The following is a 72,089-nucleotide window of genomic DNA, read 5'->3' as shown; positions in this document are numbered from 1 at the left end:
TTGTCAATAAGTAACTTAAAAGTTAACTTTTTCTGTCAATTAAACTTTTGCTTTAGTCATTAAAACTTCTTCGTAACATAACATTAATAATGTCACATTAAGAGTGTCAATAATATTTTAATTGTGGTAGTATTTCAATATCACATAACTACATATAATCACATTTGTGAAGTGTAAAAAAAATGTTTTATTGAGAGGTAACTATTTGTTCGTAATTGTTATTTCACCTATGTAAACAAACAAAGTTTGGAATTTCATGTATAACAACAAAGTTTGGAACATTAGTACAAGGAATACAACAAAACTAGTAACCAAACTTTGGTTAAATTATTACGTGATATGCGCACACAAAAAAATTGCCACGAGGATTTAGGGCTTTTTATATGACAATGTTAAATTGTGTGTTAGGGCATATTATGCATGTATATTAGTATTGAAAATATGATCAAAACTACACATTAGCTAGATATAAGGTGGATATGATTTCATGAGTATGCAAGAGAAACAACTATCATCAATCGAGTGAGAACTTTTAAGTGAAACAAAAAATAAAGTCACGAGGGTATAAAACGTTACTATATAAGACAACTATTAAACACCATAGACTAATAATCTTAATTGTGTATTTAAAAACACTTTCATGCATGACCAATACTTTTAGTAAATGATCAATTGAGTTGTTAGAAATGATAAGCAGAGTTGGTTAGTACAGGCAGTGATTGTCGATTTCAGATGTGACAATTACATGGAATTGGATGTCAAAAGGATGGTCATTAGAGTTAATTGTCAAAGGTAGTTGCCAGGAGGTGGCTGTTGGAGTTTGGTTGTGGAAGATAATTGTCAAAACATGACGTCAATAGTTTTTTTTTTTTTTTTTGTTAAAGTTGAGTGTCAAAGGTGGTCATTGGAAATGTGATGATTGCTAGAGTTGGCTAATATCAGAAGTATTAGTCAGACCAATGTTACCAACAATGGTTATCACCGAAGTTGGTTGTCATTGGGTGAAGTCATTAGAAACGTTGGAGGGAGGGAGAGAAAGAAAGGAGGAAAGATGAATTTCTTATTTTAATTTACAAATTAAAAACGATTGAACTTTGTGAAGTTGAGTTATTTAACACCAACTTTTGTGTGAAAGTTGGAATGGCAAATATTGAGTTGAGTTAAAGAAGACACAACTCAATTCAACTCATGTCAATACCCCAAACATTCCTTAATATTTTTGGATTCTCCTTATTGTAATTTGTTATGATAGCCTTGTTTATAAATAATATTAATAATAATTATGTATAGTGAATTTCAAATGTTGAATTAGTATTATAGGAATATGTACTATTCTTGTGTCAACCAAATTTTAGTTAAATTGATATTTGTATGTGTCGAGGATCGAAAAGCTTGTGGTTTAAATCTTCCATACCAAAACCTGTACAAAAAAATATATACTACGATAACATACAATAAAATTTTGGACATTTTTCAAAAATAGAAAATTGACAAACTACTTACGCCACATGACACAAAACCACTAAAAGATAAAATTCATTATACTTGATTTTGTCAAGTGTAAATATTTTTTCAAATGTTCTATTTTCTACAATTTTTCAATTTTTTTCTCATACTTAAAATAGAACCATATATGTAATATAGTTTATGAGAAAACGCATTGAATAAATAAGTTATACATAAGTTGATTATTATAGTGGTTAATGACAAAATATTTAGTAATTACTAAAATCAAGATATTAAATTAAAAAAATGAATAATTCTTTAATTAGTTTATGAATAGGTTAATTTTCAGAAATATAACAAAACACCAAAATATTTATGGTCCATGTAACAAAATCAAAATGTTCATGCACGAAGCCCGTCAATTTTTTAAATATTTCAGTTTTCCCTTTCTTTCCATCTTCTTTCTTCTCTTCCCACTACAAGAAAATAGAGCTATCCTAATGCGTTTTTGTATGTAGGGATAGATAATGTTGGAAAATAGAACTTACACCGACGCAGTGACGTCTGTGTCGGCAGTTATCATCTTTCCCAACATCTTGAATACAATGTCGAAACTGCATACACCTTCTCTGATGCCATGCACGTAAACGTTGAAGAAATGTAACATTTAAATAATAATTTCCCTTTTCTCCAGTGCCATGCATACCTACATCGGGAATGGGATGGCTATGCTTGATGTGGACGTATGTGTCGACAAGAAAATTAAGGGAAATAATTATTTAAATATTTTATTTTTCCTGATGTAAGCATGCAAGACATCGACAATTTGATCACTATTTTCGACGCCTACATTAACTACGTCGGGGAAGATTTAACATTTAAATACTAATTTCAATTTTCCCTAATGTCGTAAGTGAAACGTTGGGACTGTTCCCCACTAATATCGATGTTTCATTTATGGCATCGGGAGAAGGTGGATCTCGTGACGTGTTCGAGGTGTGTCACAAGTACAATATAAACAAATACAATGTAAAGAAATATAAAAATGGAAAATAATGATATTATAAGTTAGGGGAGATGGAGGATGGGATTTTCTTCACTTAGACTACATGCTTTTACTTTACAGACTGGCCGGTGAAGATGAAGAAAACTTTACAGCCGATGAAAAGGCTATTCCTGCTCACCTTTCTCAAGTTTTTCTCTCATAGGCCGTAAATGGCTCATTTAAGCCTTCCATTATGGTCCATTCAGACCTCTCTTTCTTGATTGTGATGGTGTCCTTTATATAGGCAGATTTAGGCGGGAAATCTATCGTTCTGAACATGTCATCACCGAAAGCTGCCTCTATCATCAAGTCATATCAACTCCATCTAACACTTTTGTCTTCTAGTGAACCTCTTCCTGAGTTCTGATATGGTCTTCTCGTCTAGTCTTCGCACGAGTTCCTTTGCGATTCCATAGTTTATTCTTCTGTTCTTTAGCATGCACTAAGATTTTAAAACAAGGTCAAACATGCATGGATGCTTATGTAAGGTGTATTTCTAAATATTTATGTATTTACAACATAAGTTACATGTTTTGATAAACTTCTTCTACATTTTGGTCTCATTAATTCTATCTAAAAGGCTATACTAATTTGTATTTCTACAAGTTATCAAACACCGTGTGGATGAACACATTGAGGATGACACCCTATGCAAAACTGACATTGATTCTACAATAGTGGAAAAACCTATTGTGCGTCATGTCTGTGATGACTTCGTAAATGATGATGATTAAAAATTATTCGTCCAAAGCGGATCAAGCGACGATGAATAACAATGACGAATCATATATTCACATATTTCATTTTTTATATATTCTCAGTTACAGATACTCTCATTTATTTAATTAATTTTGGTTTTTATGTCCACACGTACAATGTCATTCCTGAGCGATTTCAAGGAGACGAATGCTCTGTCTGATTTCGACGTCGATGCATTCAATAACACAAGAGGAACATCATCGATGGGCGACACTTTCGGTTAGTTCCATTACATAAACAATTAATTGCATAAACATATTGTTTTATTTTCATAGATGCCTCTCAACCTAGTACTCGCACTCCTAGGAGATGGCAGCACTCAAAAAACTTGGAGTTAGAGAGATACGTACAATAGTATGGAAGATCTCAATATCCATCGCTTCAACAACACCATTAGTGCGTTAACATGAGATACATTTCCAGTATGCTTCCATAAGCGGGTTGATGTTACTATGGAGTACATCAAGGTTGTGAAGGGTGGTCTAAAGGTAAGTTTTTAAATTACAGTACATATATGTTAATATATATAGAAACCTAATTTGTATGTTTGTTCCCTTTGTAGTAATGGTTCGTGCTTGATTTCACAGATCAAACACTTACTCGATTTGGTGGGCATCAAATGCTCAGCACGTGGAAAGAGTTCATGGAAGACAACCATATGTCATGCCCAAAAAATGACCCAACAAATTTTTCGCAAATTAAGGCTCCTTAGCATTGCCCAAGAGGAGCCAACCAAGTCCCAAGCAGTCCAAAGACCCAAGGAAGAGGAACAAGCTCATGCCAAGCCTATGACACGCCAATGTGCAGGAGACTGGCGCGCGCGCGCGCACGCAAGGGCGGCAGGCAGACAAGCGGACGCGCACGGCATATGGGCGCGCGCGGCACGGACGCGTGCGCTACACTAGCGCGCGGGAAGCGGATACGGAGCGCGCGGAGAAGCATCCGGGAACCTCTCGAAGTTTCCAGAAGAATCGCGAGCGGCCGAGAAGGCTCGCGAACACGCGCGAAGGCGCCCGCGCGCGCCAGACGGCCCCAGACGCCTCCAGAAGCTTCTGGACAGTGTCATGAGCGCTCGGGAATTTTCCAGATTGTTTTTGCCGACCTTGTAAGGCGGTTTAGGGCTTGTAAGTAGGCTTGTAAGATGATTTGAGGAGAGGACAATCCGTTCTTATATGACCCGATCTTTTGCATTCATAACAAATCACCTCATCCTTTTTGCTTTTCTCACATTTTGACTCTTTTTGGGTTGATAGGTGTTTCTTGAAATATTTCTTTCTTTTTATGAAATTTTTGTACTTACGTGAGAAATAAGCAATGTCATCTTCATCAAGGCCATCCTCATCTTCGGGATCAACTTCCAAGGAGATAGTCTTTAATGCAATGCTCTTCTTCTTTTTGGACTCATCCTCCAAGTGCTCCTTCATGATGATCTCATGAGTCATGAGTGAGCCAATAAGCTCCTCTAGTGGAAGTTTGGTGAGATCCTTTGCTTCTTGAATCGCCGTTACCTTAGCTTCCCAAGTCTTAGGTAGAGACCTTAGAATTTTTCTAACATTTTCGGAAGTTGTATAAACTTTACCAAGACCCTTCAAAGCATTTATGATGTTAGTAAATCTAGTAAACATATCGGTGATAGTCTCATTAGCATCCATCTTAAACAATTCATAATTATGAACAAACATGCTAATTTTAGACTCTTTAACTTGATTTGTTCCTTCATGAGTAATTTCAAGAGTATTCCAAATTTCTTGAGCGGAAGAACACATGGATATTCTATTAAATTCATCTTTACTCAAGGCACAATACAAACAATTAATAGCCTTAGCATTAAATGAACACTTTTTCATTTCATTTTCATCATACTCTTCTTCTAATTTAGGCGTATCAACATTATCAACATTTTTCATGGGTACATAAGGACCTTTAGCAACAATTAACCACAAATTATAGTCAATAGATTACAAATAAATTTTCATTCTAGCTTTCCAATATGCATAATTTGAACCATCAAAATAAGGAGGTCTAGAAGTAGATTGACCTTCATCAATACCATTTGCCAATAGGTTTGCCATAATGCTCTAACAATAGAGTTTATCAAGAAATTAAAATTTCAAGATGAGCAACCTTGCTCTGATACCAATTGTTGGATCGGTATGGCAACCCTAGAGGGGGTGAATAGGGTTTAAATAAACTTTTTGACAAATAAAAAGTAAAATCAACTAATTAGATACTTTTTAAATTTAAATAAAGAACTTTGTAAACTTTGTTAAATAACAAGATTGATAAAAAGATATGAATGGAAGTATGCAATCAAACTCAACCAATAAGAATATGTAACTAAAATTAAATTAAAAAATAATTAGAAAAGAGTTAGAGAAGAAGACACCGTAATTTTATAGTGGTTCGGTTAAACTCAACCTACGTCCACTTTCCCAAGCACCTCTTGGGATTTTGATTGAAAATCTTCTTTGGACTCTTTCCACGGATTTGAGCCGAACCGATTCTTGCTCCTTTTTCGGGTTCAAGAGCAAACCCGATCCTTTCCACGGGTTAGGATCCAACCGTTACAATATGTTGAAGTTTTTAAATCATACAAAAGAAAACTCTCTAAAAGAGTGAGTATACAATTTGAAGCTCACAAATTTAATCCTCACAATACAATAAGAAGCTCTCAAGAATAAGATGAAAAGAATAAAAATTGGAAGCTTTAGAGAGAATAACAATGTTGGCTTTTTGCTTGAGGATTGTAAAGATAGATTGTGATCTTGTTGTAAATGTGAAGTATTTAAAAAGAGAGGAAAGATAAATTCAAAATCATTTGGGTCATTAGATATAAGTAAAAGAAAAATGAATGGTTGAGATTTAAACTTAATTAGCCGTTAGACACAATACAAATAATAATATAATAATATGTCTTTTCAAAATACTTTGTTTAAAAAGAAATCAATAAAGCAACTTCACCATCTTTTAAACAACTAGCGGTTAGACACAAGGAAAAATAATAATATTAAAATCATTTTCTTTTATAAAAGCCAATAAAACATAACAAAAAGCCACATTTGTTACTCCTTCATTGTTCCAAGTGGCTTTCTCTAATTGGTTCAAATTGAATGTTTGGTCGCCACGTCACCATCTCGGATATTTTTCCGTTAACCTTCCTTTTAGCAATATTTTCTTCATTTGAACTTCGATTTGGGTGATTCAAGAGGCGTTAGAATCATTTTTCCAAGCTCTACGATATGGTCTATTCAAATTAATAAAATTGTCAATAAAAAAATCAGATTTGTTATCATTAAAACATAAATTAATTGAATAATTAAAATAAATTAATTTGAGATTAAGGGCCAAAAAGCCAACACCATCACTAGGAGTCACCTATTATCCTCCAAACTGAGAACCGAGTTATGGGACCTGATAGATGATGAAATTGAGAGAGATTTGAGAGGGAGATGGACCTGAAAAGTCAATAATGATTTTCAAGGGTTGTAATTTTTTTGTTTTTTTTTTTTTTAAGAAAATCTTTCAAAAGAAATTAATTTTTGAAAATAACCAAAAGTATTTCATAATTTGAAAAACCTTTCCTTAAATAGCCTAATTACATGCATCTATTTCATGTATTCGTTCACCTAATTTGAACATCTCACTTTCTACCTACACTTAGTAGATTTAGTTACCATTGCATTTTCTTTCTTATTGGGCTTGATGTCATCAACATAAGCTTCCACTTAGCCCACTAAGAGTTAGTGGAATTATCCAACAAAATGTTGGATTTTTCCACTAACTTTAGTCAAGGGACAAAATGGTCAATTGATTATGCTAGTCAAAGTCAATCTTTGACTTTTTCAATTGAAAAGTCAACATTTTGATTTTTTTTTTTTTTTTTTATCATTTTGACCTCCTTAACTAATTTTGATCTCTTGATCATGAATTCGCATTCATTTTTTAAAAATTGAAATCACATTTGAAACTATAGCCTATCAAAGTTTAACTTTTTACAACTTTGACCAATTTCATTATTTTCGAGTTTTTGAGTATGAATCTGTAATCATATTTTTTTATACTTAAATCATATTTAAAGACAAAGCTTTATCTTTAAATCGATGACTATATCACATATACTTGTTGGTTTCTCTCTTCTCACCTAATCCAAACCATTTGAATTGATTCATCATACTGTTCTAAGTTTATTTCATATGAGCTAGCAGAGGAACCTAATAGACGTAAAGATCATTGGCTCCAACAATCCGAGATTAACTAGCTAAACCATTTTCCACTAAAGTCTGGTAGTGCACTCCCCTCACTATATATATATATTTGTGTCCATATAATATAACCATGAGATCACTAAGTTAATCATTCACAGGTTGTTCATAAGCTCGATCAGGTCAAAATACCATTTTACTCCTTAAGTCCCGTTGATCCACTATTGAACAATTTGTTTAAGGTCCAACCTATAAACTGAATCTCTCTCTAACCAGTGAGAGGGTCGAATCCCTTGTTCAAGACTTGGATTCAGTCCTTAAGAGAACAACCTATCTACTAACCCTAAAGTAGGTATAAGTGAATTTCATCTTGCACGCTATTATTGGAATTTATGTCATAAAACTCATAGTTTGTAATCGTATTCTATTCAATAAAATCGTTATTGATATTATAATCTTAAAGCCAACAAACAAATGTCTCAAGGCTATTATTGAGTAAACTTGAACTGTATGTAGAGATATAAACATGTATCAAGTTCGAGTATATAGCCTAAATAGTCTATAGTACAGAAATATGGTTGGGCACCTTATTCTGAGGACACTATTGATGTGGCCCGCTTTGTAGTTAGTACAAACGATGTGATCCTGAATTGTTTATGTAGAAACATGGAAGTGGGGGCATCCTATGAAAGAGTTTACATAAGACTGGAACCATAGAAATAGTCGCTTTGCCAACATGAGCTTAGTTCAACTGGCACCTGTATATTCTTGTGGACAAGAGGTCCCGGGTTCAAATCCTCACCCCAACATTTATTACAATACATTTGCAAAAAAAACTGACTATTTCGCTTATAGATATCCAATTTAACTTAATCCTAGTTCTGAGTTAACTATGAACTTATGTTCACACGAAATTATCCTTAGATCTGCATAGGTGAGGACAACTCAATGGCATTGGTCCGATAAGTCTCCCATTTCAGGGGTAAGACCAGATGTAGCTAGGGACATAGGGTGCAAGATGGAATTCACTTCTACCCGTTCTAAGGTTAGTAGATAGGTTGTTCCCTTAAGGACTGAATCCAGATCTTGAACAATGGGCCCTACCCTCTCATTGGCCTGAGAGGGATTCGGTTTAAAGGTTGGACCTTAAACCAATTGTTCAATAGTAGATCAATGAGACTTAAGGAGAAAAGATATAATCTCGGGGGTAAAAAGGCACTTTGACCCAGTCGAGATTATGAAAAACCTATGAAGGATTAACTTACTTTTCATGGTCATATCACATGGACACAAATATATCTATAGTGAGGGGAGTGCAACTACGAGATTTTAGTGGAATGACCTGTTAGTTAACGAAGGTTGATTAACTCGGTCTAAAGAGTTATGTTAGTTAATCTCAGATCGTTGGAGCCCATGATCTATAAGTCCATTAGGTTCCCGCGCTAGCTCATAAGGAATCAACTTAGAACATTATGATGGAATAATTTGAATTGTTCGAATTAGGTAACGAGAGAGAAATCGACAAATATATTGATATAGTCGTCGGTTATAACTTAAGATAGAGCTTCATGTTTAAATGTGATTTAAATATGAATATGAATTCATATTTGGAAGCTCGGAATTGATAAAAAATGCCAAAGAAGTAAAAAATCAAAATGCTGACTTTTGATTTTGAAAATTCAAACTTTGACCAACTTTATATTCAAATATGATTTAAATTTTAGAAAAATGAATGCTGATTCATACTCGAGACGTCAAAATAAGTCAAAACGGATAAAAGAGTAAAAAGTCAAAATGTTGACTTTTGACTTTTTAAATGTCAAATTACCATATTACCCTTGGAAGAATATTGCATGTAATTAATAAATGGCATCATGCACGTGAGACACCTATTTGTGAGCTGGTTACCGTAATTATATGAGTCATCCAAACTCCTTCATTGAGGAGACTCCATATTGGTCAACCCACTCCCAAACTCGTTGAGTATAAGGTGAACTCTAACATGACTTAACTAAATGGCGAAGTGGGTTTCTATGGGAATCGTGTGGTGATGTTATGCTCGTAATCAAAAGTTACTTTTTATTGACTAGATTTTGTGAATTCTAGATAGGTCATATCGTGTGTTTAACGAGGTCTCTAATATCATTATCTTCCTTCTGAACTAAATTGAAATTGATTAAAAAATTCTTTACAAAATTTTGGTGAAAAATTATAGCATTGTGAATGAAGTTCAAACTTTCATTCTTTCATTGATTCATGCTTTAAGAGATCTCTATTGTATTGGCTCAATCCATGGTTTTGTGTGTCCATAAACAATGTTTTAGACACTTAAATATGTGACTCAAAGATCACACCTTCTATCAGTAGATTATTATACCATTTATTTTGGTATAATTGTTCCTTAAGTCTATTGGTGTTTTTAGTCTCTTCCAAAAAAAAAAAGAAAAACAAGTCTATTCATATTTTAGTTAAATTAAACAATGACAAAAATGTCAAAATCATTGGTTGTATCTAGTTAACATAAATATATATAGTTCAATTACATAATATGTTTCATCTTTCAACCAAAATGCTACAAATTTAAATCTTTGCTCCTTATATTTTCTAAAGAAAGAAAAAATTAGTTGAACTTTGATCATAATATCTAACTATTTTTGTAGTTATTTGAAATTTATATTACAGACCTTATTAGCTTCAAGACTTTAAGTAATAATCTTTAATATTAGTTAGTTGTTACTTCAAACATTTTCAACACCAATTTAGGATATAATTAATACCATATTTTTTAAAAAATCACACAATATTAATTTGATATTTAAAAGAGAAAATAAAAGAAGGGATTTTCAAGAATAATAAATAAAATACAAACTATTTATACTCTTTGACAAAAAAAAAAAAAACATTAAATAAAAAATAATATTTTACCTTTTTACAATTAATATTTTATTGATTTAAAATAAATAATAAAATTAACAAATTATAAAAAATGATGGAGAAATGAAAAGAAAGTTTTAGAGGAAGATAAAATAGCAACAATAACAATCAAATTGGTTTGAAGATGATGTCCACAAGCTTAAACCAAAGAGCTGTCTAACGACTTGTCATTTTTTGTGTGGATGTTTCCAGAAGATCTCAATCGTAGATTCTGGAGATTCGTCGTATAAAATGGAGGAGTGCCTTTCTCACTCTGATGTTGACACGGACTCAGCCCATAATATTTGAATCGGTCTTTTTGGCAAACCAAAGGCCCAACAAGACACCACCTTAACGGCCCATTACAAATAAAATAGAGACCTCAATTTGAAATCGTTTCCCTTTTGTTTTTGTTTTTTGTTTTTTTAATTATAAATCCCAAAGTTAAATATTTAAATCTTAAGTTCCAAAATAACTCTTAATTTTCTCTCTACTGTATTCTTTAACTTTAAAAATAAAATTCTCTGTAGTTTCTATCAATTACGTTTTTTTTTTTAATTAGGTCTTTGGTGTATTCAAATTTATATATCTCAAATATATATAAATAATATTTAATCTTGAAAAGATTTGAATACCCCAAAGATCCATTAGGCATGTTAAACAACTGTAGAACTTGAAATTTGAAAGACATACAATATAGAAAAGTTGAAAGTACCTCATTTGTATGTTCCCAATAGAAAATAATTATTTTTGAAGTATGGAAGAAATCATAAAAACTATTGGGTGTTGACTTTAAAGCAACATCAATGATTTGGATGTAAATGAAAAAGGTTGAAGCAAAGTTTCAATAATTGGTATGAAAGGACCTAATGGCTCCTCCCTACTCCCTCCCATATTGCCCATCATATGGTCAATCTTCTCTTCTCTAATTCCCCTCCTTATTCCAACACCTCTTCCTCATCTTTTTCCATTTTTTTTTTTAAAAAATAATTCTTCTTGTAGAACATAAATATCTTGCAAGAAATTATTGAACTCTATAAAAAGAAAATAATAATTCATTGGGGTACATAATCAGAACAAACGTCCCCTTCAATCTGATTTAATAGAGAGGAAAAATACAAGTTGATTTCATATTTTAAATATATATATATATATATATGACTTACATCTACGAACTCATACGAATGAAGATTGTTGTTCTCACTTATATACTTGTATTCATTCTCTTATCTAGTTAATGTGGAACGTTGGTTGCATTGTCAACGATCTTCTCCTCAAACAAAAGAATAAAGAATCTCTCTACATCCTTAAACGACCATTCATTCATATATATAACTCTTAGCTAAGCTTACATCTTTTCACTAAAGCACGTTACCTATCTTATAGAGTTCAACTGCACATACCACCACGTGACCTACTTTTGAACCTAAACCTCATAACACTTGTCAAGGACAACAACCCTCTAAATGCATAATAATAGAATATATGATATTCTTTACTTTAGGCATAAATTCTTATAATTTAGTTACATTTTACCTTAAAATGTTTTATACCAATAAATGTAATTGTCCTCGTTTCATCGAACTATTCAATCAAAATTATTTTATTATCCTTTTCCTACAAAAATAAATACTAGATTAAAATTTATTGAATTGTGACTAAAATCAAACATTTAATTGAACAAGCTTGGAACGGTTACAAAAACTTAATACATTAATTTTATTTTAAGTCATTTCCTCTTTGATCTCACTTGCTTATTAATCTAATTAATCCCAACAAAATGACTAAAAAATGATTTAATGGAAACCCAATTAAAGATTGAGTGCCTTTATACATTGACTATTGAAGCAATATATGAATGTGTGACAGAATGGCTGTATAAAATATAATACTACTTTTCTACCTAAATTCCTTATTATTTCAAGGAAATTACATTATATAATAAATTTTTTAAAAAGAAAAACAACTCATAACATTTTTTTTTATGTTACAAATTTGGTAAATATAACTAATAATGAACCGTGATCAAGCGATAATCTGCTTTTAAATTTATTGTTTTCGCAATCTAAAAAATATAGGCGATATGAACTTCATTATCATAGGTTTATTTTTGGTATTTGTGTAAACTCTTCATTATTTTATTCCCATTCAAATAGAATCCACGAGTAGGAAATAACTTGAACTCAAAGCAAACTATATCCATAATCTCAGTTTTGCATTTTTTATATTTTCTTGCATCCAACAACGAGAAGGTAAAAGAAAGAGAAAGCCTAAATGTTAATTAAATAAGAGAGGTGAAGATTAAAAACAAAATTTGACTGTTACACTATTAAATTAGTCGAAAAATGTTCTGCATTAATTATGATAACATGAAAATTATAAAACTTTGATTTGTTAGACTAAGTAATAACAAAAATGTCCATGAAAATTTTAAAAGCTTTGGTTATACACTTCTTAAAACCTCATTTAAAATCAAAATTTTAAAACCTCATTTAAAAAATATGATTCAAACTTTCAAAGTTACTAACAATGTACTCACCCTTTAAAATATATCATCTATCTATTTGGAAAAGAAAATGAAGGTGACTATATATATACGAGTTGTTTTCAAATTTGTTTTTTTCAACTCAATTAATTTTTAAAAATGATTATTTAGGTGTTACAATCTTGTATATATATATATGAGTAATACGTACTTTAGCGTAGTCTATACTGCACTCATCTCACGAACAGAAGTTTGGCATGTAATAACTAAAAAGTTATAATTTGACATTTGAATTGGTTAAAACAAAGATAGGTATAACTTACGATGTGCTCAAGTATTTTTCTTTTTATATTTAAGTTTGGTATACCAAATATGCTAAATATATGAGAGCTTTTCTTGTTTATTTTGATTATTGCACACTACTACAAATTTGGCACTTTTTTACGCACGCAAATTTTGATTTCTTGATGGTCATGGCAAATGACCATTAAGAAAAATATTTTTCTTGATACAATGTTTATCTTGACGGTAATGTACGTCAAGAAAAATTCATTTATTTTGTTGAAAAAATACGAAGAAATGTAAAAAATGTGGATTCTTAATTTTATTGATGAGCAAAGTTTCATTAGTTTTATTTTTCGATGAAAAAAATGTAAAAAAAATTGTCCACAAACGTCAAGAAAATTATTTCTGGATGGACAATAAACATCAAAGATAATATATTAGTTGACTGGCAATGCCCATTAAGTTAACTATGTTTTTCTGATAGACTAGGCCCATCAAGAGATGAATTTTCTTGATTTGCAATGATCATCATCGAAAAAAACTATTATATTTGTTTTTAATTTTTTTGATGGATTTAGAATTTTCTTGATGGACAAAAACAAAAAAGATATCATAGACAAAGTTCATCAAGAAAAATGATATCTTGTTGGGCATTGCCCATCAATAATCTTTTTTTTTTAATTTTGGATTTAGAATAAGATCACGTGCAAGACACATTAAGAAAAAACTATTTTCCACGAAATATAAAATTTGGACCCTCGTTAACGAACTTAGAAAACACAATATTCATCAATAATATTCTTAAATCTTTACTATTTTTTTCAACTATTACTTTCTATTCATCAATAATACAATATTACTTTTTAAAAAGTTAACTGTTGTAATTATAATTAGATTGAAATAAGTGACTTTATCAAAATTAGTTATTGCGTTAAGCTTTAATGAGTTGAATTTAAAGTTTGTAACTTATGGTTTTTAAAATTTGTAGAAGTTGTAAAACCTGGATAACATGAGTTTAGCTCAACTGACACTTGTTCTATGGATAAGAGGTCTCGGGTTTATAAACCTCTGCATTAAAGATTTGTAGAAATTGTTTATAAAATTGGAATACAACGCTTTGGGTGTGAGAAAAGGAAAAGTAAAATTGGAAAAATGAAAATCTAAAATAGAAAAAAAAAAAGATAGGTTTTTTATGATTTCGGCCATCAAGAAAACGATTTTCTATGATGAGCATTTCAGTTTTCTTGATGGAAAAAAAGCATCAAAGTTTCGTTTTTTGATGGCCAATACTATCGAGAAAGAGTTTTTGATGATATGTTTTGACCATCAAGAAAACTAGATTTTCTTTTATGGACCTTTTAGTTTCCTTGATGGACAAAAAACATCAAAGTTTCATTTTTTGATGGTCATTACTACCAAGAAAGAGTTTTTGATGACATGTTTTGACCATCAAGGAAACCAGTTTTCTTGATGATCGAACTTTCTTGATGTATGCCTACTTGATGGGCAAAAACTATCAAGATAGACATTTTTTGACGTGCTTTGCACATCAAAGAAGACCAAATTTAGAGTAACGATGATATTTAATGAAAGAGAAAAAAAAGGTGAATGCAAAGAAGTTTGAAAGATAGAGGAAAAGAGATGAGATGAATATATAGGAGATTGAAACAAGCAAGTGAAAAAGAAAAGAGAAATGAGAAAGTGTTACATGTTGGATAGTGCAAATTAGAGAAAGGAAAATATAAGAGAGATGTGATCCCTAGGAGATAAGGAGTTTTTAAATTTAGAGGTATTTTTTTAAAACAAATTAATAAGGTCGTATTTCGAAACTATTTATTTAATTATTTATTTTTTCAATTTTGCTTTTAAATATTTTGTTTGTTAAAAATAAAACTATCATATATGTTTGATTCGGTTTTTTGTTTTTCTAAAAGCTTTTTAACTTTTCTTTCATAATTAAAAAAAAAAAAGTTTATTATTTAAAAGACAAGAATGTAAATGAGTTACTTAACACATGTGTTCTTTATTTTTAGACTAAAAAAAAAAAAAAAAACTTATTATTCAATAATTTAATAGTGAGATAGGAGCAATGATTTGTGGATAAGTTAGTTGGAGAGAAACTATTGGGGCAGGGGAGATGGTGACAGATATCCCTGCATTTTTTCTACCTCTTAACATGCCTTTTACAAATAATTTAGTTTCAAAATATTAATTAATTAATTAATCTAACCTACTATATTTATCTAAGCCCTCACCTTTTAAAAACTCAATATTTTAGGTTCTCTCGTTAACATCCTATTTATTCTTTAACCGAATGATGAGATGACTTCTATATTTAGATTACTAAACAGTTTAATAAGATAATCGCTTTTAATGATTTAGGGTTTTAATTTTTAATTAAATACTAAATGGTAAACTGATGTTATACAAGTGAACTCAAAAAGTAATTATCTTCAATGTTTCAATTGTCACTATGACGCGTAGTCATTCTACTTTACTTTCTCAACTCATATGCTAGACTCAATTTATTCAAGTACAACAAAATTTAGTGTCTCAAATTTAGGATATCTTGTGAATCATTGAAGTTTTTTTTCTCATCCTTCTACTTTTTTTTTTTTTTTGAGGATTTGTGATTCATTGTGAGAATATTTATAAGCAATTTCGTAGAGTTTATCTTGTCATGGATGTTAACATCAATATGTTAATTTATTTTGTTTTTATTCTACTCGATGCCGTTCTTTTGATTTGCTTTAAGATTTCAATTTGAAAAAAAATAATAAATAAATGGTGGGAACTTAGGAGAAAATGTGAGAGATTTAGTTTTGGAGAAAATAAATAACAAAATTAGTTTTAAAGTGTTTGTTTTAGTCTCTAGTTTTTTTATTCAAGTGTGTTGATTATGTTTTTCGGTTGATATAAAAGATTTATATAATAAATTAGTATGATTTATTGGTTATTTATCAATTTAGTTAATATGGTGATAACCTTGAGCCTAATTATCGAGACCAAAGTAAGTTTTTTTCAAAAATTTGAGAATCAAAATAGACATCTTTAAAAGTCTAGGTCCAAAGTGGAATGAGATACTAAACTTAGGGACCAAAATAGAATTTTAACCTAGATACAAATTACAAATTTAGTCCAATTCTAAAAACAAAAATTACTTTTTTACAATAATTATAAAATATTTTAAGTATATGTGTTAAATAGATGTTCATCTCCACTGTCTATTATCAAATATCAAAATATGATCATCTCATTTGTTGTCCATATATCTCAAGATAACACAGCATTAGCGTGCATGTAATCCACTGTCTACACTTGTTATTTTATCGATAAATGAAGATTTTTTTGTGGATCTTGTAATTACACACAACATTGATTGAAATTCGAAAGATTTTGAAGATAGTGGAAAACTTTGTGGATCTTGTAAGTAATTTTTGTTATTATTTCGTATGTAAATAAATTATTGTTACTGTATTATATTTTCTTCATATCCATTTTTCTGTTGTGCGTCGTTGTGCTCCTCGATTTTACAACATGTTATCAACACGAGCTTTTGTTGTCTCCTTTGTCGAAGGTAGGTCAAATATTCTCTCACTTTATTATAATTATTTCTGTTATACGTTGTTGTGCTTCTTGATTTCACAACATGTTATCAACACGAGCTTTTGTTGTCTCCTCTGTCAAAGGTAGGTCAAATTTTCTCTCACTTTATTATAATTAATAAAATAAATGTTATTTTGCATTTTTTTATGTGAATACTAAATTTCTAATATAATTATAATATTTTATGATAGTGTTACGATGACAAATCTTGCGAAACTAAAATTTAAGACCCTTAACATTAACGGATTTTTCATGGGTCCTTGATGGTAAAATGCATCACAACGCCATGAATCTCAAATATACAATTAAAGAAGGAAATGCAACAACCAATCAAGAAAAAAGAAAGCTATGATTTTCCTTTGTTATCATTCATGAAAATTTGAAGTCAAAATATTTAATAATAAGAGACCATCATATGTTGTGGAACAAACTTAAAGAAAAAGTATGATCGTTTAAAATTAGTTAATTATTCTCACGCTCATTGTGATTAGATACATTTAGGGCTACAAGATTTTAAATCAGTAAGTGACTATAATTTTGAATTATTTAAAATTAGTTCAAAATTATTGTTATGTGAAGAAAAATTTACTAATATGGAAATGTTGGAGGAGACAATTTCTATCTTTCATATCTCGAATATGTTTCTGAGTAGCAATATTGAGAGAAAGATTTTAAAAAATATTCTGAACTAATCTCATGTCTTCTTGTAGTCGTACAAAATAATGAGTTGTTAATGAAAAATAATGAATCTTGATTAACTAAAACAAAATCATTCTTTGAAGCGAATATTGTGAATTTTAATCGAAAAGGGTCGTGGTCCATGATCGAGGTAGAGATCGTGACAGATGAAGAAATAATTATTATTTCCATGACAGTGATCGTTTTATTAATCCAAATAATTCAAAAGAACCACCTGAAACGATGATCATAAAGTGAAAATTTTCACAAAATAAAAATTCAAAAGGTGAAGAAGAAGTATGTTATCATTGTGGTATGACTAGACATTGATCACATGTTTGTCTTGCATCGAAACTCTTGGTTAATTTATATCAAGTCTCGCTGGAAAAGAAAAGAGAAAAAATGTAGAAGCTAATTGTGCATATCAAGATAATGATATATTTGATCTATCCAACCTGACTAATTTGGATGTGACAGATTTCTTTGAAACTCTTGAAGAGAATATCGTTGTAGCCGATGGAACAAGTTTTTGTTTTTGTTAAGACTAACATTGTACATTCCAAGTGTTTTTGACTTATAGTAATTATTTTCTTTTAATGAGGAAACATACATCATTTTCATACGTCAGGTGATTAAAATAGAGACACTTACAAAAATGGCAAAATAAGTTGTAATATTTAAGTTCATAACACACATATTTTATTATTTGCGAAAATGGCAAAAACGAAACCCAGCCCACGTATCAAGAGGTAAAATGTTACAAATGCCCTCGTTTCTAATATACGTTTGATACACCTTATACATGTCTGATACACCTAATACACCCCTTGATACACCTAATACACCCCTTGATACATCTAATACACCATTTGATACACTTGATACTTCTTGATACACCTGGTAGATTTGATTAATACACTTGATGCACCTGATACTCTTTGATACACTAGATACCGAAACATACTAATATATGTTTGATACACCTGATACACTACATATACATTTAGTATTATTCACTTATACAATTGATTGATTAAATGCACTTGATATGTTTGAAGTCCTATTTATACACTTGATTTACTATTGATATACACTTGTAAACTCGATTCATATTCTATTTTTTAAAAACTATTTTCGAATTATGTAATCCAATTTGAAAACAACTTTTTTTTAATGATTTCGTCGTATTCAAATTTTAATTTTTACATTTTAAAATACATAATTTTTTTTATATATAAACATTTTAAAAGCCCAAATGTAAGGTTATAAACTCAATACATTTTTTAAATATAATATGTATCATGCAAATGATTAAAATAAATTATAAAATATTACAAAATAATTATATGTATGTATTAGGTTAAATTAAAAATTTTGTGAATATTATTTTAAAAAGATAAAATTTAATTATTCTATATGATTTATAATTAAAATTTAGTTTATTTGGTTGGATATCATTATAAAAAATAGCCTCATCTTTAGGGGATATTTACTCAGGTTTTTCAAATCCTAAGAAACCATATGAACTAAATTTGTAATTTATTCAATTTTCTAAATATAAATTATATTTTTAAATAAATTAATAATAATTTATTCAACTAAATTTTAGTAGAGAAGGAAGATTAGTTTATGATTTATACTTATATAAAATCAAACCCATTTAAACAATTTTGTAAATTACAATCCAAATTTTTTAATCTATAACACATAACTGAAAACACCCGCATATGTAATAATAGGTCTAGAAGCTCGAGCTTCACTCAACTTTATTATCTTTATATAATATATATATATATATATATATATATATATATATATATATATATATATATATATATATATATATATAAACTATTTAATTTTTAATACTTATCTAATTTTTTTTCATAATTTTATTTTTTTCTTCAAATTATAGCCCTTTCATTTTCACCAAAAATAATAATTATACACTACATTTTGTTCTTCTTCAGTATCTTCCAGTAGCTTTTGAGGTAAGTTTTTATTTGATTATTTTTCTAAAAAAATTGTTATTTTATTTATATGCATTTGTTTTATATTAAAAATCATTCTTAATTTTTTTGTTTTAGTTTTTAAAATTTCTTCTTTTTCGCTTCTTCTTCAACTTTATCTCCTAATTTATGAGCTAAGTTTTGTAATTTATTTTCTTATCTTTTTAAATTTGTTATTTTGTTTTTATGTCTTCCGTTTTTATATTTCAAATCATTCTTATTTTTTTTGTATTAGTTCATTTGTTTTATACATATTTTATTAATTCTTGAAATAATTTATGAATCTTAAGTAAACTTATTGGGTTGTTTAAGTTATGATATTGTTGTTATATGTCAATATTTTCTTAATCTATTTTCGTTTCAATGTTTTATGGTATTGTAGAACTAAATTGAAATCTAAATGGAGCAATATTTTAAAAGAAAATCAATGAGGTCATCATCTCCTTTGAAGAAAAGTAATAATAGTTATGAGAGAGGTACATCATTGAAAAAAAATTAGAAAATTTACTAGTAGATCCTGATCTAAGAATTAGAATTATTGATTACGATTGTAATATTCGAAATGAAGTTCGTAGAGCATATATACAAAAAAGACTGTCAACCTCGAAGTCAAGAAATTTGGGTCACTGTCAAGAAGGTTTAATCCAATTTTGTTTACTGAATATCCTAATTTGTTGAAATATAGTATTTCAAGAGATGTTGCCTATTATTTATTTTGTTATTGATTCAAATAAGAAGTTGGAGAATAATTAGGACCGATCATTTCGTTGGTGAAGGATTTTCAAATTGGAAGAAGAAAAAAAAGAAATTGCAAACTCATTTGGAGACCAAATAGTGCACGTAACCAAGCTTGTGCAATTGTGAAGCTCTTTTAAATTAAAAACAACAAATTGCAACATTTTTAACAAGATGTCTGATCAAGCAAGAATTGACTATCGAATTTGATTAAGTGCAATAATTGATTGTGCTCGATTTTTGTTACAACAATGTTTTTAATCCCATGGACACAATGAAACTAAAGATTCAAAACATCAAAGTAACTTTACCATAATAAAGATATTGAAACAGTTTCTTTGAGGAATGCTCCTGAAAACTTGATGATGTATTTCATGGGCATGGTATTCTAATGCTTCAAATTGATGATGTATTTTTTGTTCGAGGGAGGCAAAGATGAAAATCTCAAGAAATCACAAATATACATCATTATCGTGTTGAGAATTTTTATGCAGTTATTGACATGCAACTTCAAGAGTTAAATAATCATTTCACTAGGAAAAGAAAGTATCAAGTTATTTGTGTGGCATGTCCAATCCGAGCAACTCATTTATTACTTTTGACAGACAAAAACTCATTTACCTTGCACAATTTTATCCTATAAAATTTTCAATTACAAAGGTTATTATTCTTGAAGACCAACTTCAAAATTACATTATTGATGTGCGTTCATATAATATATGTGTTTGTTAAGTTAACAAGTATTTGTGATCTTTCTAAAAAAATGGTGATAATAGCTAAAGATAAAGTTTACCTATTAGTCTATCGGTTGCTTACCTTAGCATTGATCTTATCGACTACAACGGTTACCGTGGAGAGAACATTTTCTCCTATGAGCATTATAAAATCTCAGTTGTACAATTGAATGAGAGACCAATAGATGAATGATTGTCTTGTAACATATATTGAGAGAGATTTATTTGATAAGATAGACAATGAAGTTATTATGTATTGATTTCAAAATATGGAATCTCGTAGAGGACAATTTAATGTACGAAAGCCAGTAAATTTATTAGTTTTTAGAATCACTCACTTATACATTATTTTGACTAAACAGAATCTCCTATCAAACCGGCAATAAATATTCTAGATCGAGGATTGACTGAAAATATAAAATATAATTATGTTTTAATTGAAAGTCTGATTTCTAAATTTGTGTTTTCAAATTCTATACCAAACAAAAGCTTAATTTTGGGAGTATGTTGAAGAAGAAAAGAGTAATTGACATAGGGGGTGGTGGGGAGTTTTATTATTAAAATAAAAAAGATATGCAATTATGATGTAAAAGAAGGGAGCAAAAGAAAAGAGATTACAATTAAATGTTGAAATCTCAATTTTTATAAAAAGAAAATAAAATTAATGAAATAGCCAATAATTGAAGCTAATACTCCAAACTTCATTGCAGCAATAAATTCAAATTTAGCATTAAAGTGGAAATAAAAAAGATTCTGTTACTCAAATTAATTCTGAAATTTGAATTAACCAAATTGAGTTTGTTTTTTACAAAATTTGAATTGTAGTCCTTCATTTACGAGGTGACCGTAACCTAAATTTTCGCTTTCAACGGCCACTAGTTACACGCTCCTCCTGCCCGCTCTTACATAATATTTTATTTGTTAAATTCTTTTCTTTTCTTTTTTAATTAAGATGGACTTCAAAAACCTTCTTCTCTTTCCTACTTATTAACAAATTCATAACCTTTGTTTTCTTTTTCATATATATATATATATAATTTTATGGATCATATTTTGAACTTCCTCAATGCACTTTCATTTTTATTTAACTTTTCAAGTTTGTAAAAACAACAGGTCAAAAAATAACCTCAAAATCCAGGGAAAAGAAACGACACAAAGAAAACAATCCTACAGTGCAAGGACAAGCAAATACAAACAAAAGAGAAATAAAACAAACTAAATAAGATCTTGAGCATCCTCACGCCAAGAGACAACACAAGCACAAAACAAGTCCAAATAATCTAAAACAGGATAGAGGGCTCACGAGCCTGACCACCATGGAGATGATGATTCTACTCCTGTCAGATAAAATAGATCGTAGCATACCAGAGCATACGCCATAACTTTCTACTCGCACCCTTTCCAATACCCTAATATCCAAGACAATTCAACATCCCACCCCTTAATCCTTTGAGAGGAAGTCATAACCTGAAGAACACAAGACCAAATATCACACTCAAAAGGACAAGAAAAAAACAAATGGTCACGCTCACGCAAAATGCACGACGACGGAATAGAACTATCCCACCTACGTAACCTATCCTTAATGGCCAACCAAGAACAGAAGGAATGATTGAGAATATTCTCGCTACTCCACAACAAACTTGTCCAACGAACCCGGACACTACGAGGACGAATAGTATCTCACGCACTCAATCGAAAAATCACTTGTGAAAACCCCGAACCCAAACCCACTGATCCCCAACACTTAGACACAGACAAACAACCTAAGCCTTATCTGACAAATCAATTAACTTAATAGACACTTGTTGCCACCTCCATTCCCTACCCGGGCCAATAAACTTTGAAAGTCTAGCCTCACACCAACTTGCCGCATAATAGAGCACACACTCCTCAACCCGCTCAATGATTGGACCACTCTACAACCACGGGTCAAGCCACACTCTACACCGCCTGCCATAAACAACCTTTAGTTGAACATGTTCTTTCAGCCTATCACGCTGGCGCAAGATAGCCCGAAGATACCAAGATCGATCCACCCCACTATCAACCGACCACAATGACCTCCCCTTAAGAATGTAAGCCTCAACCCAAGCCACTCACAGAAAACCCAAACTAGCCAGCAAAAGCCAAAGAATCTTCAAAATACCCGTGATGTTCCAAAAATGTCCATCATAAATAGCAATCCCACCCTCATCAAAAGGAAGACACTCCTTCCCACAAACAACCTTTACACCCGCTCTACCCTCCTCCTTACCCTTCCAAAGATATGATCTCAAAATTCTATCAGCTTCATGATGCACATCAACACCCACACCTACAGACAACACAAACATATTAGGCCAAGGTAGATAATTATTATTTGTGACGATTGTGACAATTATTTAATTTTTTTTACTTGTGGTTTTCTTTTTTTCGAGTTTTAAGTTTTTATACGCTACCGCTTGTATTTCTAATGTTATTATTTTATTTTAATTTCTATGTTATTTTATATTTGTTTTCTAGGTAGAAGTGGGAGTTTTTTTTTTCAATACTTCCTAGGTACATATAAATTGTGATTGTGACAACCTCATCAAATTATTCCTCAACATAATCTCAAACACGAATACAAAGGCAACACGAGTACAAAAGCATTTGATAATTTCATAGAGAATTGACATTGATAAGCAAATTTCCGCTTTTGTTTTTTTTTTTAATTTTTGTGTTTAAAATATGAGGCAAAGTTTGAATGATTTATGTGTGTTGTTATATAGTTTTTAATGATGTTTTTAAAATAAAAACCTAACATTTGAAAACTAACTTTTTCGGAGGGAAAAAAACTGTTTTAGTTTTGAAATTTAATTTGAGAGGAAACAACCACACATACCAAACATTTACATTAAAACAAAAAGGTTAAAAATCACATATGGTTCATGTAGTTTGATGAAACTAACACTTTGGTCTCTATACTAAATTCAAAAGTAATGATTTGGTCCCGTACTATAAAATGAGTTATAGTTTAGTTCATATCATTGAGTTGCGGTTAAAATTTAACGAATAATTTAAAATGACTGTCATCTAAAATGCACGTGTACAAATTAACAAGCAATTTTCTACACGTTCAAATAAAAGACATTAAAAATCCTACTTTCTAGGGTTCTTAATTTGTTTCTAGCTCATTGTCTTTTCTGCGATCTAATATTTTTCAAAGTGTGGTTTATTTCCAATTAACATCAAAGGTTGGAGGAGATTTAACTTGGATCCTAACTCAAATCATTGCCATCAAATAATGTTATTGGTAGTGTGTAACTTTGGCTTCTCACCCCAAATTTGGATTAACGAGTTTAGCTACTTTGGCTCACTACAATCCCATAAAAATAGGACCGAGACTAATTGTATACTGAACAGAACCACACAAAATATTCATGAATCGTCTTCTTTTATTGCGTAAAAAATCGATTTTATTAATTAAAGCAAAAACTTAAGAAATAAAGTAGATTTTACATTCATCTATCTGCAAGTATTAATTTTATTAACTTTCCTACATCGATTTCTTTTAAACCATTAAAACAAAACTAAAAAACTTTGAAACTTATCTCTTCCAATCCCCAGTTCAAACTCACTTTTTCTCTCTTGAATTTAATATTAATGGCAAGAAAACTTAAACTTATGTAGCCAACAAAAAAAGTTTAAAGTCATCTGTTCATTCAAACTCCTCAGACTTTTCCCCAAATCCATGCTAATTTGTTGTTTTGAATTTATTTTCTTGATTTGAATGTCTTGATTTTGAATCAACCAACTAGAATCAGAATCGAAAAACTGTATCTATAAGTTTCTGTTAAATGTTAACTCGCGTCAGGTGGAAACTAAATTGTAACTAATTAAAAGATATAGGACCAAATCTGATTTTTAACTAAAATAAAATTGCGAGTAAAAATTGTCCAAAATAAAAATGGTCCAAAACTATACTTTACAGATTAAAAGAAACCTTTTTTTTTTTAAGAATTTAACTAATAATTCAAATTATTACTCGAGACATATTTGTACTATTGTAAGAAATTGAGAAAAAAGTACTTTTAAAAGATAAAATAAAAACAAAACAATTAAATAATTACCAAATAATTTACGGAAAAAATTGTGAATAAAATTTGTGTTAGTTTTAAATTTTGATATGAATTCAAATGTTTATATATTAAAAAAAGAAGAGAGAAAAAACTGTAATAAAAAATAGGAGGAAAACAAACGTACAGTAAGAAAATATACATTGAAAGTAAAATTACCATCAAAATGTGATTTTTACAATTCGATTTACATTGACTAAAATAAACACATCACATGAAATTTTGTGTAAATATAGCTAATAATTAATATTACATATCACATGAAAAAGTTTTCTTTAGAGGAATTTTACAATGAACAATGTAAATGTATAATGCTCAAATTCTCCCCCACAATTATTAGACTAATAAGAGAGAAATGGTCCATTGGATGTGGGATTTTTTGATACCCAAATCTTACCATTTTTCTTTTTCTTATTCTTTTCTTTAATGAAAACCACTTTTTTGCATGTAAACCATACTTTAGGCATTAATGATCTAACAACTCAAAAATGTCATTTTATGAAATTTTCAATTAACTCCCAAACGAAAGAAAATAAAAGAGAGAATAAACCAAACTATAAAGTTTCTACTTTATCCGCGTCAAATCAACACATCCGAATTGAGAAATTAAAATACTCATGAAAAAAAATCAAGTTTCTTTTTTCAAAAACCCTTTAAATAAGGAATTTTAAAAAATATATAACAAACCGGTAAAATATTTACATTCGATAGAATGATTTTGAAAACGAAAAAAGTCCATAGGCCCACAATAGAATACAAAAAAAAAAAAAAACTCTAGACAACATAGGATTAATCAGCCACATGCGCACGAGTAATATTTTTCTAATTAAATGATCGTGTAATGTAGTCTAAATGAATGATTCTTGATCGTTTGGATGATCATGATACACAATCGTGTAATTTTTTTTAATGATGGAGAGAAAGACTTCAAATTTAAATTATCATATCGACCATACTAAATGATTGTGTCAACCATAACAAATGATTGTGTTGATTTTGAAAAACAATTGTGTAGTCCAATGTAAATAATCGTTAAAAACTTCAAATCAAACGATTGTGTTGACCATACTAAACGATCGCGTTGACCATGTTAAACGATCGTGTTAACAATGCTAAACAACTGTGTTGACTATGGTAAGCGATCTTTTAAATCCTATCAACATTATCGTGTAGTTCATTTTAAACGATGAGCGGAGTGAAGCAGGTTATTTTAGCTCACTCCACGTTTAGGGTATGGATTAAGCAAAAGGGGGATTAATGTTATTTTACTCCCTACCACACATTGTTTCATTCTCTCGGCTAGGTGCATCTCAGGATCACTGAAAATTTTGTTTTTCTCAAAGTCAATTTTGACCGAGATCGACCCCAAGATTCTTTTCAAATTTAAAAATCTCTTTAAGGGAAATTTCTCTGAGACATCTCGAGGCAATCTTAGCCTGAGATCATGTTACGTAATGCTTATGTTCTTTAGCTTGAGGGGGCTGTCAAGGGACTATTATAATTTTTCTAAACTGTTATAAGTCAGAATTGGCCGTAAACGCCACCTTATGATGCTAAATCATAGGTAGGTGACTAATATGAATGATACATATAACCATCCACTACCACTACCACTACCACTGGACAATGCATAATAACTATAGATTGAAAACTATGAAATTTGGAATTCAAACCGTGGTTGAAGTCATATAATATATTTTGCACGTTCTATTATTGAAAGTGTGATAAAAGAGAAAACATAAGGTTATTAAAAGAAAAAGAACATAAGAAAGCAAATTGATTGGATAGAATGACAAATGTAGAAAGAGTTTAAATGAAAGAAAATTGAAAATGAGATTTTGTTTGGTTTGATTTTAATTGTATAAACAGTAATAATAAGTAAGAAAAATGCCAAAAAAGAACAATTGAGAAACCCCAGATTCTCACTCATGGGCGGGAATATCGGCACCTATATTTCAAATTATATAAAAACAAAAACAAATACAATTTTGTCTCTTTTTTTTTTTCTTTTTTTTTTTTCAAATTCTCTTTCAATTTTTTTTATTTATATTATTATATATACATAAAAATAAAAAAAAATAAACCAAAAAAGCTGACTACGAATTTCTTTTGAGGCCCCATTCTTGAATTTCACACTATCATATGCCCCAATCACATGCTCTCTCTCTCTCTCTCTCTCTCCCTTGCCTTTTTTTTCAATATTTCGAAAGCTACCATTGTGAAAAGAAGTGGAAGAACAAATTAAAATTTTCTTCATTATCTCCTATTCCTTGTTTTGTTTTCCTCCATTTCTTCAGACATTCCACAGATTCTTGCAGGGCTAAGCTGTTGTTTTAGTTCCTTCTTCGGTTCTTAAAACCAAACCCCTTCTCCCTGGGATTCCATTTTTTTGTTTTTCACTGCAGATTCCTGTTCAATCTCTCCATTGTTTGCGTTTTTTCCTTTTGTTCTCCCTTCTAGTCAAAGGTAAAATTCCCATCTGCCTCTTCTTCATTCTCATGATTTCTATTAATTTCTTATATAAACTCTCTTGAAACCTTGCATTTTTATTGTTTCTCTCTTGACCCACCTTACAAATGAGGGGGTTTCTGTTGATTTTCCCCCATTTCTCTTCTTCCTTCTATGTGGGCTTGTTGATGGGTCGCTTTTATTTCGACTTCTATTCATAATATCCACTATTTCATCAATGTTTGAAGGATTTTGCTATTTTTCTTCTTCTGTTCTGTGATGCCTTCTTCTTTTTCTAAACCGTTGATGGATTCTGAAGCTTTCACCTACTATATATATTTGAAAATTGATGGGTTTTTTGGTTAGCTGAAACCCTCTTTTGCCATTTACTAGTTGTTGGTTGGGGTGATCTTGGGGTGGATTTGAAGCAAAGTTGAGAGAATGGAAGCCCAAGTCATCTTTCCATCTACAAACTTTAGTGTTGTTAGATAGGATGTGAATATCGCTCCTCTTTTTCTCTTTTTCCTTTTTCCTACTTTGCTTAAAATTCTTGTATAAGCTACAAGCGATTACACTATATTTTCTTTTGTTTGGATTCGTAATGGGTTTCTAAATAACTGTGTATGTATGCCTGCTAGATGGTGCTTTGACCATTGGACTGATTTGGAAATAAGACGTTAAGATGGAAAGAAGAAAATGGCCATGGAAGAGAAAGTCATCTGACAAGAGTCCTGGAGAAACCGAAAGTTCTGGTTCAATGTCATCGTATTCAGAGAGATTTTCCGACGAGCAGGTACACAAATGAATCCTTAAAACATCAATTTCAAACATCACCTAAATGGTATTGAGTTTCTTGGGGTTTGCGAGAAAACATCATGGTATTATGTAAAATAGAATGAGGGTTGTCTTTTTTTTTTTTGGGAGATTCATTCTTTTTATTAGCAAGGTCTCCCGGGTGATTGTATGTTCCAAACTCTTGGGGATGAAAAGAAAGTTGAAATAGTTCTGTATTTATTGAGGTGAAAAGGGCATGTAAAAACTTTTAATATGAGCGGTTGTCATCAAGTTGGGATATGTATTCTGTTTCACTGGATTTGACCGATTGAATTTCTTCTCTGACGTCGAATTAGACTAGCTGTAAGTGTTTTGGCATGGTTAAGAACATTCTTATGTTGCTCTATGAATTTCGATCATTGGTTACAAAAAGAAATTCAAGAACCTTACATCGCCCTTTTGATCTGTGTAAACAGAAGAAAAATCAGAATGTTTCTGTTTGTTCTTTAGCTGACCGGGAATTCGGTAAATTCTCTGATGGAGCTACTTATAGAAGACACAAGATATCTTTAAATTCTCAACTTGTAGGCAGAGCGTTTTCCTTGACTATTATGAGCCACGGTCATCAATTTGATTATACTTAGATTAGTTGTCATGTAGACCCGATTGTTTCTTATACACACACCCTCTACAGTTATTTAAAACTGAAGGTGTTTGGCTCAGTGATAATTTGTTTAGATTGAGAAGTTTAGTCTCATGTTTGATAGATGATTTTGATATCTTAAGGTGACAGTTAACTGATCTTAAATTCATCTGTTACATATTATAGACTCACGAATCTGTTTAAGTAGTGCTGTAACGAAATTTACTGTATCCCAAAGCTAGCACTGTATTAAAGTAGGAGGTTATGTGCTTGAACTTCCATAATGTCATTTTTTACCTAATTAATATTGATTTCTACTTGCTGGGTATTCTACAAAATTTCACCTACAAGTGAGGAAGAGTCTTGAAGTATTAGCATAACTAAATTTCCATAACCCATAAGCTTAAGCTTTAGGATTGATTGGTGATTAACAAACCCAGGTACAACTTACACAATTTCATATTTACATAAACCCATTTTGAATGCAATTTAAGTACAGATTACAAAAACTTGATTAATTGGAGCTTATTATCAAACTCCTGCATCAAACATTCATTTACATGAGAGATGAGCAACACCTCACTGAGTTTTAACAACCTTGGATGTTCACTGGTACTCTTACTACTGTTAATGAAGAGAGACATATTTCCTGTTGAAAAACAGATTTTATTTTATTAGTACACTGTACACTTTACACTGTGCTATGCATTTGAAGATTTGGCTTGACATCTGCCATTATTGATATACAGGATGCAGCCAAGTCATCTCCCAATCATGAGACTCAGTCTCCAGAAGTTTCGTCAAAAGCTATATGTAAGGAAGAAGACATTGATGATGATTTGCCAAAACAAGAAGAGATCAATGATAGTGTGAAAAGTCTATCCGAGAGGTTATCAGCTGCTCTTGTAAATGTGAAGGCCAAAGAAGACTTAGTAAAGCAGCATGCTAAAGTTGCGGAAGAAGCTATCGCAGGTAGAATTGGACAAATAAAATTTGTTCATATTGTACCTCCATAGATATTCTCTCATGCAAGATGGAATCTGACGAATGAACTAAACGGTTTTATCGAGTTAAGTTTATGGCACTTCTTTTTTCAAGATCTAACAGAATTCTGATTATTCTATTGTAAATTTAGGATGGGAAAAGGCGGAAAACGAAGTTACACACCTAAAACAGCAGCTTGGGACTACAGTTCAGCAAAAGTCTGCCTTGGAAGATCGAGTGAGCCACCTTGATGGGGCCCTAAAAGAATGTGTTAGGCAGCTTAGGCAGGCAAGGGAGGAGCAGGAGCAGAAGATTCATGACGCGGTGGAGGAAAAAACCCGAGATTGGCAGTCCACCAAGGTGGATCTTGAGAGGCAGCTCCTTGCACTCCAGAGCATAGCAGATACTGCTAAATGCGAATCTCCTAAAGTTGATCCTAGCCTTGGCAAGATGCTTGAGTTATTGAAAAGAGAGAATGCAGCCCTCAGGCATGAGCTTCATGCTCAATATAGGGAATTAGAAACTAGGACTATTGAGAGGGATTTGAGTACACAAACAGCTGAAACAGCCAGTAAGCAGCATCTTGAGAGCATAAAGAAAATGGCCAAGCTCGAGGCTGAGTGTCGCAGGTTAAAGTTTATGTCATGCAAACCATCATTTGTAGATCACAAATCCATAGCTGCTTCGACGATCTCTATTGAGTCACTTACCGACACTCAATCAGATAATGGGGAGCAGCTTAGTGCAGTGGATATTGACATAAGAACTGAACGAAACAAAGGGGAGCCTAGTTGCTCACATCCACGGGCATCAACCTTACTTGCAGAACTCAATCAGCTTGGGAATGAAAAGGCCGTTAGCAGTAATCTTCCGTCTTCTCTTGAACTTGATCTCATGGATGATTTTCTTGAGATGGAAAGGCTTGCTTCGTTACCTGAAACTGATACTGGAAAGAGTCGTCAAGAATCAGAAGCTTTCCCTCGCTCTACTGCAGAAGAAAATGCGCTAAGAACGGAGCTTGAGGCCTTGCGGCATGAGAGATCCCTTATGGAGAAGAAGCTGGGTGAGATGGAGGAAGCAAAGATTGAATTGGAAGAGAAGCTGAAACAAATGGAAGTGGAGAAGGATGAATTGGAAGAGAGGCTGGAGATGATGGAAATAGAGAGAGATGAAGCGAATCAAATGTTGGCGAAAATGGAGACCAAACAATACGAATTGGGGCAAAAGTTGGTGAAGATGGAAGAAGAGAAAGTTGAAATGGGAGAGAAATTAATGAAGTTGGAGACACAGAAAGATGAACTGGAGACTGCTCTATCCCGAAGTCAGAACTCTGTTGAGATTTCACAATTTCAACTCAAGGAAACACAAATGAAACTGGAAAAGTTACAAAATGAACTCACCATTGCAGATGAATCAAAGTTAAGAATTGAGTCTCAACTTATCAGCATGGAAGCAGAATCTCTGACCATGTCTGCAAAAGTTGAGATGTTGGAAACTGATATTCAAAAAGAGAGGGCTTCAGCAATGGCATTGACTGTCAAGTGTCAGGTACTAGAAGAGGAGCTTTCAAGATTGAAACAGGATGAAAAAATATCACAAAGTGAAATCTCCAAAAATGAGTTGAAGATAAAGCAGGTAAAAGCTTGTAGCTTGCCTTCCTAAACGAACACTAAGTTTCTATTTGCTGTCTGATATAATAGTTATCATGTTGCTTAATTACGAGCTTAGTCCCGACCTTTCAAGTTTATATCTATTTGATCTTTGACCATGTAAAAAATGTCCAATAGGTACTTGAACTTTTAAGCTTATGTTTAATCTGTGTTTGGACTTCTAAAAATCGTGTCTAATTGAAATGCATAATTTCAGGAATTTGAATACTAATAATTGTTGGGTGTTAATATTGCAGGAGGATCTAGCAGTAGCTGCTGGGAAACTTGCTGAGTGTCAAAAGACAATTGCATCTCTTGGGAATCAACTTAAATCTCTAGCAGCACTTGAAGATTTTCTTATTGATACTACACATCTACCGGAGTTCACAGCCAGTGAATCTTTAAACATCACTATAGATGGCGAGGAGCAATGCAAGCATTCGTACGGAACACTTTCACCCAAAAGAGATTCAGACTTTACTAAAGTAGTTGATGACAGTTCTGAACCATTAATGAGTAAGAATGGAGACGACTCGCCCCCATCTTCATCTTCTTCAACTTCATCATCTATGATAACAAGTCATATTGTCAATTCTGAAAAAAACCGAAATGGTTTTGCAAAGTTTTTCTCACGAACCAAGAGTGGGATAAAACTAGAAATATAGTCAGGGATGCATATGGTGTCTAAAGATGATGGTACAGTACACAAATTTGACTGTAAAACAGCTTAGTTCTTGTGCATCTTCAATTTGCTGACTAAATGCTGTTTAATAGCAGATGAGTGTTTTAAATCTTCACATGGATGTATTTTGTAGAATTATAATCAGCTACAAAATAGCTAGAGTAATTTTGTTTACCCTCTGGCTTTTTTATTTTATTTCCCCACCTTTTTTTCTCATCCTGGGAAATGTTTTGCCATTGTTTTTAGTTTTCCTTCCCACCTAAACTTTCAAAAAGCTAGAGTTTACTTTATTACTGTGATTACCATTTACCGTTGTTGCCTGATTTGTCTTAATGTGAAGAGGTTGATTTGTTTCTACTTTTTTTTTTAAAAAAACAAAATTCTGTGTATTTCGTTATAAATTTCAGAAACATCTAAGACTAAATAATGCAAGTGAAAATCTAACAAAATACTCTTACCATTAGAACTGAAAAAATTCTTCAAAGAAAGGTTGAAAGGAAAACAAAAAGATAGGACTACTGACAAACTAATTCAACCAAGCAGGGAGCAGAGCAGTGATACTCTTCTCAGAAAAAAGAAAAGAAATTTTCATAATAGTACTGGTTACTAAAAGCTTTTGCTTTTAATATTGCTCTCAATTAAGTGTTTCAAATGAATTTGTACAATTTTGAGAATTAATAAAATATAAAATTGATGTGTTCTATGTCGTAAGTCGCTTTATTGGCCACAATTCACTTTCATTAGGCAATAATTAAATTAAAAAAAATTATTTACATTGGTCTTTATACTTTTTGACTTCGATTTATTTGGTTCTTGATATTTTGAAATTTGATTCATTTTGATCTCTATATTTTTAAAAGTTCGTTTTGGTACGTGTACTTACAATTTTAGTTCATTTTGATTATTAAATTTATAAAAAGTGATAATTTCGATCCTATAAAATTGAAGGAGCCAAAATAATCACCTTATGAAAGATCAAAAGATAAAAACGAACTGAAGATAAGATTATAAAGATTAGAATGAACATTTAAAATAAATGTAAGAATTAAAATAAACTAAAGCTAAAAGTATATAACCGAGAACAATATTTAAATCTAAAATAAAAGTAGGAAGTTGTACTAATTAAATCTCAATCTTAATATTTTTATTAATTTTTAAATCTTAGACTTCCATGTCAATGAAATTTATTTTCACTTGTGATTTATGAATATTTGGACATGTTTGGTTTAGAATAAAGCTAAAATTATGTGATAAAATCATTCCCTCAAAATAGCTAACAAGAAATCATGACAGAACTATGTATTGTTAAAATGGTAGAAATTAGTCTAAGGTTTAATCATTAAGCATCAAAGGTTCTATGGTGTAGTGGTTAGCACTCTGGACTTTGAATCCAGCGACCTGGGTTCGACTCCCGGTAGGACCTTTTTTCTTTTTACTTTGACTTCTCTTAAGCTGTAAACCTTATGGTAATCAGCTTAGATTTTAAATTAGAAAAGAAGATATGTGTTCTCGTTAAGAGTAGGAATTATTTAATAGACCTTAATGGTTTGACATGATTGTTAGAGAGAAAATTGATCCTGACATGATAGACCAAAAGCTAGGAAAAGTAGTTACTAAACTGAACGTAAATTGAACAAAAAGTAAAAATTACAACACTTTCAGATTTCTAGATTTACAAAAAAAAAAAAAATCTATTTTTGCCTAAAAATATTAAAAGCCTAAGAACTATATTAAAAACAATATTAATAGTACACAGTTTCTTCAACTAAATATTAAACTCTGATATTATGAAATTTTTTCTTCCGTGTTAATTTCCACCCAAGTTAGTCCTCGTTCATTCATGATGAGTGTCATCAGTTTTCTTGTAATTACTCTCTTTCTTTACAGCGTTTAAAAGATCAATACCAAGTAAAGCATTCAGCAGGTTCATGCCAGCCATCCCAGACAATGCAAGTGGCAGCTCTACGCCTTTATCAAACTTGGAAGCATCTATGATGAGCTTGACAGTAATGAGAATGTGTGGAACAAACCTTGCGAAAACAAATGTTAGCCAGTTGAGAATCCATTCAACTTTCACGATAATGCTCTTGGCATCACGAACACCAGCCATCCTTCGCAACCGCCTTACATGGAGAAAGATAGAATGCATCTGGAACATCAGAACGATTCTAGTTTTAGTTCTGCGTATCAAAAGCTGGAAGTAAAAAGTGACCTGAAAACTTGGTTTGATTCTAATAGATTATGGTTGTTCTAAGAATAGATCTGGTTTGCAAGAGTGTGACCATATAACCTTCTAGACCATCTGCTCTAATACCATATTAAATTATTGATTGACCTAAAAGTTTAAGCTAATATATGGGTCAATCGATGATTTAACAAGGTCCTTCAATACGGGCATAGAAGTTCACTCTCTATCATTTGCTAACTAAGGTGTTTAATTTCCCACCTAAAAGGCATGTTCCGTATGTGTGCACATCACGAGATCAAAAAGTAAAAAAAAGAAGACAAGTGGAGAGACATAGTAAGAAAGATTGGGTAGAAATAGACTAGGTTAAATTATAAGTTTAGTCAATGATTCTTGAGGTTTGTGTCTAATTAGTTCATGAACTTTAAAAAGTGTTTAGTAAGTTTTTGACTTAATTAATATTGTTTGAAATACACAAATGTACCAGACAGAAAGTATACATAGAGAGAAAATATGCAACGAAAAATAAGGTAAGGGAATGGGTAACTAAGAGTAAAGCGTCAGAAATTGTGTAAGGGAGTAGAACAATGTGAAAAGGGTGAATACAAAGAGAACTCAGTGAGAGAAAGTGCATTGAGAAAGTGATCAAAAAAGGAAACTGGGTGCCACAAGAGATTAAGATGGACTGTTCAAGCCAAAAGCACTAGATAAAATATCTATCTATTACGTTCCTTTGAAAACAACTTAAATCTGAAACCATCGTTAAATAGTTGGATACCTCATCTTTGTGCCTGTGTCGAAGTCATCAAAGGAGACGTTGTAATCGTAACAGAAATGCTTAAATCCAGAAAGAACCACAAACATGAAGAAAGAGAGCAGCATATTCACAAGGCACATTTTACAAGAATAAACTAAAGCATACCTCGCAAATGAGAGTGAGATTGAGATAATTGATGGTGACATTCCTATACAAAGCAAGCGTGAAGCAAATGAGAAGAACCAGATGATGAACCAAGATCGCAGGAATCCAGCCACTATATAGTCCATATCGCAGCATATCCCACTGATCATATGCAAAATATCCACATGAGAAGCACAAAGCTGCAAAAGCCCACGGCCATGTTCCTCCAAACAATTGTGAATGCTCAAACATCCCCTCTGAACCGGAACCATAACTCAGCCACCGGTTCACCAAAACAAACAGCACTGCAATTAAATCATTGCAAAGACGACTTAACTAGATGGCCCAAACAATAGGATAAACTATTGACATTTAGAAATTAGTGAGCCAACAAAGCACTTCGGGTTAAAATCATGTGATAATCAAGGCCAATCAAGTAGCCTTCCTCTATCTTGAACAATAGGAATTGATAATACATCTATTCAAACCTTACGATTAAATCGTTAGTTTACCTTTAAGCTTTGAACCTCATTTCCTCAACCTTCAACAATACAAAGAAGTTACTAATGGGGCCAAGAGAAAATCTCTCACATCATTAACGAGTTTGAGACATTTTCTTGGTCAGCAGACAACCTTTACTCACATAATAGTACGGAATATTTTAGCAAAGCATCTTTAGAATACAAAATCTTCCCGGTTTCTGTTCTCTCCATCAACCAAGCAGTGAAATCTTTTTCCCTTCACTTATGCATTGATACGCATACAATGCAGAGATTGGTACAGAAAGAAGGAAGAGAAGGCATGCAAACTTGATAGGGAATGAAAAACAGGGGAGGCTTGAAAATTTCCTACCTTGATCTGGAAGAAATGTTTACGTAGTATGGTAAAATGCAACTGACTTGTTTGATTTTAGGGACATAGTGAGGTTGGAGATCTTCATACAGGTCATATGGACGAAGCTTGTCTTGTTACTAAGATTTCTTTTCCTAGACTTACATGGGAACCAACTGAAGCTTTCTTTTCCTAAAACATCCTTTATCTCCGACACTTCATCTGTTTATCAATTTGCAACCTTTCTTTTCTTGTCTATAAATTAAAGCAGTCTATTTTTCCACATTTCTTTAAACTTGATGAAAACATAAGAAAACAGAATCTCTAGGGAAAAGGGGTTCGAGACATAAGAAAGTAGAGAGGAAGGAAGCATGGCACTTATTTAATCTTAAAATTTTAAACTGTATTTTTCTTAGTTTTAGTTCATTGAGTGAATTCTAACTGAATTCATATGAGGTAGCAAAGCCAGACATGTTTGAGAGCCATTTTAAAATCACATCACAAAATAACCTTAGTCATTCAAAATAAATTCAAGAGTGACGCCTACATATGCCCCTACATTCTGATGGAATAAATACAACCATGATCTAAAATTCATATATGCAACAAAAATTGTTGAAAATGCAAGAACTAAAGCTTAAAAACTGGGGTTCAATTTCATAATTTGACAAAGGTATACAACAGGAGTAAAGAACAAAGTCTTGACATTCTTGGCACAGTAAAAGCGGTCCAAAATAATTCATTTGAGCTCGGTTCATTGGCTCAAACAACCAACTGTAGCATGCGCACTAAACCGCACCAATAACTAATAATTCACAAAATTTACTACACAGAACTTGCAAAAACGAAACAAGACCAACTCTGAGTCTTTCTTATAGTGCAAATAAAGATTCTTATTTCAATCAGTAAAACCTTCAAGCTAAGCAAGACGAAGAAGTAACTTCCAGAGAAAGAATCAAAACAGTGAGCAAGGAAGGCAGTCATATATGATGAAAATTAAAAACAACAAGCGAAGTTATAAACAGAATTAAAAGAAGAAGAAAAAAAAGAGAAAACAAACAACGAGATGGTAAAAGAGCAGCAAAGAACCTGAAGCAGAGGTGATAATGGAATGAAGAAGAGAAACGGAGGTGTTGACTAAAAGAGGATCCTTGGAAAGAAGTAATCTAATGGAGGAATTGGCGGACTGGTAGAACAGAGCTCCGAAAACGACGTAGAGCAGCCGGAATCGTCGGTCGAATAGAATTTCGAACCAAAGAGAGACTGACCAAAGCAGTAATGTCGCGGAGAAGAAGCTCCATGCCCTGCTTTTCTCCTTCAACAATGTTCTACCCGCCATGGAGTCGGTGTGGAGCTAAATCGTGTGTTCCGTATCAGCGGGAGAAGAGGACGATTGACATAAACAGAAATGAAGAGAGCGGAGAGAGGAGAGGGGCAACCGGTCCACCCAGTAAAGGGTGACCCGATAACACTTGCGTATTGAGCATCAAGCGATTCCGAAGGTTGGGCTGTTTGTTCGGCCCAATTTCTTTTCTACCCTTATCTCTTATTTGACTTCTTTATTGTCTTAATGATTTTACAAACCATGAATGATCCGCTCCTCCTAACAAAATTATCAAAAACTAACTTTTGCACACTTCACTCCCTGAAACTCAGTTGCAAATAGTTGTAGTCCTGACTCAATGTCAACGTTTATTGCAATTTTCACATTTCTTTTCATGTACAACGTGAAGATACAAAAACATTTTAAACACTAAGCCCTTGCATTACAGGTAATGAATATGTTGTTTCTTTACTTGCCACACTAGGTTTCAAATTCTCACCATTGCAAGTCGCCAGTAATTTACTATACTTTACTTTAAAAAGCTAGTCGTTTTGTACTAAAAGAGTTAAATGTTTATCCAATTTTTTTAAAAAAACACACTGTACCAACTTGTTAAAATAACTTACCTTTAGTTTAAAAAAAAAAAATGAAAGAGAAGATATTTGTACTTTTAAAAAACTAAAAGATGAATGCAATTTCAATAAAATTAACATTATTTTGTTTTAAAAATGGTAGATGTAACAAAATCTAACCAAATACGACTACGTTTAAATTATGGTTGATTTAAAAATGAGGTGGACAGATTGGCGGAAGTAATGGAGAGAGTTGATTTGAGAGTGACAAAAAATCGCGTACTCGACGGGTGAACGTGAACCAATGGAAGACTTAAAGACGAAGCGCAAACAAAAGGAATAGGAAAATGATCTGAAGGAAAGGATTAGAGAGAAAGATAAAAGAGATATCTTCGCAATCCGAGGTGGCAGGATGTCTGGGACCCACTCATGGACGATACTCACTCTCACAAAAAAGAAGCATGTGGATGTTAAGCATGCCACGTGTAGTAACATTATTTCCACGTGGCAGAGCTTGGAAGGCCAGCTGAGATCGCGGAATACAACCGCCTCTTATCGCCAAAAATCCCCTAAATCGAATCTCTCTCACCATAATTTCTCATTTCTCTCCCTCCCTCCCTCTCTCTCTTCCACCAAACTCTTCAAACGCCATGACCGTCGTAGCAACTGCCGCTGCTCTCTCTTTGCCCATCTCTTTCTCTAAATCTCCCAGGCTCAATTTTAAGAAGGTTCGTCCTCTTTTTTCTTTCTTTTTCTTTTTTTATTTCTCTATATGAGTATTAATCTATTCAGACTTCAATGTACGTTTTTCTGCTCTTTGGTTGCATTCAGCTTCTAACTTTGTAATGGAGTCTATTACCGTTTTTATCGTTTCAATATGATGTTGTTGTAGTGTGTTCTGTTAAATTCTATTCTGGATTCTTCTGTATTATGGTTTGATATTCTAAGTGTTGAACTTCAGAGTGTGAAAGGAGGATTTAGAGTGTTTGCTGTGTTTGGAGAGGAAGGAGCTATAGAAAGGAAGAGTGGTTGGGAAACGCTATTTGATGTGGAAGATCCCAGGACCAAGGTTCCTCAATGTAAAGGGAAGTTCTTAGATGTTAATCAAGCTCTTGAAGTGGCTAGATATGACATTCAGTATTGTGATTGGCGAGCTCGACAAGATGTTCTTGCAATCATGCTTCTCCATGAAAAGGTTCCTCAAAATCTCATACTACTTCATTTTTTCTCCTTTGCTTTGTTAACATTATTCTTCTCTAAAGCCTTTCATTCTCCTTCCCCTCATTCACTCAGTGCTCATCTTCCACCAAATATCTTTAGGTTGATGAGGCTGTGTAATTGGTAGGGTTGTTTCTTCTTCAAGTATGTCTTCTTCTGAAAATTTGTAGCTTAAATCTTGCTTTAGGTTGTAGAAGTTCTAAATCCTCTAGCCCGTGACTATAAATCTATTGGAACTATGAAGAAGGAGCTTGCTGGATTACAGGACGAATTAGCAGAAGCTCATAGACAGGTATGTATAAAATTTCTTGTGATATATTTTCAGAGATGTAGTTAGGTTTTTTTTCCCTGGATCATTAAGAAGAAGATGGATAAATGACCTTTTGTAGTTAGTTCTTTGACCTAGTGAGGTGACTGTTCTTTCTTTACCATTGTCATGTTCTGACAACTCATGACCCACAACAGGTTCATATATCTGAAGCACGAGTTGCCACTGCTCTAGATAAACTAGCTTACATGGAAGAATTGGTGCATGATAGGCTGTTACAAGACAGAAACACAGCAGAATTGGATAGCCCATCGACCTTGCCTGGTACTTCAACACAACCTCTTGATTCTATAAATAGAAGTTCACCCAAGAAAAGCTTGAACGTATCAGGACCTGTCGAACCGTATCATCCCCGCTTGAAGAACTTCTGGTATCCTGTTGCTTTCTCCAGTGATCTGAAGAATGATATAATGGTAGGGTAATTCTTACCAATCAGATCATCCGATATCACTTTTAATTCAACTGTACTTCGTAACCCCTCTCTTACTAATTTATCATCTATTTCAGATCCCATTTGATTGTTTTGAAGAACCGTGGGTTCTTTTCCGTGGTAAGGATGGCAATCCTGGATGCATACGAAACACATGCGCTCATAGGGCATGCCCTCTTCACCTTGGTTCTGTCAATGACGGTCGAGTCCAATGTCCTTACCATGGTTAGTTTTAGTAAAGGAAATATAGACAAAAAAAACTCAAATATCTTGATAAAACAGAAATTAAAAAGAAGTATTCTCTAAGGGTTATTTTCCTTGAAAATTTCAGGTTGGGAATATTCGACAGATGGCAAATGTGAGAAAATGCCTTCGACGCGACTACTAAATGTGAAAATAAAATCTTTGCCATGTTTCGAGAAAGAAGGAATGATCTGGGTTTGGCCAGGTAATGATCCTCCAGCAGCTAATCTTCCTTCTCTAAAACCTCCTCCTGGTTTTCAAATCCACGCTGAGGTAATTGTCAGAAACATCTAGTTCTTTGTATCAGTTGAGTTGTAAATGATGAATGTGCACGAGTCTTTAGCTAAATTGTATGTGCATATATTGCAGCTCGTCATTGAAATTCCGGTGGAGCATGGATTACTGCTAGATAACCTTCTGGATCTTGCTCATGCACCTTTTACTCATACTTCTACTTTTGCAAAAGGATGGAGCGTACCCAGGTATCAGTCAATATCAACGCCTTGCAATATTGTTTACGAACAAGTCATTTACGGTCAAGTAGGAACAAAAGTGCAGATCAGTAAACTTTTCAAATTTTCACTTGATGAACTTAGCTAGAACCATAAGAAAAAATAATCGGGAATTTTAAAAGTCTAACATCTGTCAGAACGATTTCTGTGTCTTCCCTATTTTTGCTGGTTGCTACAGATAGCATTGCACTTTCTTTACTGTTTGTGGATTGCAAACTATATTTGTATCTTTAAGTTATCAGTTAAAAAAGTCATAAAAACTGACCGTTTATCGTACTCTATGTCTATCCAACTCACAGCTTGGTGAAATTTTTAACCCCTGCATCTGGGCTCCAAGGTTACTGGGACCCTTACCCTATAGACATGGAGTTTCGACCACCTTGTATGGTGCTATCGACTATAGGGATCTCCAAGCCAGGGAAACTAGAAGGCCAAAGTACCAGAGAATGCTCGACACATCTTCATCAGCTTCATGTGTGCTTACCTTCAACAAGACAGAAGACAAGACTACTGTATAGAATGTCACTGGATTTTGCTCCTGTGTTGAAGCAGATTCCCTTCATGCACTATCTCTGGAGACACTTTGCAGAACAGGTATAATTCTCATCCACAATTTGCCCAGACCTACTTTCCAAAACAAAATTAGAAGAGAAATCTAGTAGAAACATATTTGAAGTTTCATTGCCATTTATTAGAGTTAGTTAATCTAACTAACTTCCATTAGTTAGTCACTTTTCAACTAGTAAAAATGGCTGTGTATATAAGTCATCTTTGCACATAATAAATCTACGCAAGTACAACGCAAATGTAAACTTCTTGAAGTTCCTTGCATTCTCCCTCATGGCTGTCAACTCTAACGATTCTTCAAACCCTAATGATCCTTCTAGTTCTTTTCATCCTCCATAGTCCAAGATAAGTGCTATTAACTTTCTAAATCCATCTTGAGGGGAGTATTAAAGTTAGTTAATTTAAGCTTTGTTAGTTATCTCAACCATGACCATGACTATATATGTTGCCATCTTGGAACTATTTTATTATCTCAAGTCTTAATATTATATGCATGATAAAATCAAACCATTTGGAAGCAAAATCTGAAGGCTTTCATTTTGTATCATTCGTACAGGTATTGAATGAGGACTTGAGGCTCGTCATTGGTCAGCAAGAAAGAATGGTCAACGGAGCAAACATTTGGAACATGCCAGTTTCTTACGATAAGCTAGGTGTAAGATACAGGTTATGGAGAAATGCAGTAGAAGAAGGAGCAAAACAATTACCATTCAGCGAAACAACTTGAACATTATTAAACTTAATTAACTTAAAAACATTTCTTAGGACACCCATAAACACAACCGCACCCCCTTCCTTTTTCAAACCTTAAACATTCTGGCTGAGACAAAAAAAACCAGCATACCTTCCCTCCTTTCAGCTTTCACTTTTGAAAAGGATTTTCTCAATTGGACTTTGCAGAAGCTGTAGAAAAAAAAGCAGAAAGATGTTGGGTCTTGCCCCCTACAAAATCCCCCTTGTAAATTAGAAGCTGCTATATAAATTTGATCGGTTTTGCCTTTTTTAATTTCTTTCTGCTTTGCTTTTGGTTCACTTCTCCAGAGCTCACCTCCTAAGAACATTGTTTTAGGGTTGTAAAACGCTTGTAAAAGTACACGAGTATGCTTTGTTCTGTGTATCATCTTCAACGAAGAAATTGATCAGTATTAATAAAGATTTTTCATTCTCAATCTTTGGTTCCACATAGATTCCACAAGTTTCTCATCCAAACCAAGATTTCAAGTGCACATAAAAGGATCATACACCATTATGATTACTAGAAGGCACAAAACTTATGAAATTTACAAAGAAGATCCACAGTAAGGGCAGAAACTGAAGTCGGGCTCCACTACTTTGTTGCAAGAGCGGCAACGAAGGGCTCTTAAAAGAGTGGCTGATGTCGATTGATCGGAAAATGACGGCGGAGATAAGGACTGGGGGAAAAAGAGCTTACAATTGTTGCAGTGCATCAATGGCTCTTTTCCCGGCCACCGCCACACAGGAACAAAGAAAAGCTTTAGGACTTTCTCATAGTCGACGAGATCGGCCGGGGAGTTGCAGTTTATACAACGGGCGGCGCCGGATTTGAGGAGTCGGCGAACTTGTTGCTCTAAACCTCCAACGAAGAAGAAGAACATTTTGTTTTGGGTTTGGGAATTTTGGGGGATGGTGGGTCTGTTTATTTGGAGGAAAGATGCGGTTTGATCGGTTGAAGGAGATAGTCTGGAAATTTCTGAAGACTTCCGTTCTATCAACTTGTGCAGCCGGTAGCCCTTTTTCCTTCTTTTTTTCCATATTAATATTAGAAAAATTATTTAAATGAAAATCTTTTAAAATATAACCAAATACAACCAAATATTACCATTTACATGTAAATTGAAGTAAGAGTAAGAGTTATGTAAATATAAAATGTAATGAAGTAAATTCAAAGATGTATTCTCCAAAAAAAAAAAAAAAAAAAATGATTTTCTTCATACAAATAAAGGTAACTTTAAATTTATTTATCTTGGTTTTATTTTATTTTAATTTTATTGAAATTATTTGAATGTTATTTTAGATATTTGTTAAAGATTATTTGTTTACCTGAAAATTAGAATTAATTAAATATTTTGAGATGAATATTTAATTAATGACTTGAATTGAGAGTTTTGATGTTATGAAGAATTTAATTAAGTTGTTTGATTTGTGTGGTTAATTAATTTGATGAGAGATATAAGTTACGGAAGGTTATAGTAATTATATTACTGGGGATAATATAATTATTAAGAATAATATATTGTTATATTTTGAAAAAAAAATAAAAATATTGATTTAACCGTGTTTAATGAGGAGAGAAAATTGGACTTATTGTGGGAGAAGGAGAAGGAAAATAATAATAATAATAATAATAATATATTATTATTATTGTTGTTGTTATTATTTTAAATAGGTCGCTTTGTTCTATGTGCAATTCATCTTCTCCAACTTATGCACCATGAAGAAATCCTAGTGTTAGCCGTCGTCGCCCATCTTGCTCGCCAAGATCGCTGCATTCGGGTTCTACTAGTTTCCCAGAGTTTCTTGTCGTCAAATGTCGTTCACGCCCAGTTGAGACTGAACTAGTTTGCACGTTCCGTTCTAAGATTGTCCGAGCTGAAGTATCTCCTCATTCGTTCGTCGGTCGCCTTTGAACGTCATCGTTCGTCTTCCTCTCTCGATCTCAAATGAAGCCGACCATGCCTCATCTCCATTCAGCTGTCTCCACTAGCTGTTGTCGTAGCAGGTCTTCTCTGTTCACTTGTAGGTGGATGAGCCGCATGCATGGATCCAAGCCAACCCGAGCCAAAGTTCTGGTTTCATCCATGAATGAAAGATTGCGCACAACCTTAAAAGAAATCTATATTTCAAACAAACAAAAACACACAAGATCCAAAACCACACCACAAATAAAGTGATAAAACCTAACAAAAAATCAAATTTAGATAAAAATCTTAATCGCTAGCCATCAAACCCTGGTCGTCCAAACAAAACGCTCGTACGGAGAGGAAAACCCTCATACCAAGGAAGTGCATCTCATTTTGTTTTTTTCGAGAATATTTTCTTTTACTTGGATATGGTGTTTTTTAATTTAATTAAATAATTACAATGTGAAATTACGTGAACGATCGATCAAATTCTCCCCCATCCCTCCTTTTTAAATGGTATAGATTTTTGTCTGAACCACATTAAATTAAATTTGAACTCTTTTAGATTTTTTTAGTACAAACCCTTATTTTAGATTTTAAATAGAACATACATTTATGGTTAATTTTCATAAATATAACAAAACATCCAAATTTTTACGGTCCGTGTAACAAAATCAAAGCTCATTGAAGCCGACCATTTTTTTCAAATATTTCAGGTTTGCCATTCATTTCCATCTTTTTTTCTCTTTTTCTCCAATTTTTCTTTTCCTATCCATCTTTTTTCCTCTGCAATTTTTTTTGAAGTCATGATCTTTGTTTTCAATCAATCATAAATCTTGTATTATTTTTTTAAAGTGTTATTTGATACACAATATTAAAAAAAAAATCGTTAGGATATTGGTACACGATCGTTTAGATTTGAGTGCATGATTTCGTGTATCCAAATTTAAACGATCGTGTACTAAATATAAAAAAATCTACAAAATCCATTACAACAAATGTGGCTTTTAATAGCATCCAAGCATAGCTTGTTTAATATTAAGCTATAAAAAATATTGGAAAAAAAGAGGCAGACAACGAGAATAAAAGTGTGAAAAAGAAACTCATTGCTCATTGTTTTTAGGTTTTGCGCGTTCGTGCCTCAAATTCCATTTTTCATTTTTTTCAGACTTCCCACAATTTCCCTCCTCTCACATGCCACTCCCTCGATTTCCCTCCTCTCACAGACCACTCCCCGGATATCCCTCTTCCCATAGATCCCTCTCTCAAGGGTGCTACCATCCGAACGTCGTCGTCGACTCATCCCACTTTTTGTCGAACGACTCCCTCCTCTCACAAACCCATCCCCTGATTTCCCTCCATAGAGTTTTCTTACTTAGAATTTTTCATTTTTGGAATTCACCAAAACTAAATTAAATTTCAATCTCCCTCTTTTTTTCTTTTCTTTTTCCACTCTTGTCCCTTTAATTATTATTATTGTTTATTGTTATTTTTAAATTCTCTCTGCTTTCTCTTCTCCCCCATCATATTTTTCCCTTTTCTCCATTTGGATGTTGCTCCAATTCCTTGAGGTAAGGTATTTTTCTTGAATTTTCTTAATATAACTCCACATAGACCTAAATAAATAATATTTAATTGAACCAAAATAATTAATTTGATCCAACGGTTATGATGAAAACATTGACATCATTAGAATTGACCAATTTATGTTTTCAATTTTAATTTAGGACACATATAAATTATTTTAATTAATCTCAAATTTAATTATTTGTACTTTTCATCCTTAATTTAGTAAATGATGTGACAATTTGTGATTAGTCTAAACTTTTTTTATTCGACACGTGTAAATATTTCACCGAATTATTATATTTTTTAAAAAAACTACTTTTATTGTTATTGTTATTTTTTAATATGTAATGAAAAATATTGAAAAAACCTCCAAAGCCCTTTTGAGATAGTGTAGGTATACGTATAACATAGATATAGATTATTTAGGAATATGTAAAAAAATCTATTAATTTTTGTATATTGTTCCTAAGAAATACATAAAACTTTTATATTTTTTTTTAACAAAATTGTTCCTAGGTCAATATTTTAAAGTCTATTTTTTTAGAAAATTGCTCCCTTCTAGTGAATAGATATCAAAATCTATTATTTTTTTAAAAAAAGAAATTTGTTTCCTATGTTATTTTTTTAAAAAAAAAATGGTTACCCACCTAAATATATCATAATCTATTGGTTTGATTTTTTTTTAAATGTTCAATTTCGCTGAATAATAGGTGGAACTAAGGTTTTTTCTATGAAAAGGTGCATATGAAAAAACAAGGAAAATTGGAATGGATAACCATTTCAACAATAATAATTAAGGATATAGCAAAATTTTTAAAAAATTGCAAATAGCAAAACTATCACTGGTAGACTTGTATCGTCAATACACTTCGTATGATCTATTAGTGATAGACCAATGTTTGTCGTTGATAGACTTATATCATTGATAGAATTTGACAAATTTTGTTGTATTTACAAATTTTTTAAAATGTGACTATATATTTAATTATTTTGAATCTAATTGTTAAATTTGCAAACTACCCAAAAAACAAAAGTTTTGCACAGCCCTTGTTTTAGATAATGCATATATATATATATATATATAAGAATTAAGTTAAAAGAACGTTTTAGTCTCTAAACTTTGTAAAAGTAACTGTTATTCTTTTGCAGAAAAAAAAAGGAGGAAAAAGTATTTGAACAGTATGCAACTAAACATGAGTTTTTGATGCATAACATTATTTTTCATCTAGAAAAGCCTCCATCAACAAAACCCTTCAAAACTATTGGAAACTTTGTAACAAATATGAATTTTGGATGTCCTATTTGTTTTCCCTCTAGAAAACATGAAAAATCTTTCATCATCCAAATCCTTCCTAAGTTTTGAAAACTCGGTAAAGATCATTCGATTTCCATTTAGAGTGTTTTGGATTATCTATGAAAAAAATATCTTTTAAAAAAGAAATATATGTTTTAAACATTTTTTTTTTATCTGAGGTTAAAATTCAAATACTTAATGTTTGTTTAGATATTTTTCTGGTATTAAGTGTTTGGTTGAAAATAGATTGTTTTTCAATCTCATCTTTTAAAATACATTTCCAAAAGTTGTCAAACACCCTAAATTTTTTAAAATTGATTTTTCTTTTCTAATTTAAACAATTTAAAAGATAATCCATAGTCTTAACAAAATCGAGTCTTTCTTCCAAGTATCCTAAACTTTTAAAGATTTCAAAAATATATTTATGATTCATTTATTTTCGGTTATAGAATATTAACCATAATTTGCAATATTTGTAAATATTTTCAACTTCACATTTAAAATAAAATTTATAGTATAAGAATATATTTTTAAAAAGTTTTATAATTTAGGGAATATGGTATTGTATTTTTATCAAGATTTTTGCATGTGTATTTTGGCATCTGAAATTTTTCAATTTTTGTTAATCTTCAAAATCAAACCCTCTAATATCCCATCCAATTTTATTTCTAATTTCCTGTTACATAGACACTATATTAATTTTTTTAATCTTTAAATTTTATGAGATTTGGCCCGTTTGAAAACCAAACAAATTAGGTCTCCCTCGATGATTCTTTCTTTATTGATTTTCCAAATCTGTATAAATCTTTTTTACTCTTTCTAACCTTTCCCAACGTTATATTGAATCCGTAGCAAAATTATAGCAACTTTAAAATTTTAAAAACAGAACAAGGGGTCAGATTTGAAAATGGATAATTTATGATAAAATAAGATTTCAATTCGAAAATCTAAAACTAAAAAGATCTGAATAAGAAATAGGCATCTTAGATGACTAATAGAGAAATTGCATTAGATGCTAAAAAAAAATTAGACAACTCATAACACTTCTATTTTGCATATTGCAAATTTAGCAAATCTAACGGTAATCTATTTTTAAATTTATTATTTTTGTAATTTTGGGAATGTGAGTGAGATGGATTTTTTTTTTTTCTTTTTTTTTTTGATAATTTTGCAAACTCCGGAGGAAATAGAAAACAACTACAGACGGCACTAGTTTGCAAAATTTTAACATCAAAGATGGTGAATGAGGATGTTTTTTTAAATCTATGATATGCCAATGATTTGGAATCTCCAAGAAGTAACAATCATTGCAATATCTACTTATGTATATTCAAAGCTCCCAATGATAAGAAAACGGTCCTTGGGTCCTTGGGTTTTTAAATCTATGATGCCAATGATTTGGAAAAGACAAAGATCTTCATTTTAAATTGGTCCTTGGATCCTTGCTTCTCGAACACCACCAACAGGAACTTCCAAGTTTATAAACCTACACTTCCAATATGCTTCTTTTTGGGTTCTTTTTCACCACTCAAGGAGAATGGCCATTGTGTTTAGCAATATGGTCAGGAGGTTCGAGACAGATGAGAAAGGAATGTGTTGGGGAAGAATTACGAGAGTTAGAGTGAGTATTGATGTGAAAAAGCCTTTGAGAAGAGTGGTAAAGTGAAGTTGAAAGTTGGATCTATGGGAGAAGAAGTTTTTATACCTATCTCTTGTCAAAAGCTCATGGATTTCTGCTATGAATGTGGAAAGCTGGGGCACGTCCTTGAAGACTGCAGTTCTTCTTCTGATACAGCAGAGGAACAAGATTGCAATTCTCGTTTTGGTACTGGAGTGGAAGACTTGAGCTATGAAGACTGGCCTGGAGGGGTGAGAAAGGGAGGGGATGAGAAGTATAGAGAGTTGAGAATAGAAAACAGAGGAGGGCTGGGAAGGCTACTATAATGACGACGGTGATTATTTGGAAGTTGAGGTGGTTTGAATCATCCCCGAACAGTTGGATAGGGTCACAAGAAAGTGAAAGTGAAAGTGAATAGGTGGAAGATCAGCGATAATATAGGCTGAACAGATGGAAGCTGTGGGAATGGGAAGGGTTTCAATAGGGGAATCAAGAAGGGAATGAGGACCTGCAAAAGAATAGAATGTTGCATAGGATGATGGAAGAAGATCACAATTCAAAGAAGAAAGGATGATTTCTAATGTTCCTTTTGAAAGGAACAACTATATCTTTTGATTTTTTATTTCTTTCCCTAAAGCATATCATGTTTTAATTTCTTTTACATTTGCTTAAATTCTAATTTTATTTATATGTCTAAACGTACTGTTTGAAAGTTTTACTATAATAATACCAATTAACTTTTCTCCCAAGTTTGTCTTATGGTAGTTTTTATTTTTATTCTAGCTATTTCTGTAGTTCAGAGAAGAAAAGTACACAGTTTCCTTTAAGAAAATCTATTTCAAATATTTGATAAACTACCTTGGCTGTACATCATAGTATTGGAAATAAAGTCTCATGATCAATTAGCCCTTGTTCATAATATATTTTGCTTCTTAATTGAGACACAAATGTTATGCACTCACCTTAGTCAGCAATGTATTGGCATAAGCATTTCTTCTGGATGTGGGCAAAGGCATACTCCCTGCTTCCTGCTCTCTCTGTCTCTCTTCAAGCGATCCTTTTTGCTGTCTGAATTTCTATCTGCAAATTTCTCTTGAACAAAGCTTGTCCAATAGTAAAAACATCAACAATTTGCCCCTCTAGAGATCATGGCCATACCCTGGTTGGCTTTGCCCCATAAAAATCTTCTCTGATTGAGCTGTTCTTCAAAAAGTAGTGACCGCGAAGGTTTCATCAGCATCCTAAAATCATTGTCAACCTTCAAACTGAACTTCTGTCTCATATTCTATTATCTGTTAGATTGATCTATATGTTTCAAGGTCAATGGAGTTTCAAGGACCAGTCCACTTTATTTTCTTGCTTCTCTACATCAGCTAAGTTGAAAACTAACAAAAACTAGGCTTTGTTGTTGGTTCTTTATCTTCGGTCAGTCAATTTACATCTTCCCAATACTCAACAAATGATAACTATACAATGTATATTTAGCTTCCTGCAATCAATTGAATAATAAGTTCAATAAGAATTTCAAAATTTTTATCTAAACATATTTTTTCGTTACAATTTGAACTACAGACCAGAAATGGAACCGGGAGAGATCTTGATTAGCAAAAAATTCTGACTAATAATCCATAGACAAACGATCAGATAAGAGTGGAGCAAGTGCAATGTATCATGTTTAGTAGGTATCGTTAATGAACTTCAAACTTAAACTTAATTTTTGCTAATTGAAGATGCAATCTGTGTAGGATTCATGTATAGCCCTAATCCACTAAATTCTAAAATATCAGATGGGAGAAGAACAAGTGAAACGTATCATCATGCGTAGTAGCCATATCGCCAATGAACTTCAAACTTAAATTTAATTTCTACTAATTGAAGATGAGAGATATATGTTCATCATGTATAGCCCCAATCCACTTATGCAATTTTGATAGAAAACAGAATGGTTATAAGCTAGGGCTCAAGAATTCTGCTTAATTAAGAAAAATGCAAGAATCAAAATTCAATTCTCATCAAAATTTTACCATGCATTCCCCGTTGTAAATTCAATTTCATCATGTACAACCGTTGATCCCTGCAAATTCTATCCATTCAGCTCAGCGGCATTGCGTACCGGCACAAGGGGCACAAATGACTCGTCTCCAGCCATTTAACAATACAGTCTCTATGATAAAGATGAGCGCACGGCAATCGCGTAACTTCCATTCCATTCATGAGTTCATCCAAACATATCCTACATTCTCCAATCAACAACTCTCCACCAACATCAATCTCCACTTTCTTCAAACCTTCGATTGCCATCTCACTAGCTGGCAACGTCTTAAACGCTTGCGGGGATGATTCCCGTAAGACTCGCCCAATTTCCTGGCGTTCATTGTAGGGCGAAACAACTAAAACGGACACCGCCAACGGAAGTATGGTACGGCCAGCATTAAGAGGATTGCATGCGATATCAGCGGCGACAGAGAGAACGTCAGGCACAGCCGTGTCCAAGAAGTCTTGTGCGACACCGGTGCCAGAGAAAACAGCGATGAGGATACTGGAGGCAGTAGCGAAAAAGACATCGCAAGGTATCAAGAAAGAAGATAGAGAAGAATTTAGGAGATAGTGAAATTGTTGAGAGTGATTTGACTGAAGAATGTGGCGGAAGTGAAGGTGGAAAAGGAAACAGTTACAAGGAAGCAAGTGAGAATTGGAGATGGTAACATTAAGATCATCTTCACCTTCTTCAGGTTGCCATATGTGGTAATCGTATAGAGTATCCATAGCCATGGGAGATCAAAGTAAGGTCAAGAATTGAAAAAAATCACAGAGCGAAACGAAGAAGAAGAAGAACAATAACAAGAAAAGAGGGTAAAATTATATGAAGGAAAGAAGAAAGAGTGGGAGTTAATTTTCTGTTATTTAGTTTTTGGATACAAAAAATAATAGATATATATATTTATTAATTTAGAATTTAGAAATATGGGAATGAAGGCTATTGGGATTGAAGAAACAAACAAAGCAGCGATTGGATGGGCCACAAAACTCTTATTTATTTCTTCTTTTTTAGTTTCTTGATAAAAAAAAACAATCAATGCAATTGCAAAAACTACCATTGTCATCATATCTGACTTACATCCTCACAACTTTTAATTTATGCATTCAAATTGGATTTTCAAGTTTAAGGTGGTTTGTAGGAATTTGGCATTCAAACCTTTCTTTCAAAACATTTTTTTTCTTTTTTTATTCTAAAAATCAACTCTATTTTCTCACATTCTCTTACAAATCACATTCTCATTTCCTTCTTTTTATAAACAATTAAGTCTATAAACACTCTTCTACTTTTAAATCTCTTATTTGATGTCTATATTTAACTCATGTTTTCAAATACCAAATCAAAATTTGAAAATTAAAAAAATGTGAGTTTATAAATTTCTTTTTTTATTTTTAAAATTTAGCTAAAAATGCAACTTTTACTCCTAAATTAATACAAACCATGACAAGAAAAAAAAAAAAAAAGAAGAAATAAACTTATCATTGAAAATAAAATATCAAAAGCAAGATTACTACAAATAGTAAAAAATGAACCCTCAAATTTTAACATTTGTCACCATGCATATATTTGTATAAGTTTGATTTTCTAATTTTATCCTGGATCTAAATTTGAAGGTTTAATTAAAAGTTTCATGAGTAGTTTTTGTCATTTGTGAAGAAAAAAAAAAAGAAAAAAGAAAAAGGAAAAAGGTGTAATTTTAACACTCGTGCTTATCATTTATCAATTAAAATTTTCCTGTAAAAGTAACGGTTAAATTATAAAAAAATATTTTTAAAAGTTGGAATATTCTTAAAAGGGCTTGACAGTGACCTAAAAATACTTACATTGTCATACATGATAAGGTCTTAAAATATACTTTAACACCTATTCATTACATTTTAAACCATGGGAACACATTTCCAACCCATAGGCTACTCAATTCGATCCATCGAGTTGGGTTGGGTTTTTGTCATTATTGATATTAATCAATTTTTTTAATTAATAATAATATATGTAATATATTAATTTAAGTTGAGTTGGATCGAATGAATTTTTCAACCCAATCCAAGACTCAACCTAACCATTATACTATGGATTGGATAGTATGGTTGTCGGATTATTTGAACTATTCTCACGTCTCAAACAATAAGAATGATTTAAAAACATTTATGAAAGATTAAATGTAATATTGTAATTTTTTTTAAAAAAATAATGGATAAAGTTGTAAATTTGTGTGTAGTTTATTTTACATGGTGGAATCTTATTAAGAAAATAGTCGTTTTGTCCACGGGGTGATACAAAGTGATTTTAGTCAACTAAAAATTATTCTTTACCATTTTTATATTCTTTTTAAAAAACCATTTTTATAAATAATGTTTTGTGCATAATCTAAAAGGATTTTGATAAAATATATTTTAAAATGTAGTTAATAGCTCTTAGAGGATGCCCTTTATTAGCAGTTCTTTCATATAATATTACATTTCACTTGAGGTTTTCATAAAAATTATCTAAAATTCATTCTTAAAACCAAAATGGGTTGTACTCATAAATAAATAAAAACTTTAAATATTACTTTAATTTCTTTACTTTTTCGGGTTTAATTTGATGGTCCTACTTTTAAAATATCTTTTTTCGTATACATGCTTTTAACTCTTTTAAAATATTTATTTTATTCTTTGTATTTTTTTTTTTTGTCCATTTTGGTTCTTGATCTTTCAAGAGTGATAATTTTGGTCTCTTAAAAATTAGGAAAATATGAAAAATGAAAAAGATCAAAATCACTATTTTCTTAAGTTTAAAGACAATAAAAAATTTTAAACTACTATAACTAAAATCAACCAACACTAACAACATTTAAACCATAAATAAATAAAGAGAAAATATCAATTCACACTACTAAATTTTGTGTTGCACCGATTTTAAACTTAAATTGATGTATAATTTGTTCATATAGAGGGCGTCGCGATTGATCTACCTCATGGATGGATAGATAAATGTTTGGATTTCTGTGATTATTTTTTGACGACAGTTGCTGAATATCAAAAACTTATTACATAAAGTTCTATTTTTTAGAACGAGTGGTATTATTTCTGGAGAAGATCAGGTCATAAATTGGAGGTTATTAAGACTAATGATGCGAACTTTCATAATACCACATGGAATCAATTGTATTTATTTAAACCTTCAAGTTTTCTTATGTTTATAAATTTACATCCTCCAATATGTTTTCTTATGTAAACATCATTGGATATATAATTTTATTAACTAATATGTGGACTTTAATTAACTAATCAATTAAAAAAAATGTATAAACATCCTAATAATTTGTCTTTTCTTTTTCTAGAAGACTAAAAGAAATATACATTCACTTCCTTTCGATTATGGTTTGTTTTTAAACTAAAAATTCAGTCCAAACTAAAAAACCAATACTCCTTTTAGGAAAAAAAAAATACACATTTAGCCTCCAAAATTTAAGATAAATGTGCATTTGAACTTTGAAGTTAAAAATGAACGCTTTAGGTCTCAAGGTTTAGAAACCACTCACTACAAGCAATCGGAGTATTCCCGTTGTCATAAAACGTCGGCAAAATTGTAAAGTGTGTCGGCCAAAGTATTGTTGACATTAAACCCTTTGTCGACAAGACTGTCAGTAAAACGGTGTCTGGAAAACTCCGTCCGACGTGTAAAATGGACAATGTCGCCATGGTGTATCCTCGGCGCACCGAATGTGATGCATAAACGATGTCGGTATTGGAATAAGGCCGACGTAATCTAAGTGCGTTGGAAACTAGCTAGGAATATCAACATTTCTCCCAACGTCATCTACATACGTCGGAGAAAATCATGATCTAGATGTATGCCATGCATCAGAATAATTTTTTTTAATTATTTTGTTATTTACTTTGTTATTATTATTATTTTAAACTTTTTGTTTTGTTATGTGAGGTATTATTTTTGGTTCCGCTTTGTAAGGAGAAAAAACTAAATTTGCAACAAATTATGAAATTTAAAAAATTGCAATTTAGAAAATAATATACAAAATATATATAACAAAAAATAAAATAAAATGTTCAAAGTATTTAAAATAATAAAAAAAAAAAACTTATACCTATCTACTACTACATATTTGCGGACGCCAAATAAAGAATGTCAAACCTACAAACGACATAAAAGTACATTTCGAATAGGAACATTTTTAAAAATAGCAAAATAAATTAAAATATTTACAAGCTATAGCAAAATTTTGGATTATATCAGTGATAGTCTTCTATCACTCTACCATATCAGTGACCATGAATGATAGGATTTGGTATAGGTTCTAAGTATTTTGTAAAATTTGCTATTTTTGAAAATCTCTCTTTAGAATATGACAGATGCAATGAAACAAATTCAATGTTGAAAAGTACGTACCGCAAGTGTTCACAACCCTCTCTACGGCTGACTCATATCCTCGATCATCTCCTTCATCTTTTCCATTTGTCGTGCATGTTTTGCTATTTGTCCTCCTCGATCATCAGTCAAAGGCTGGTCTTTAGTTCGCTAACCTTTGTCATGTGTGCCTGGTGGTCATAAGAGGAGGAAGAAGTGAAAGCAAAACTCTTCGTAGACTTGGGCTTGGGGCTCCAACCATGACCTTTTGAGTAGCTCGATCGTCTACCCAAAATAGTATCGCATATCTCATCTCCAGAGAGTGGTTGAAAACCCTCTTGGACGATCTGGGACTGAAGTTTCTGTTGTGATTTATGTCCTAAAACTGGTAGATTGTAAATATAATCTATTGACCGTTATTAATAAAGTGTTATTATTGTAATAATTGTTATTATTGGAATAATTGTTATTATTGGAATAATTGTTATTGCTTAAATTATTAGTTTTGTCTTAATAACTCAAATCCAATAAATTAACATCCTAAGTTGTTTAATGAGTCTTGAACAGTATGTAGAGATACAAATCACTTTGTATTTGATACAAACGTAATGATCCAACACATTCGTGTAGTTGATATGCGAGTGAGGGTATCCTATGCAATGAGTTTGCATAAGACCAAAATAATAACCACCAGATGTAACTCCGTTAACTAGTTAGATTTCTATTTCACTAAGATGACCTAGGTAACTTAGTCTTAATTTTGAGTGTATCATCTCATGTTCGCAAGGGATTGTCCTTTGATTTATACAGGTGAGAGTGGCTAGATCGTCGACTCAACAAGCTTATCATTTTGGGGACAAGACCGAATGGGGAGTTGAGAACATAATTACACAAAATGGAATTCAATATTTCCCTACTTTAGGGTAAGTATTATACCTCAATTACAATTCTTAAAAATAGATTTAAGGGTGATTAGTTCTTCAAACTTTAAAAAAAGAACTTGCAATTTTTATTCTAAAGCCTAAATATGTAGATCAATGAACTCTCAAAGTTTTCAAAATTTCTATATTTTATTAGACATATAAAGACTCATGTGACTTGAAACAAATTACACAAAACTTCAACCTCATCGTTGTTGGAACATAAAACATAACTGTGACCCAAAATACCCTTTACAGATATATAGACAATACAATACACATAGTAATCATTTACACATATATATTGGATGAAAACTCATAAGCTTCACTCATAATGTTGGATGAAAACTCATTGTTATATTAAACTTTCCATTGTCCCTGAATATCCTTTACACATATATGTACATATTCATCATAGGTAAGTTGCAAAGCTTCACACATGATGAGGATGAAAACTCAATGTCATTAAACTGGTTTCCATACTGTAAGCACTTCTTGGAACATCTCCATCATCAGTTCCCGATCTGCTTGCCTGAAGAAGTCATTTATTTCATCTCTAATATCGTAAACCTTGCCGAAATCAAATAAGTAAGCCAAACATCCTTTTTTCAGTTTATGCAGCTGATAAAGCCATGCTTCTTGCAGTCTCCCAAGGACATTAGTCGAGTTTATGTCTTCTAAAAGGCTCTCCTCGCAAGCATCTTTTAGGTCTACGATACCATACTTGTTCGCTGCTCCAAGCAGCGACAGTCGATGTTTCCAGAAGAGTTCTTCAGTTATTGTTCCATACAAGTATCGTAACAAAGTCATGCAGGCTTCTAAAGTCATGTCTTCAATGAAAATGATGGAAGACTCTTTTTCTTTGAGATCGTGATGGAACATGCTCTTGAAAACAGGAGAGCTGACCGATAAAATGGCTTTATGAGCTTGTAATGTGCCATCGATTGTCTTAATGGTGACATCGGCATGGATAGCTTCGTCTAGCATGCGAGCAAGGCATTGAAGTGTGCTTTGAGATGATACAGATTTCATTAATCCTTCCATTGGCCATATAGAAGCCGCTTCTCCACCCTCCAAACCCTTTCAGATTCAACTGTTAGATAAACTATGGCTAGAAAATGTAAGCAAAAGAAATCCGAGAACATTAAGTCAGTCAAATCTACATGGATGAAGAACAAAAAAAAATTCAGACAAATTATGCTCGATGTTCCCAAGAATTTCCAGAAATCTATCAACCGAAATAGGCATCATACTTTTGATTGAAATTATGTTGATTCCATCACTCAAGATGACATTTTACTGCATCATACACAATTAAGTATTGGAACTCACATTCATAGGGCAGATCCTCAAGTCAAGAAATTCAACATCAACAATGAAGCGACCATGGAAGGTGGAATCAACAGCCCAAACAAAGTCTTCGCTTGTCCGAAGAAGTTTTTCATGAACTGCAAGACAAGAACTGCAGTTCATGAACTGTACATATAAATTTCAGTAATTCAAGTATCATCAAACCAAAAATCATATCATTTGACCAAAAAAGAACAAAATCTGGAAACAATAATTGGGTCGAAGGCTCCAAATGGTCAAAACTAAACAACAGATTTCTATGACACAAAAGCCTTAAAATTCGTCAAATAGATGTGATACCTTGACATATTTTCCCTAAGATATGTTTCATGTTCACAACTGAAAACTAAAAGACTACACGGAGATTCTTCAACGAACTAGTAATAGTTGGAAGGGTGTTTGGCAACCACCCAAGATAACTTTTTGAAGTATGTTTTAAATAGTTTTAATCTTTAAATAAAAAAGAGTTTTCTGAAAAACAATTTTTTCAATCCAGATGGGCCCTTAATTGCTATCCAATAAATCAATGAATTATAACAAATAAAATCCGGTACTAAATAATCCAGTTTTCGTTTGATGAAGTATACATGTTAATCTAGTTGTATTATCTAAGAATAGAACAATTTAAGCAAAACTAATGGAAACAGTTATACAAGTGAAATCCAATGATCATTTAAGATCACAAAATAATTTTATCAAGTAGCAATATGTAAATAATGAAACTATATGCATTGCTACATATAACAGATAGTCTTGGATATAAAAATTCTTCACTTCTAAAACTCACCTTATTCACAAACATTTCAATAAGAGTCCAATACAAGGAGAAAGCAAAACTATGAAGAAAAACAGAGAATGTTCCAAATTCCTCAACTAACTCGCATAGTTCTTCAATCTCCATCCTCTTTCCTCCATAAATACGTGTTCAAAGCTCTCAATCACAGCATGCAAAGCTCAAAAGGAAAAGGGCAACATAAGAATCAGATAAGCAGATAATGAGAAGAACACATACTGGGAGAAACAGAAGGTCTACGGTTGGGTCCAACGCTAGAGACTCGAATAAAAAAGCGAGCAATCGGAGGCTGCTCCTTGGCGATCTTGGAGGGCTCAGGGAACAAACGAATGTGAAGATATCGACTCTTCTCGACAGACAAATGCCTAAAAAATGAGTAGAAAGAGTAAGATGAAGTAGAAAGGATTGATTGAAAAGAAAATGAAAAAGAAAGTGTTGAGAGAAGGTGAAGAATAGAAGAGTACCAATTCCAGATTCCGAGCTTGAAAGGATCGGATTTCTTGAAGTTGCAAGGGCCGAGGGAATCGATCCTCCATTGAGCTAATCTTGAAATTGTATCTACCCTGGAATCAACCATAGGTCTGGAAATGGTTTGAAGTTTACGATAGAGGTGAAGGAGAAAACGGAATTTGGAGTTATAAAGGGAAGAAGCTCAGACTACTTCAACGCTAAGCCTTCATTTTGGAGTCGTAGTTGACTGATCTGCCTTTTTAAGACTAACCTTTTTTTGAAAGAAAACTTCTTAATTCCTTTTCTTTTAAATTATAATTAGGTTGAAATATCATTTTAACTTTGCTACCCTTATTTAATTTTAGTCTCTTCACTTTTAATTATCTAACCTAATTGTTTCTATTTTCAATCAATTTTAAATCTAAACTTTTAAAATTAATTTTTATCAATATCCATTAAATAATAACAATGATTTCCATATAATATATAAATATATTTTCAAAATTCATAGTACAAAGGTTACTCTTCCCATTCGATTTTCAAAAAAAATTAATTTATGGAGTTGAACTTGTGTTGATGTTGTATTTGTGTTGATTTGATGCGATGTGGTTCAATCTCTATAATTTGATCATTTGATTCTCTCTTAGTTGAACGGTCACGCTTGATTTAAAGGAAGCGGGGCACATGATGTTCTTGAAGTTGAAGTCTTGAAAAAAGCTTGTATCTTCAAAAGAATTTTAGTCTTTAAGGACGATCGGCTTAAGCTTTCAGAGTTAGGTAATCTTCTAGCTCTTAGGAAGAATTCTCTAAACCTTCGAGAGTAAAAAAATTTCAACCCTTACAAACAAGGAGAACTCCTCTATTTATTCTTTGGTGGACTTTATGGGTTTAAGCCTAATTGGTCTATGAACCAGACTCTGAACCAAACTCATATGCTCAACCACCTGATTTGGGTCATATTTAGTGTTTGAGTTAAATTAAGCTTATTTTTTGGTTCAATTGAACTTAGTTCAATTAAATAACATTTAATTAAACCAAAATAATTAACTTGATCTAACGGTTAGGATGAAAACAGAATGAGCTAATTTATGTTTTCAATTTTAATTTGGGACACATGTCAATTTTTTAATTAGTCCCAATTTTAATAATTTGCACTCTTAATAATTAATTTAATAAATGATGTGGCAATTTGCGATTTGTTTCAAAATTTTCTACTCAACAAATGCCTCCATTTCGAGATTTATGCCGTGAATGAATCTTGAAAAAAAGATAAATTTGAAGTTAAAATACAAGCATTTTTTTTCTCAATTCAACGTATCAAATTAATCAAATTATGAATTTAGTACAAAAATTTGATTCAAATTTGAAATAAGGGTTGAATTAGGACCAAACCTAGGGTTTTTGGTTGTTTATAATTTCTGAATTTATTTTTTTCTTTTGTGAATTTGAAGATGTCTTGATATCGGTTCTTTATTTTCCGTAACTTGAATCCTCAGCTACACACTTCAATTCCTTCGATGACATTTTTGTTTCAGAAATTTCAAGAGGTAACTCTTCTTATTTTTGATGAGAAAGGGCTGAAAAATGATTAGAAATGGAGAGAGATAGAGAGTGTAGTTTAATATTTGAGTGTTAGCTTCATTCTTCATCCATATTGGTATATTTGTATGGAGATTCTTTAGTTGTTGGAATTAAATAGTTTATCGAGTTTTGGGTTTTCATTTTAATTGACTTTATATATATATATATATATATATATATATATATATATATATAAATATTTGCTTTTGTGGTTTCGATGTGAGATTGTTTGAATTTAGTTCAGAGGTTGAAATTCTTGTATTCTGAGTATGTTCTTTTGATTGTAGTATCAATCCACGGTATAAAGCTTCAAATAATGATACAAGTAGTAAACTTTGTTTTCTTGTCGTCATGGTTGCTCCTCTGATTCTCTTTGTTTTTTTGTCCCTATAAAAAAGGTTTTCTTCCAATGTGGATGTATTTGTTGCCATGCTTAAGATTGATCTTCTCTATTCTTTAAGATACTTGCGAGTTACATGTTAGGCAACCATGTATATTTGCATCTTTTGTCTGATTTAAAGAACTAAATAGTGGTCACGATATGGTATTGCTAGACCTCCATGGCGATTACTTATTATAGGATATTTAACAAAGCAAAAGACCATGCAATTAATTAGTGGAAATCATTGTATGTTGGGGCATAGGAGTGAGGGATGGGTTTTCGAGGGCAGTAGTCTGTTAGAGGGTGGTATGTACGCTTTATTTTTCCAAACCTGTGTGTTGGGAAGGGGAGAGTATTGGGCCTCTTGGTTCGGCAAGGTTGTTTTATGTGTCTTGTGTTGTTGAATTTTGTATCTGCTCTTAATTTCAATCAAATGGTAAGGTGATCGACCTTACAAATAATTTTTTCTATAAGATATCAAATTATATATGTTATTTAATTAGGGCAATCCCAAGTTCTTTCTCCATATCAAAATGTAAGGATTCGATCGGTATCAGTAAGCCAATGTAAGACCCCTTTAGCATAAATGCCTTTGTTTGTTGTTTTGAGTTTATCTTATTACTCTGTTAGGATATTCAAAGATCCATATGACAACATGAAACTGTGAATTCATTCTATATCTGTTAGTGTTTGACAAATTCAATCGATTATGTTCACATTTAAGAACTAAAGTGTATGCATGAATAAATTTCACATCTGCTATTATTTCTTATTCGTGTTAAGCCTTCTACTGTTTCCAGACCAAAGGTGAAGAAGTTGACTTGGAAATTAATTTATTGTTTGATATAGTGTACCGCATACAAATTTTGTTCTTAATAGTGTATGTTTTTATTTTCCTTCTATGGATTCTTTTCATGTTTGAACATTTGATATATCTGTTCTACAGGATGGAGAAGCATATGCTTTACCTTTTAAAAAGGAGGAGTGCAACAATTTTAGAGGAAGGAGGAGGTCTGAGGAAATTTACCAAATACTTGAGTGATAATTCTGGTGCTAAAGAATTGCATGTATGCCTCTTTAAAGACCTTTGTAAATTTCATACTTGTAAATTGTTCAAACTTGATTAGAAATGTACGAATATTACAAAGTGTATTATAACATTATATATATTAAAGTATCGACTATTTGTTTCTATATGGGTCTTATGTATTATAACATTATTGTCATTCAAATGGTTCATGTAATGACAGAACGACAAGGAGAATAGGAAAAAACGATAGTAATTGAAGAATTTGCAACAAGAAATAATTTTCATAATATATGAATTCGTTACACTCCATAATTGTCGTCAATACTAAAACAATTACATTTTTTATAAAAAAAAACTGTCACAATTGTCTTATATTTGACCGGAAAAAAATATCGTCAATAGCAAAACAATGATATTTAATTTTTAGAAAAAACTGTCATGACTGTCCTATATTTGACAGGAAAAAAATGTCGTTAATAGTGAAACAATGACATTTATTTTTAAAAAAACTGTCACAATTGTTTTATCCTTGACATTTAAAAAATGTCATAAGAAATGAATTTACGATATTTTTTAACTGTCGTTAATACGTAAATGATGACAGTTATTTGTTGTCATAATATAAAATATGACAGTTATTTATTGTTGTAAGAAAAAAACATTTTAAAAATTTGAAGGCAATAGATGAAACAAGTAGCTGAATTTAGAGGATGCTAAAACTGATTGTGAAATGTTAACTATTATGCTATTTCTTTTGTTTAATTGTGCCGTTGGATCCAATATAAGTGATGCTCTCATATTTGGGTTGGACTTTCAATGTAAGAACGATTGGGCCTCAAATCGGCCCATTCCCATCAACGGAAAATAATAATAATAATAAAAAAAAGATTCGTTTTAGGTTAATATTCGTTAATATTACAAATCGACAAAATATTTATGGACGTTGTAACAAAATAAAAAGGTCATTAAGCTGACAATTTTTTTAAATATTATAGATTTGTCCTTCCTTTACATAGTCTTTCTTTTCCTCTTCCTTTTTACTACTTTTTTCTTCTTTCCATCGTCTTTTTCTCTCAACTTTTTTTCAAACTACTATTTGGTTCAAAATTGTGTGCCAAATATAAAAGTTTGGTGTTCAAAGTTTAGAGACCAAAACATGATTTATACCTTCAAATTTATTAGCTCATATTTATAGTTGGTTTAAATCTTATTTTAATCCCCAAAAATTTATATATTGTCTAATTTTGATTCTTGAACTCTTAAAAACCTTTGTTTTAGTCTCTGAACTTTTTTAAAATGTGTTCTTTTGTCTCATTTTGTTACTCTCTAAAGAATGATGATGTGACTTATATATTTTGATGACTAAGCTGTCAAATAAGATAATCACTCTTAATAATTTAGAATTTTAAATTTTACTTAAAGGCTAGATGGTAAATTAATGTTTTATCGGAGAACTGAAAAGGTAAATTTTTTCAGGATTTTGATTGCCACCATTTTGACACATTGTCATTTTACTTCACTTTCTCAATTCGCATGCTAGATGCAATTTATCCACGTACAACAAAATTTAGTACCTCAAGTTTGCAATATTTAGTGATTAATTTAGATGCACTTTTCTCTCTTCCTCCTAGTTCTTTTCTTCTTCTTTTTGTGTTTTTTGTCCCTAAATAGTGAATTTGTCAGCATAAAAAACAATATAACAATATTTATCTTTACATAGTTGTTGAAGAATTATTTTAATTTGAAACAAACTAAAATTTATATGTAGCAACCATGGCTGTAAGGTGATGTGGAGGATGTGAACGTAGGTAGTTAAGGTTCATTCTATTGTAGTAATCAAGTGTATAATGTTCAAGATTTGAGCAAATTTGATATTAACAACCCGATTTTCAAAATTTTTAGAATCAATAAATTGTCCACGACCTCTTTCTTGATTAGGAAAGAAGTTTTTCGATTGGCCTCTACCTTAGTTTTGCTTAGTGTTTCATCCTCTGCCTCGATTATTTTGATGACTTTGCTAATTATTTTCATTTGCTCGAAAATTGGAGTTTTGATTTCAAACCATTCCAATCAGTTGAATTATTACGTCTTCATGTTTGGTTTGCTTTTTGATTGTGGCTTCTTCAAATTTGAGGAGAACATAAAGTTCAAAAAATGATATTGGTGTTGATCTTGTGCGCATCCAAGTTCGAAAGGAGTTGTATTCAATCAAAAGTCCATCTAAATTGTAGATAAACAAGTCATCTTCACCAACTTTTGTATAAACATTAACAAGTTTATCTTTAATCTCTTTGATGTGTTTAAAACATGAATCAATTCATTTATCACGTTTTTTGAAAATAGATTATAAATCTGATTTCAGATTAACAATACCAAATCTAGTACTAGAAAACTAATGTTTTTCAAAGACTTTCCAAACTTGTTTGGAGAAACTGTAGCCAATTATTTAAGTTAGGGCTTCGACAAAGAGAGTAGCATTGATTAGCAACATCAATGCATGATCCTTTGCTTGCCAATCTTTTTCGACAGAAGAACTTCCAACCATGTGTTGGCTTTATAAGCTTCAATCTTAAAATATGTTTTTGATGATAACAAACCTTCATTTATTGATAATTTTTAGTATTTTAAAGTGTTCTATAAATTTTACAATTGAAAGTTTGTAAGTGTAATGACAAATAACACTTTAATCTAATATTAAAAAAAGAAATTGACCAAACACGAAATGATGAAAAATAGGAAAGAAACAAAATGTGTAAAAACCTTTCAAACACAAAATAAAAATTACAAACAACTCAAGAAAAAAGTTTGCTACTAGAAGAAGTCTCTCGGTCCCCTCAATTGAAGTCCCAATACATTAAGCCCAGCAAAGAAAAACCTCTAATCGATCAATTTGACTAACTATATGGGGAGGCGGAAAGGTAATGGATGCACTAATTACTTTCACACCAAATATGATAAACAACAACGCACCAAATAATTCTCTAGATCTTACACCGCACGTGACTACCTAAATTAAAGTGACAAATTAAATTAAGCTTCGTATTCCAATAAGCGATCTTTGTGAGCGCAATCTCCGTGTAAAAATACGTCCCCTTCCAAATAGCATAACCAAAAAATTAAAAGCTTATTAAAGACAGAGTTAAATATTTGAGAATTTACTAGACATTTTTAAAGTTTAAAAAAACTTATTAGACAAAATATTGAAAATTAATACATTTATAAAAAAAAATTATTTTAGTGACAATTGGCAACCACCTAACTAAAAATTTAAGGATTTTTTTAACATAACAATTGCAGTCGAAAAATAAAATTTTTAATCTCTAAGAACACAAATCATATTGGTTACTATTGAATTAATCTCAGTTTAACTAAAACTTTAAGAATTGAACTCATAATTGAATGATATCTTATCTCATCACATTAATAAGTAATGCATTCCATTTAATTAATTTGTATATTGATGTGTGAAAGCATTATACTATAAATGTAAACGTATGATATTTTCAAACATAACAAAAAAAAAAAAAAACTGCTTACAACTGTTATGAAATCCATCAAACTTTCTGTAGTGTTGTTTTTACTCTATATAAAAAAAGTAGTTTCATTTATGACAATTTATTTAAATTTAACCATTATTTTAAAAAGATAAAAAGAAAGTTATATATACGACGTTATATTTTTTTTTGTAAATATAACAAAATTATCACTGATAAACTTGTATCGTTGATAAACTAATATTTGCAACATAGTGTATCGATGATAGACTTATATCATTGATAGAATTTGACAAATTTTGCTATATTTGTAAAAATTTTAAAATATTATTATATACTTAACTATTTTAAATCTAATTACTAAATTTGTAACTATTGGTGGCACGTAAGTTTCAAAATAGGAAAATTGTGTGGGAAAATATTTACATTGGAAGGTTTTGTGATAAAAGAAAGTGGAGGGAATGTTTTTGTTGTTTAATAATTTATTTTTTTATTTTTGTGAAGAAATGTAAAGAATTTATTTGGTTCATAAGTGAATTTATGGATAAAAAAAGAGATAAAGTTTGTAGGCAGGAGTTGTTGAGAACGTGGGAGCGCATTTATTTCGAAAGGGACTTCGCATTCTTAAATAATGGAATCAATCAACAATAACACTGTTTCTTTTTCTTTTTCTTTTTCCTTTTAGTTTTATATTCTTAAATATTTATTTATTTATTTACACTTTTTCTGCTTTCCAGGTTTACTCCATGTATGGTGTACAAAGGAAAAACATTCAACAAAATTGAAGTGTAACCACATGGTAAGAATACTAAATCATCAGAAGATATTAAAATACACACACATATATATAGACCGTATTTATTATATAAATAAAGTGTAAGAGGTAAATTGTTATTTGGTTAAAATATAAGAAGCGATAAAAGGGGCGTGTGGTATTAAAGACGTCCCCACGAGAAATTGAAAGGGAATTATGGACATATATTTGTGTCCTTAATTGGGCGATGTATAGGTTTGGAATGGGATTGATGGGTGTGTGAGGGTGTGTGTCAGTGTGTCATACCCCAATTTCATTTTCTTCTAAACTCTATTTTCCCATTACTCATAACCCTCCTCACCCTCCTCACCCTCCAATTATTTTAAATTATAACTTTCAAATTCAAATATCATTCACTTTTTATGATAATGGAATGTGAAGGTTGGTTTTTGAACCACGAAACCGATGTACCAAGATGATTTTACCCATAGACTACGTGAATGTGTTTCCATAGCACCATGTATGGTTGTCATGGGCTTTCAGGGCTAAAAGAGGTCGTGGCTGAAGATCCGATGACCTAAATCTAGGTGAGGATGTGGATAGAGGGTTGTAATATGGCTTCGGGCCTAGCTTAACCCATGGTGGATGTGGCTCTATGTGCACATAGGAGCGGATGGATGTTACTGTGGTAGGTGCTAAATATGTGTGAGCTCCGTTTGACTGTGTGTTTCCTTGTAGATATGGATCACGTGTGAACTATTTCGAGCCGTGTATTTAGTATGCTATCATGGTTGGATTGGATGGATGTTGTTATAGTGGTAGGCGCTAAGTATGCATGAGCTCCGTTTGGCCCTGTGTTGCCATGTTGATATGGATTACTTGTGAGCTATTTTGAACCATGTATTTAGTATACTATCATGATCAGATTGGATAGAGGTTACTATCGAGTACTAAATATGTGTGAGCTAGTTGTGGCCACATGATTCTTTGATCGTGTGTGAGCTATTCTTGGTCGTATATTTAGGCAGCTTGCCATGGTCAGATTGGCTAGAGGTTTGTTGGCAACACTTTGTGATTTATAATAACATATTATTATAACGTTTTAATTATGATTTCATTATTGATGCATATTTAAATTTCTTGATTACATGTTTTACGAGTTTTAATTTTGAAAACTAGCGAGCTCATGTTTTAAATGATTTCTCCTCCTCCCCTCCCCTCCAGATAGCGATCAAGGATCAATCTTTGGTTGAGCTCCCCATCACTTTTGTAGAATTTCCATTTTGCATGTTTATACCTAAGTTTTGTATTACTTTACAGAGTAGTTAGGAAGTAGCGAAAGTCGCACTATTATATGTGTTTTGAGAGGCTCTCTTTGAATTGTAAATATCTTGTAACTAATTGCTAGTTGGATGTGAACTCTGCTTGTGGTGAAACACACTCGATGTTATTTGAGTTTGAAAAGCTTAGAAGTGTGATACTCCTTTATTTTCTAGGTGTGGTTAGTTTATTTTTTTAAAGGAGACTCTCCCGAAATCTTTATAGAATTTCTTGAGAATTATTTTACTAAACTTACTTTGGAAAATAAATATTTTTAAATAGTAGATTCACACTTCGATCTAGATGAGGGGAAAACCTAGAACAGTGTGTGACACTGGCATGCATGGAGTCGTGGATTAGGTCCATGACTTTGCATTACAAGAAATTGGGATTCTTCCAACACCGTCACACGTTGGCATACATACTCGAAAGCGTCGGGAAAGGATCTGTTGAAGTACATATTGTCATTGGGAAGAAATTCGGTAGTGGTGCATCGGAGGAGCAATTTCTGACGCGCAAACGCAAAGGCGTCGAGAATGACTTACTCCCGACGCTGTTAATGTCGATGGATGAAGCACAACGACAATGAGAGACTTCCGACGTTCCCTCCATGCGTAAGCAGAAACATACTTCCAACACTGTGTCGGAGATGGTTTTCCCGACGTCGTGAGTCACAACGTCGGGGGAAGGGCATCATTCACAACGCCTTTTATGTGTCAGAAGATATTTTTAATATTATTTTTTTCAATTAGTATATTCAGTTTTTTTTATTGTGAGGTACTCTTTTAGGTTCCAATTAGATTTAAATTCAATAAAATTCTAAAAACATCTAACACAAAATTAATAAAATACCAAATTGTAATTTATATAATTAGAATCTAAATCCCAATATTCGAACACAATTACAAATTTTTTTAAATTGTTTGAAGTAACTACATAAGAAAGAAAAAAAAACACTATCTCCTAGTCGTCGCGATCGCTATATTCGAACAACTCCACACCTATAATGACATAAAGTAAATTTAGACATATATCGTCGATAAAAAATTAAACAACTTAAAAGTTCAAAAATACGTACTGCAAGTGTTCAAGATCCTTTTTTTTCCCGACTCATTTTCTCAATCATCTTCTTCATTTCTTCCATCTGTTGGACAGCTTCAACCATCTGTTGGGCATTTTCTTCCATTTAACGAGCATGCAACTCTGACGTTCTTCGTTGTTCTTCAATTAATCGTTTAGCTTCTTTAAGTTCACTTATTTGTTCTTTAATCTTCGATTCTGAACACTCAAAGCTGATCTTAGTTTGCTAACCTCTCTAGAGTGAATTTCTTGCGAATAAAAAGACGAAGAACTGCTACCCTTATTCCAGAACTTAAGCTTGTGGCCCCAATCAAGACCTTTTGAGTAGTCTGGTTGTGTATCCAAAACGATCTCACATATCTCATCCCTGGAGAGTGGTTGAGAACCTTCTGGGCTAGGTTGAGATTGGAGTTTCAATATTTGATTTTGCACCAAAAGTGTTAAGTTAATTATTAAGTCACAAATAAAAGTGGAAAATAAAACAAAAGGTTTTCATAAACTTTCATGCACTTCCGCGGCAGCTTATGAAACGAATTGGCTACTCCTATTTGCATCTATTTCTCTAAACAACTCAACACGGTCCAATGACTGACCTCATTGTTCAGTGAGCACATATTGTTGTTGTACGAACAACTTGGATCCGCTACTATGGTTATAAGGTTGTTTCACTCTAGGAGCCTTCTTGGTCTTTGATTGTTCCCACATGCAAACAATAAAAATGTTACATACAAAAGATAAAATTGAAGTAACGTCAAGGAACATTAGAAGATAGAAATCATATGAAATTGTCGACTCAAGTAGTGATCTTGTGCCTTTGACAGTCTCCCGTGAACTCTTTGAAAGAGGTGAGCTTTCAATGCTCAACAAATCGGTTAAGTGCTTGATCTATGAAATCAAGCATAAACCATTGTTACAAAGGAAAAAAAATAAGGATTAGATTTATGTATATGTAGAATTAACATATATGTAATGTAATTTAAAAACTTACTTGCAGAATGCCCTTGACAGCCTCGATGTACTCAAAAGGAACATCAGCCTACTTAAGGCAGCAAACTGAAAATGTATCTTGTGTTAATACACTGATGGTGTTACTGAACCGAACAACATGTGGTTATTGCCTTCTCCCCTCTCAGGGCGATGGATATTGGGATCTTTCCATTATACTATACGTATCTCTCTAACTCCAAGTTCTCGAAGTGCTGACGTCTCTTAGAAGTGCCCGTGGGTTGAGTGCCTTCTAGGAAAATAGAACACTATCAGAAACAAACTCCATGTTTATGCAATTGTTTATGTAATAGAACTAACTTGAAGTGTTGCTCATCGAGAATGATCTCACGTTATTGAACGCATTGTTGAACTTTAGAAATAGATCATATGCCTTTTGGAAATCGTTGGGGAATGATGACATAGTACTTGGGAACATAAAAACCAAATTTAATTAAACAAATGAGTATCTCAAAACTGAATAGATAGGAAATGGAATATGTAGATACATGATTCGTCATTATTATTAGTCGTCGCTTGATCCGCTTTAAGGTGGTGATTGTTCATCATCATCGTTTATGAAGTCATCAACAACATGACACACAACTGACCTTTCCAACACTGTAGGATCACTGTTCATTCTCAACATCCTCCACTTTGGACACGTCTAATATCCATTTATTTTGGACCACTTGAACAATTTTTCAATTGGTACCATTGTTTGGGTCCTCGATGTCAAAGACTTGATGTGTCTGCATTGCGAGAATGATTGGTTCCTCAACTAACTAAAAATGGGACGTGTTGATTGACTTATTGCCTAATTCCACATGTGTTTTATGGCTTTTGTTTTTGTCTATGTCAAACCATCTACACTTAAATAGCCAAACACGTCATCCCAGCAGATATTGAACAAAAAAAAACTTCATCGAAAATACCGTAGAAATTGTTATTGACACTTTCACTACAATTGTTTTAACCGACTACCATGACTCCACTGTTTTGTTTAGTGCATCGATAATCACCCTTTACTGTGTGAAATCATACCCCATCGATAATGCATCCACCGTAAGAGTGAACCTTAAGTGAATGTCCCATTACAAGTAAGAAGAAATCATGAGAAAAGTTTTCTCTCTCACACATTTCTAGAACCTGAAGTTTATGTAAATGAATATATATAAATTCTAAAAAAGCATATACCAATTCTTAAATTCATTACACTATATACTTGAGGTCCAAATCATTTAGGAAAAGCTCGTTGATGTCTTTTAAATAATTCAAAAGCGCTTTGAGCTTGATGACGTATCAACCTCAAGTGCTTCCTAAAGTAGATAATTGTGAGTTTGTATGATGACAATAACTTAACAAATACTTTAAATTATGAAGTATAATGTTATAATGCGTGTGCTGGCAGTAATCCACTATTTCATCTACATTCCAGTAATCCACTATCATCAAAATAATGATTATATAAATTTAAACTTTAAATTTGTATAAACATCCATTTACATTTTATATTTAGTTTTAAAAATATTATTAAAAACATTTAGATTTTTGTAACAAATTTATCTTTTGATTTTGATTTTGTTTTTGACAAGTAAGTCTATGAAGATTACTTCTGCCTCCAATTTTTTGTCTTTGTTATTTATATTATACTAAAAAAATCAAGTCAAATTTGAAAACAGAAAAATGAACCTTTTTCTAAAATACAGTGATTTGAGAAACTATTCTAAAAAATAGGATTGTGCCAAAACTATTGACAAAAATATGATAGTTTTAGGTCTACCCTTCTTTTTAATTAATTATATATATATATATATATATATATATATATATATATATTACTTAGTGGTTCATCTTTCCTTTTTTATTATTTATATATTACTGGACTCTACATCTTTTTTTATTATATATATTAAATATTTCAATTGCAAAAATATATTTACTTATTAAAATTAATATTTTTCTAATTTTAATTTATTATTTTTATTTTTATTATTATTACTATTATTTTTATTATTATATATATATATTAAATATCTCAATATTAATTTTTTTTGATGTAATTCACATTTCCTCATTTATTATTTCTTAATCAAAATTTTCAATTTTTAATTTTTTTAAAAAAAACACATATATTAACAAAAATATTTTATTAAAAAATACATTAAACAAAATTCTAGTGTATTTTTGTTTAATAAATAATATTTTTTATTATCTCATCTAACTCTTACCTTTTTAAAGTTGTATTTTATCTATGTTTAGCCACCTATTTTTTATCCTACATATTTTTTTATTCCTTAAAGAATAATAATAGTAATAATGGCAGGTTTTTAGTTTTTTTTAAAATAAAAATTTTGTAATAATATAAAATCTTATAATAATCAATTTTTTTAAAAAAAAACTTTTATAAAAAATTGAAAATAAAACCTATCATTTTAGGGGGAAAGCAATTAGACGATATCTCATTTTATATATTTATATTATTTTAGAAAAAGAAAATTAATTTATTCACGTGATATCTAACTTGATTTTATTCCTATTCAATTTTTGTAACAGATATAACAATAAATTTTTCATGCAATTTTTGTAACAGATACAACAATAAATTTCTCATGCAGTTTTCTAATTTGGTTAGGTTAGGATTTTAAATTTTAATTTAGAATCGAACTATAATTTTCATCGATCAGCTTTAAATTATTTCACAATTTTTGTTTTTTTTCTTTTGCTATAAACATTAAAAAAATTTATTCAATTACCCACCTGAGCAACGTGCATTAGTGGCTTCAATTGTTTTATTATTATTATTATTATTTTGAGTAAGCTTCAACTTCTCTCAATTATTATTATTACCATCTTAATTTATTTAATATATTTTTTAATAACATATTTTGTTAATATATGTATTTTTTAAAAAATAAATTGAAAATTGAAAATTGAAAAATATATGTATAATTTTGATCTAGAAACAATCAAATTAAATTAAAAAATGTGAATTTAATAAAAATTTTGAATATTGAGATATATAACTTCTCTCACTTATTATTACTATCATTTTAATTTGTTTCATATGTTCGTTAATGTGTGTTTGTTAAAAAAATTGAAAATAAAAAATAGGTATAATTTTGATGAATAAACAATTCAATGAAATTAAGAAA

At 31.6% G+C, this 72,089-nt stretch overlaps 6 protein-coding genes and 1 non-coding gene across 8 annotated transcripts; 3 read left to right on the top strand and 4 right to left on the bottom strand.

The window, feature by feature from the left end:
- Positions 1–27,141: 27,141 nt before the first annotated feature.
- LOC101206243 (filament-like plant protein 3) lies at positions 27,142–32,486 on the top strand. Of its 2 annotated transcripts, none has more exons than XM_011659133.2 (5): positions 27,142–27,463; positions 28,084–28,238; positions 29,612–29,834; positions 29,998–31,481; positions 31,753–32,486. In XM_011659133.2, exons 2-5 carry the CDS (start codon positions 28,128–28,130, stop codon positions 32,158–32,160), a joined length of 2,226 nt encoding a protein of 741 aa, XP_011657435.1. In that variant the 5' UTR covers positions 27,142–27,463; positions 28,084–28,127; the 3' UTR covers positions 32,161–32,486. The 2 variants fall into 2 exon arrangements, with proteins under 2 accessions (XP_011657435.1, XP_011657436.1); XM_011659134.2 differs by lacking the exon at positions 27,142–27,463 and adding an exon at positions 27,833–27,940.
- A 1,042-nt stretch (positions 32,487–33,528) lies between these two features.
- Positions 33,529–33,600, top strand: TRNAQ-UUG. The gene has a single exon. It is a non-coding gene; the product is annotated as a tRNA-Gln (tRNA).
- Positions 33,601–33,775: 175 nt separating this feature from the next.
- LOC101205996 (TLC domain-containing protein 2) lies at positions 33,776–37,726 on the bottom strand. Its single transcript, XM_004150392.3, has 3 exons — positions 37,184–37,726; positions 35,285–35,568; positions 33,776–34,326 (listed from the first exon to the last, which is right to left on the bottom strand). The coding sequence occupies exons 1-3, from the start codon at positions 37,431–37,433 to the stop codon at positions 34,012–34,014; spliced, it is 849 nt and encodes a 282-aa protein (XP_004150440.1). The 5' UTR covers positions 37,434–37,726; the 3' UTR covers positions 33,776–34,011.
- An 831-nt stretch (positions 37,727–38,557) lies between these two features.
- On the top strand, positions 38,558–42,457 carry LOC101205768 (chlorophyllide a oxygenase, chloroplastic). The gene is made up of 9 exons (XM_004150391.3): positions 38,558–38,718; positions 38,952–39,185; positions 39,396–39,500; positions 39,674–39,949; positions 40,044–40,191; positions 40,298–40,482; positions 40,579–40,691; positions 41,021–41,315; positions 41,845–42,457. Exons 1-9 carry the CDS (start codon positions 38,641–38,643, stop codon positions 42,013–42,015), a joined length of 1,605 nt encoding a protein of 534 aa, XP_004150439.1. The 5' UTR covers positions 38,558–38,640; the 3' UTR covers positions 42,016–42,457.
- LOC105435859 lies at positions 42,428–43,192 on the bottom strand. The gene has a single exon (XM_011659132.2). It carries the CDS (start codon positions 42,902–42,904, stop codon positions 42,569–42,571), a length of 336 nt encoding a protein of 111 aa, XP_011657434.1. The 5' UTR covers positions 42,905–43,192; the 3' UTR covers positions 42,428–42,568.
- A 6,036-nt stretch (positions 43,193–49,228) lies between these two features.
- LOC101207369 (E3 ubiquitin-protein ligase RING1) lies at positions 49,229–51,294 on the bottom strand. Its single transcript, XM_004150398.3, has 2 exons — positions 50,436–51,294; positions 49,229–49,900 (listed from the first exon to the last, which is right to left on the bottom strand). The coding sequence occupies exon 1, from the start codon at positions 51,181–51,183 to the stop codon at positions 50,503–50,505; it is 681 nt and encodes a 226-aa protein (XP_004150446.1). The 5' UTR covers positions 51,184–51,294; the 3' UTR covers positions 49,229–49,900; positions 50,436–50,502.
- Positions 51,295–55,847: 4,553 nt separating this feature from the next.
- LOC101205535 (BTB/POZ domain-containing protein At1g21780) lies at positions 55,848–58,556 on the bottom strand. Its single transcript, XM_011659131.2, has 4 exons — positions 58,324–58,556; positions 58,079–58,224; positions 57,049–57,164; positions 55,848–56,796 (listed from the first exon to the last, which is right to left on the bottom strand). Exons 1-4 carry the CDS (start codon positions 58,434–58,436, stop codon positions 56,182–56,184), a joined length of 990 nt encoding a protein of 329 aa, XP_011657433.1. The 5' UTR covers positions 58,437–58,556; the 3' UTR covers positions 55,848–56,181.
- Between the last annotated feature and the right edge of the window lie 13,533 nt (positions 58,557–72,089).

Source organism: Cucumis sativus, chromosome 6 (genome assembly GCF_000004075.3).
Source record: "Cucumis sativus cultivar 9930 chromosome 6, Cucumber_9930_V3, whole genome shotgun sequence".
In the NCBI taxonomy this organism is placed as follows: domain Eukaryota; kingdom Viridiplantae; phylum Streptophyta; class Magnoliopsida; order Cucurbitales; family Cucurbitaceae; genus Cucumis; species Cucumis sativus.
The sequence above is the reverse complement of the archived record's forward strand: the minus strand, read 5'-3'. Positions and strand labels throughout refer to the sequence as shown.

Bases quoted from the DNA above. Each gene is read 5' to 3' on its own strand.
- LOC101207369 (XM_004150398.3), bottom strand. From the start codon at position 51,183: ATGGCTATGGATACTCTATACGATTACCACATATGGCAACCTGAAGAA.
- LOC101205996 (XM_004150392.3), bottom strand. From the start codon at position 37,433: ATGGCGGGTAGAACATTGTTGAAGGAGAAAAGCAGGGCATGGAGCTTC. The intron at 35,569-37,183 runs GTTCTTTGCTGC...ATTTAATTGCAG, and splicing joins CATTATCACCTCTGCTTCAG to TGCTGTTTGTTTTGGTGAAC. The intron at 34,327-35,284 runs GTATGCTTTAGT...CTGATGTTCCAG, and splicing joins ATCTCACTCTCATTTGCGAG to ATGCATTCTATCTTTCTCCA.
- LOC101206243 (XM_011659133.2), top strand. From the start codon at position 28,128: ATGGAAAGAAGAAAATGGCCATGGAAGAGAAAGTCATCTGACAAGAGT. The intron at 28,239-29,611 runs GTACACAAATGA...ATTGATATACAG, and splicing joins AGAGATTTTCCGACGAGCAG to GATGCAGCCAAGTCATCTCC. The intron at 29,835-29,997 runs GTAGAATTGGAC...TTGTAAATTTAG, and splicing joins TGCGGAAGAAGCTATCGCAG to GATGGGAAAAGGCGGAAAAC.
- LOC101205535 (XM_011659131.2), bottom strand. From the start codon at position 58,436: ATGGTTGATTCCAGGGTAGATACAATTTCAAGATTAGCTCAATGGAGG. The intron at 58,225-58,323 runs GTACTCTTCTAT...CTCATTTTTTAG, and splicing joins AAGCTCGGAATCTGGAATTG to GCATTTGTCTGTCGAGAAGA. The intron at 56,797-57,048 runs GTGAGTTCCAAT...TGAATCTGAAAG, and splicing joins TGAGGATCTGCCCTATGAAT to GGTTTGGAGGGTGGAGAAGC.
- LOC101205768 (XM_004150391.3), top strand. From the start codon at position 38,641: ATGACCGTCGTAGCAACTGCCGCTGCTCTCTCTTTGCCCATCTCTTTC. The intron at 39,501-39,673 runs GTATGTATAAAA...GACCCACAACAG, and splicing joins TAGCAGAAGCTCATAGACAG to GTTCATATATCTGAAGCACG. The intron at 40,483-40,578 runs GTAATTGTCAGA...CATATATTGCAG, and splicing joins GTTTTCAAATCCACGCTGAG to CTCGTCATTGAAATTCCGGT.
- LOC105435859 (XM_011659132.2), bottom strand. From the start codon at position 42,904: ATGTTCTTCTTCTTCGTTGGAGGTTTAGAGCAACAAGTTCGCCGACTC.